At 36.0% G+C, this 72089-nt stretch overlaps 1 protein-coding gene and 1 long non-coding RNA gene across 3 annotated transcripts; both read left to right on the forward strand.

Annotated features, from left to right (window-relative positions):
• The first annotated feature begins 20346 nt into the window (after positions 1 to 20346).
• On the forward strand, positions 20347 to 33589 carry LOC141351205 (hepatic leukemia factor-like). The gene is made up of 4 exons (XM_073857781.1): positions 20347 to 20665; positions 21631 to 21957; positions 30609 to 30823; positions 30933 to 33589. The coding sequence occupies exons 1-4, from the start codon at positions 20551 to 20553 to the stop codon at positions 31146 to 31148; spliced, it is 873 nt and encodes a 290-aa protein (XP_073713882.1). The 5' UTR covers positions 20347 to 20550; the 3' UTR covers positions 31149 to 33589.
• Positions 33590 to 58568: 24979 nt separating this feature from the next.
• On the forward strand, positions 58569 to 64036 carry LOC129433476 (uncharacterized). Of its 2 annotated transcripts, none has more exons than XR_012359444.1 (4): positions 58569 to 58683; positions 62737 to 62902; positions 62978 to 63071; positions 63158 to 64036. It is a non-coding gene; the product is annotated as an uncharacterized lncRNA (long non-coding RNA). The 2 variants fall into 2 exon arrangements; XR_012359445.1 differs by having other exon boundaries at positions 62737 to 62886.
• Positions 64037 to 72089: the final 8053 nt, after the last annotated feature.

Here is a 72089-nt window from a genome sequence, read left to right on the forward strand (position 1 = left end):
GGGACGGTACACTTATATGTACATTTTAGGTACCTTTGAGGTACTAATATGCACCCGGTACAAAGGTGTACTTTTTAAAAGTTACCGCCCCAGTGACAGCTTTTGTGCTTTTTACACACTGCACTATATTATTGTTACTGAAGTATTAAAGTCAAATATTAAACTTTTACAGAAGTCAGTCCTGCTGCTGGAGATCTGCAGAGCATTGATCCAACACTGATCACATCTGATCACAGAAACTGCATAGTGATGCCTTGGCAACCACTTACAACATCCTGTCACCATGACAACAAGGTGAGCGCAGAGTGACAAGCGACACTCACCTTTCATTTTTTCTAACAAAATCGCAATAATTTACATGAGGATTACAGATTAACTGTTTTGAATAGATGTTTTGCACACAGTTTATTATCCTGGTACTGAATCATAGCATGATGTTACATGTCAAGTTAATTGAAAAGCTTTTATATATGAAGAGTTTCGTTGCAAAACGAGATAAATCCATTTTTTTTACATTTTTGTCTAAACCAATACATCATAACTTGTCATAAATTTGTCATAAAACATGACATAGCAGATTAATTATCAAACTTAAGAAAGTACCTAGCTTTATGAGTTAACATTACATTAAACTGTGGTTGGTTTTGATATTGGCTGTCATGAGGCCATTATAAATGTGGCATGAATATTTTTCTGACCACTCTTTTGGTGATACAAATTGAATCACTGTTAAAAGCGGGGGGAAAACCCTTTAGCTGCTTTGTATCTATTATCTGTTCCTCTTGACCTTCAGCTCGTGAGGATCAGAGGTCATACAGGCGGCTTGTCAACTTTCATCAATCAGTTGATTAGCTGTCGACGGTCGATGATGTATAATGAAACACAGCAGGCTCAAGAAACAGCTGTGATTTAAAGCTTTTATACTTGTTGAACTCTGTGTGTCTCTCATTTTCCCATTTTATGAAGTAAGTACACCGTTGCTTATTGAAAATGACAAAAATGAAAACTACTCAGACGTTCGTATTGGTTCTGATAATGGGACTCATTTTCTCCGCATCCTGCCAACCCCATTTACTTCACTGCTCCATACAGAAACTATTAGTGCACACATCACCATGGCAACTTTGCAACGAGACGTCTTGTGTGAAAGAGATGCTGACTGACACTGTGTGTGTGTGTGTGTGTGTGTGTGTGTGTGTGTGTATGTGTGTGCATCTGTGCATGTGTGCGTGTGAGAAAGAAACTGATATTTGCACAGGTGGACACACTGTAACTTTGGCAACCAACACCTGACACTTCATCTTTTGTGTCACCTGTGGACATCATTGAGTGTCTGAGGGTTATTCTAAAAAAAAAAAAAACATGTCTAGCTCATATTTTACACAAAATAAACAAATTGATAATGCATAAAGAAAGAAGTGAAGTGTCAATTTTAAATAATTCATTCATTCATCATTTTTGGCATTTCAATATTATTTTTGACAGTGAAGCATGGTTACTATGGAGGACCACAAGAGTCATGCAAAATGTAATAAAGAACTTCAATATTTAATAACTACCTGGACAATAAAAATAGCAATTAATACATTTGTTTAAAAATTCATTAATTAATCTATGAATAAACAGACAAAGTTACAAAAAAATCATTATGTAACATTTTATTAGGCAATAAAAAGTAGAAATTAATCCATTAATAAATAGTTCAAATTAATATAACAATTTACAAAAACAACATAAAACACTCGCTAAGTTCATCATTTTAAATTGCATTTAAAAATTCTTAATTAAATAATGGAATTTCAAAATGTATTTCAAAAAGCGATTTAAAAGGAGAAATAAATAACTGGATGTATAAATTGAACTAAAAATACAGGTTTATATTAGGCATTTAAAAGGGCATTTCCGTTTAACATTTCTGTTCATTTCCCGATGGTTCTGCTTATTCTTTTCGCTATTCGATTTGCTTTTCGTTTTAGTCTCTATATTTAGCTTTTTGTTTTATTTTAATACAACATATTTATGAGTAGGCAACATTGACAAAATAATATTTTGAAATATACAAAAAAATGCCAATATATTTTTTTATATTTTGAAATATTTTTTTAAACATTTATATTAACTTGCATTGAAAGAAAAATTGTGTATTTTACATAACAAACCTGTAAACATAACAGGTTTGAAAAGATTAAATATATACTTATTTATAATTATATACTTATGATTTTATCTTTTATACATACTTATACATTTTAAACTTATATTATACTATATATGTATTTTATGCATAACTTTAATATATTGGCCAGGAAAAAAATATATATTTTTAGGGCTGTCAATTAAGTAAAATATTTAGATTAATCGCATGATTGTCAAGAGTTAACTCATGATTAATCGCAACTTAATTGCATATTTTTATCTGTTCTGTATTTACCTTAAGACATAACAGATTATATATATGTGAATTCTTGTCAAAACAGATATTTTTGAAACTTTAATTCTGTGTAGATGTGTATGCATATATCAGGGTTGCGTGTGTGCATGCGTCAGTCAGCACGAGGAAGATCGTTTTTGAGTCTTGTCGCTCTTAATAACTCTTTAAACATCAATTAGGTGACAAACATTATTTCTCTAAATAACTATTTTAACATCAAGTCCTGCTGCACTTTATTTTCTCATTCCTGCATATTTTCAAACCAAAACCAAGTCGTGCAAGTGGATAAACACACATCTTTGTATTAGTTAAGCATTAAGGATTGTACACCTCTCAGCAAACATACAAATAAAGATCATTTTCGATGTTTGATGACTATTTGATGCGTCTCAATTTATCCAACAACGTGCTAGGCCAAGGGTGAAACAGAAATTGTGTGGTGCATTAATCACACATTAATAAATTGAGTTTCGTTAAAATACATTTAAGTTAATTTTGACAGCCCCGCTTTTTTTGCCTTATAGGTTGTAAAAGTAGAATTTGAAATTGATGTTATTATATGAAGGTTAAAACTAAATATGTTTTCAAATTCAAAAATATATTTAATTAAGCTTTACTTTCTACAAATGAATTTAGCATATATTAATTTAAAACATGCCTTTTAGAGGTAAGAAGGATGTTACTGGACCTTTAAGACTTCAAACTGTGTTTTATGTAAATATACTTTTTTTGTCATGATAATATAAATTGATGCATATCAAAACAGGCCAATATACTGAAGTCATAATGATGAAGATAAGTTTGAGTTATGTTTCTTATAATGTATTCTTATAATATATTTTTTTTTGTTTTTTCCAAACATATAAATCCTGTTTTGATAGAGAAATGATAAAGAAATCTCTGAAAGCATTTTGATATCTGAAGTGGGTTATTTAGCCGTCTGTAAGCTCTGTGCGTGTGTGTGTGATTGTTGTTGGCTGTCAATAATGTGTGGTATTTTCACAGCTCATCTCTCACACAGACAGAGCGAGAAAACCCAACACTAAAACACTGAGCTCAACATCCTGTCAGCATTATACACCACTGAAACATTACAATCACCCAAATCACTTATAGGCGTTTTGCGGCTACAGCTTTTCTCATGTACTGGCAGCATTTAGTTCAAATATGTTTATCTTCAACATGAAGAGCCGTGTCCAACGGAAGAGACAGGGTTTTTGGGTGCATGCCTTCATTTTGTCACTTTCCACCTCAGTAACCACTTTCATTTTGTCGATTTTCGCACATCTCCTATTGAAAGTGAACTAGACACTCACAGCTGCCACAGAAGGTGTGAAACGCCCATTAAATCAGTAATCACTTATTTATTTGAAGAAAATAGGAGGAAACCCAAAAAAGAAATTTTGTCTATTTATTCTCATATTCAATGTAACTTATGTTTTTACATTTTGCCTATAGTCTTACATTGGAGAGACAAGGACAGACACAGTAGCACTGGAAACTATTTTCCATCTGATAACTTTTATTTTATTATTTGCACATTTTACAGTAAACATACCGTAAACTTTTTAAATCATAAGGCATTGTGGGTAAAACAGCAGGAGAATATATATATCAATGTGCACTTTCAGGGCTCTATCATACACTCGGCGCAATGCAACGCAAAGCGCAACACAAGTGTATTTTGCAGGTTTTGACCCGGCACAATGATCATTTTCACATTTAGCGCCACGTTGTTTAAATAGCAAATGCATTTGCGCCCAATGCGCCCATGGGCTATTTTGAGGCAACTAAAATAGACTACGCCATTGACCATCAAAAACCTGGTCTAAAGTCTAAAGTCAATGGCGCAATATGTTTTTTGTTATTTAAAGAGCGCATTAGTAATATGTGCCTATAAACAAGACGACAACGCAGGTTTGCTTATCACATACATGAATGCCCTGCAGCACAAAAACGCTTTAAATATGAAAGATTAAAGGATTGAATGTAAAAGATTATTATTGAGTCTCTTGGACATAAATGAGGACCGATTATGAGACGTTAGAAGGAGTAAAGAGCTGCTTCACCAGCAGCCTGGTAAGTAAATAAATGCTTTGCTTTAAACAAATACAACTATTTTTAAATGTTTTTTAAATGCTACCATACAGATTTATTGTATATGATGACTCTGTACCTGTGGATATGATGAGATGAGAAACATTTTAAGTAATGCTTTAAAAAAATCCCATTGCGCTGTTCTAGTGCTGAAACGCTTCGGCTCTCTGCGCAGCACGTTTGTAAATTCTTTATTTCTTCTTTGTATTTTTAAAGTACAAACCTTTTCTTGCATATTTGCTAATTATTTTATGAGATTACAATGATAGGATATCAATACATTTACAGCAATTAAAAGCCTGCTATTTGTACTTCTATGACTAAAAGAAAACAGCTTTTAAATTTTTAATAAAAAAATCAATAAAAATGAAAACAATTTTTTAAACAGTATTCTTAAACTGGGGATTTTCTTCCTCCGCTTAGTTTTTCAGTTTACAAAGTCCGTCATCTAAATAGGGATTAGACATAGCGCCAGCGCAACAGGCTTTTAAAGGGGATGAGAGCTGAAACTCTCATTGGTTTATTACATGTTATGCCCAAAACACCCATTACTCATTACTAAAATAGGTACAACCCTTTTCGACCATGCACTTGGTGCACAAACCATTTTCCCCATCATTAAATTAGCAAAAGTGGCATCGGACACGCCCATTTAGACCGTGCGCTTTAGACAATGCGCGTAGATCGTTAAAATAGGGCCCACAGACTTTCACCAGATGATCTGAACTGAAACCCTTCATTGATTCAAGAAACCCTCAGAAATTATTGTTACTTATTCACGTCCTTGACTTTCTACTGTAGAGAAGACATAAAGAAATCAAATGATATGGCTATGTTCACTAGGTTTGTGCGTGCATGTGTGTGCATGTGTGTGATTCTTGTGTGCAGCTCAAGTAACATGAATGACTTTCTAACTTTGTCACTTTAATCCAATTAGTAAGTATTTTTAACATGGTGAGAGGTCAGAAACATCATTTCAGAGGACAAATGTACACCAACCTTAACCTGTAGAGTAAATATTGGTACAAAACAACAAAAAAGCAGAACATTTGTCATATTTTGTAATAATACTGAGTATCCTGTGTGTGTCTGAGTGCATGTGTGTGCTTTTGTATGTGTGATATTTTTAGTAATCTGGATTATCAGATGCGATTTGCTCTTTGATCTCAGATCTCACTGCTGAAGAGTCCAAGGAAATCCCAAAATAGCCCATTTTCCAAACCATTTCCCAACTCATCAAGCTTTCAAAACTCAAATCTGATTCTCTCGCTCTCTTTTATTTATGCATGCATATATATGGTCAACTTTATCAAAATTTCGTAGAGGTTGATCAGAAGCATGATGGCATGAAATGAATAATATTAATAATATTGATCTGTGAAATGTCTGTATCATTAGCAGCACTAAATGAAATTTAGTGACTAAGGATTGTAGTTTTTAAACAGGTTTAATAATGATTCCCCCATCAGCTGCCATTGGTCCGACAAACTGCTGGGTGATTCTCACGAAACCATTGAAACACCACGGCACTAATGATTTTAGCTTTAAAATGTGTAATATAGTAATATTAAAAAGCATCAGAATTAACACAATACTGTGTTCTACCTTGCACAATGTGTGATTTCAACATAAGAATTTATAATTGGAAATTTTATCTCATTTTCTGCTGAAATTCTCATTACCGCAATGTGTCCGGCTGTGTTTGAACATGCGTTATGTTGTAATTTAATCAAATTAACACAAAAAATTGAGAAAAAAATTAAATGGATGTTTTCCTAGACTACTTTAGATGACAGAAAAATATTTACTGAATATTCATGTATAATAATAATGAAGAAAAATTAGGAAAATGATGTGTCCATGCCTGATGTTCTCATCCTCCGCAACACTTTTTGAGAACAGTTTAAGCACACATACAGAATTTTAATTTGATTTTGATTTTGAGTGACCAAGCACATGGACCAGTTACTTCAAGATGGCTACCAGGTAAGATCATTTTTTTACAGTTAATTTGAAATATTGTTTTGTCAGAATGCTTACACAACATTTTGATTATCATTACCGCAACAGATGCTTATTAAATGTTAATTTAATTAATAGAAGCATAATACTTTGATTTTAAATGCATGTGCAGAATCTCCAAATTATGTTCTTTCAGGTTTGTCATGTCATTTTAAAAATATGTCAGTGTTGATGTTTTCTGACTGTTGCGGTAATGAGATTTTTTAGGACTAATTTTTAAAATTATGTTACAAAAAGTGTTAAATGATAAGTAAAGGTTTTTTAAATTAATATTCCCATTTACTCCAGACTTTGTTTTTCAATGTCTGGTGGGATAAAAAGGAAATTTAAGCAATTTTTACATTTTCATGCTTGACATGTTTAAAACCAAGTTTTCGTGAGAATCACCCTGCTACTCCTGCTGCAAACTAACGCCTGGTTGAGCCACCGTATCTGCCTCTGATTGGTTGAGGTGAACAAACAGAGCGATGCTTTAAATGTGTTATTTTTAGGTCCCTAAGCAAATGTAAGCAAATGAGTGTCACACGTTGTGTTCTTTGGAAACTTTCAGTCAACCCTGGGGCCTAATTTATAAAAGTGCGATGTAGGAACTATACTACATATCCTACAACAGGGGTGTCCAGACTTTTTTGTGTGGTGATCTACTTTTAAAATGATACAGCCGACAAGATCTACCTGCTAAAAACAGTTCCATTTTTTTATAACACTTTAAATGTGTGTTAGGACTATACTGCATATATCTCTACGTTGAATTTAGGGCTGTCACCATTACTCCGTTACTTTGAGGAGTTAAAAAAATCTTGAGTACATGCCGAGTACTCCTTAAAATAACAGAGATGCGGTTTTGATGAAACAAACTAGAAAATGGCAACAATATCAGAAGCCTCTCTCTCTCGTTCGGTCGCTCGCGCGCACATACACTCGTAAAATATATATAAATTTCAAGTGAGATCTGAGGTCTCATTTATAAAGCGTTCTTACGCACAGATTTGATCTTCCCATGCATCGATTTTAATGTTAAACATCTATAAATCCAAATGAATCCATATGGAATATATTCTGACAGTTTATGATACGATCTTTTTAAAGTCGAAAATATCTTATTTTTACACCTCCACGTAGGAGGCGTGGCAAACTGAAACAAAACTTTAAAGACACAAATATTACGTTTAAGTGTAAATCTATATTTAAATGAAACCCGTGAATTGAAAGGTCCACTAATAGCCTACTCGCCTTGACTCGATGTTTTCCATGTTAGAATTTAGAAATAATAAAAACTTTATTTTAAAAAAAAATATTAGCAAACGACAACAAATATGTTTTCTCACCCCTCGCCATTGTAGCAGTCAGAGAATTTGGCCTTTGATAATTGAATATTTATATGCTAATGAATTAAATTAGGGGCGTTTGGCTGCGCACATACTTTTTTTTTAGTTATGTTTTTGGACATTTTTGCCTTTTATTTGAAAGTGATTAACTTTTGCGCTGATAATGCAATGATCTACTAAAGCTATACAGGAGCACATGTGAATACGCAGACTGATCTCACAGAAAGTAGTGTTGTAGTCACAAAAAATATTACATTTTTCGTGTCCATGGAATGAAATTCAGCTTTTTTCATGCCTTGAGCACAAATGTCTTTTTCGTGTCACTTGCTCGTATTTCTAGTTTTTCATGTCCGTGGCACGACTTTCTTTTATTCATGTCATTTTATGTATTTTCTCCTTTTTTTCCTATTTTCTAACTATTGTCGCTTGGGGTTGGGGTTAAAATCACTTTAAAAACCCAAGTTGAACCCCATCTCCAGGTGAGAATAGTTTTAAAAGCGGAAGAAAAACATGTAGATACCAATGCATAAAAGTACGCAAACCCCAAATCTAAACCCAACCCCATGCGACAACACTGAAAAAAATAATTCATTGAATTGAATAAATTTTTTAAGGTAAGTGGTTGCAATCAATTTATTTAAGCTACATTTAAACAAAAAAGATTAGTAAAGTTAAATTAAATATACAACTTTTGTTTAAATGTAGCATAAATAAATTGATTGCAACCACTTACCTTAAAAAAATTTAAATTCAATGAATAATTTTTTTTTCAGTGAATGATTTAAAAATAGAGAAACAATACATAAAATGACATGAAAAAGACAGTCGTGCCACGGACACGAAAAAACTATTTATAGAAATTTGTGCTGAGTGACACGAAAAAGACATTTGTGCTCAAGGCACAAAAAAGCTCACTGTTAACCCAGAAATTGTCTTTACTCAAACAATCAAGGAAAAATCATTAATATTTTCTGTTTTGAAGCCAAAGCCTAAAAAGTTTAGTTGATTTAACTGTTAACCTTACAAAATCTATTAAACTAAAACATTCAAGTAAAATGAACTTAAAATTATTAGTTCATGTTGTGAGGAATACCCATAATCCTTTGCGCCTGACTATTTAGATTATTTTTTGCTTTTTCACAAATTAAAAACTGATAAGAACTTTCTCTATTCAAATATTTGTTAATAAAATGTCATATAGGTTCAAGCTCTTATATTATTGATGTTGTTTTGTTGTAAATGATAATTTTGTGAAGTCACCGTTCATGAAACCTGTTCAAAACATTTTATTGTATTTCTCTCCACTGTACTTACAATGTATGTCAAAACACATTTTTTGTGTTTTTCTGTGGAGAATCATGTTTATTCAATAATTGACTTAAAGTCAGTCATTAATTTTTGTTATAATACCATTTATAACATCAAAAGTAATATAAAGTGATAAAAAACTAAAGTTATATGCAACAGGTTTCCTCACACATTTCTAGTATGTCATCTAATCTGGGTTAAGAGTGCATTGGAAGAAATTAAAACATTAAGTACATCAAACTTAAAATTAATTGTTATTTCAAGCAGGCAAAATCAACTTTTTTAGGGCAACGAGTTTCCATAAATTTTTTAGGTTCAATCAACCTGTATGGGCTTACAGTGCTGAATTTCGTGCCATGGACACGAATAAATTAATCAAATTTTCCGTGACTATAACACGACTTGAGATCATGTTGGAATATGTACATTACTATGAAGTAAATTATACAAAAACATGCAATTATCATAAAACAATAGCGAAATCTCGCCCCATAGTCAACGTCACTGGAGCAAAAGCACACTGAAAAAAATGATTAATTGAATTGAATAATTTTTTAAGGTAAGTGGATGCAATCAATTTATTTAAGCTACATTTAAACAAAAAAGATTAGTAAAGTAAAATAAAATATAAAACTTTTTTTTAAATGTAGATTAAATAAATTGATTGCAACCACTTACCTTAAAAAAAAGGATTAAATTCAATGAATCATTTTTCAGTGAATGATTTAAAAATAGAGAAAACAATACATAAAATGACATGAAAAAGAAAGTAAAAAACTATTTATAGAAATTTTTGCTGAGTGACACGAAAAAGACATGTGCTCAAGGCTCAAAAGCACACTGAAAAAAATTATTCACTGAATTTAATCAATTTTTTTAAGGTAAGTGGTTGCAATCAATTTATTTAAGCTACATTTAAACAAATGTTTTGTATTTTATTTTACTTTACTAATCTTTTTGTTTAAATGTAGCTTAAATAAATTGATTGCAACCACTTACCTTAAAAAATTGATTAAATTCAATTAATCATTTTTTTTTCAGTGAATGATTTAAAAATAGAAAAAAAATCAATACATAAAATGACATGAAAAAGAAAGTAAAAAACTATTTATAGAAATTTGTGCTGAGTGACACGAAAAAAACATTTGTGCTCAAGGCACGAAAAAAGCTGAATTTCGTGCCATGGACATGAATAAATTAATCCAATTTTCCGTGACTCTAACACGACTTGAGATCATGTTGGAATATGATCCAATTCAATGATATTCAATTCAGTGAATAATTTTTTTCAGTGAATGATTTAAAAATAGAGAAAACAATACATAAAATGACATGAAAAAGAAAGTCGTGCCACGGACACGAAAAAACTATTTATAGAAATTGACACGAAAAAGACATTTGTGCTTAAGGCATGAAAAAAGCTGAATTTCGTGCCATGGACACGAATGAATTCATCAAATTTTTTGTGACTATAACACGACTTGAGATCATGTTGGAATATGTACATTCATATGAAGTAAATTATACAAAAACATGCAATTATTATGAAACGATAGCGAAACCTCGCCCCAACGTCACTGGGACAAAAGCACACTGAATAAAATGATTCATTGAACTGAATACATTTTTTAAGGTAAGTGGTTGCAATCAATTTATTTAAGCTAAATTTAAACAAAAGTTTTATATTTTATTTTACTTTACTAATCTTTTTTGTTTAAATGTCGCTTAAATAAATTGATTGCAACCACTTACCTTAAAAAATTTCTTAAATTCAATGAATAATTTTTTTCAGTGAATGATTTAAAAATAGAAAAAAAATTAATACATAAAATGACATGAAAAAGAAAGTCGTGCCACGGACACGAAAAAACTATTTATAGAAATTTGTGCTGAGTGACACGAAAAAAACATTTGTGCTCAAGGCACGAAAAAAGCTGAATTTCGTGCCATGGACATGAATAAATTAATCCAATTTTCCGTGACTCTAACACGACTTGAGATCATGTTGGAATATGATCCAATTCAATGATATTCAATTCAGTGAATAATTTTTTTCAGTGAATGATTTAAAAATAGAGAAAACAATACATAAAATGACATGAAAAAGAAAGTCGTGCCACGGACACGAAAAAACTATTTATAGAAATTGACACGAAAAAGACATTTGTGCTCAAGGCATGAAAAAAGCTGAATTTCGTGCCATGGACACGAATAAATTAATCAAATTTTTCGTGACTATAACACGACTTGAGATCATGTTGGAATATGTACATTCGTATGAAGTAAATTATACAAAAACATGCAATTATCATAAAACAATAGCGAAACCTCTCCCCAACGTCAACGTCACTGTCAATGTCAATGTCAATGTCAATTTATTTATAAAGCACAATTAAACACAACTGTCGTTGCCCAATGTGCTGTACAGTACAGAACAAAACAAAGCAAAAAGACCAGTAAAGGACGACATAAAACCATAGTATCACAGTTAAGAACAGATAAAAACATTACAAGAAATTGAAGTTATAAAACATACGCAGAAATCACATAAAACATTACTAAGACAATGAGGTCACAAATCATGTAGCGTACGCCAACTCAAATAAATAGGTTTTTAACTTAGATTTAAAAATAGGAAGTGTGGGTGCAGTTCTGATCACAGTGGGCAGGCTGTTCCAGAGTCTAGGTGCCGCTATAGAGAAAGCCCGATCTCCTCTAGTCTTCAGCCTTGACCTAGGGACCACTAAGAGCCTCTCGTTGGCCGATCTGAGGGCTCTCGTTGGTTGATGGACTGTCACTAGCTCAGAGAGATATTGAGGTGCTATTCCATTTAAAGACTTAAAAAGTAGCAGCAATGTTTTAAAATGGATCCTATAGTGCACTGGTAACCAATGGAGTGACTGAAGGACAGGGGTTATATGGTCCCGTTTCCGAACTCCTGTCAGGGCCCTTGCAGCGGCATTCTGAACCATTTGAAGGCGATTGATGGAAGACTGACTAATCCCCAAATATAATGAATTGCAGTAATCAAGCCTCGTAGTGATAAAACAATGTATCACTCTTTCAAAATTTGTGAAAGTAAGAAAGGGTTTCATTTTCATCACGGTTCGCAACTGATAAAAGCTGGACTTAACAACCTGGTTCACCTGTCTGTCCAGCTTTAGTGCACTGTCCAACATCACGCCCAGGTTTTTCACCCTAGGCTTAACATACTGTGTGAGAGCATCAAGATTTACATTATTTGCACCATGTGCATCAGAAGGGGTAAACACTATGACCTCAGTTTTACTCTCATTCAAACTTAAAAAATTCCGAGACATCCAAGCCTTTACATCTTGAAGGCAGGCAACCATCTGCTGCACTCCGTTCTTGTGTTTGAGTGGAAAATATATTTGTGTATCATCTGCATAACAATGATAATTTAAACCATATTTCCGAAAGATGGTACTAAGAGGGATCATGTATAGAGAAAATAACAGTGGTGCTAATGTGGAGCCCTGAGGAATCCCACATGTCAAAGGTACAGGTGAGGATCGAACTTTCCCCATGTTGACTGAGAAACTCCTGTTTGTCAAATATGACTGAAACCACTGTAGCGCTGAGCCTCTGATGCCTACTATATGTTCTAAGCGAGACAGCAGAACATTATGATCTACTGTGTCGAAGGCAGCACTTAGGTCTAGGAGTATCAACACTACCGGATCGCCAGAGTCAGTGGCTAGGAAGATGTCATTTAACACTTTTAAAAGAGCTGTTTCAGTCGAGTGGAATTTCCTGAAGCCCGACTGAAATACATCGCCAATATTGTATTCTCCCTGGAGCAAAAGCACACTGAATAAAATGATTCATTGAATTGAATCGATTTTTTTAAGGTAAGTGGTTGCAATCAATTTATTTAAGCTACATTTAAACAAAAGTTTAATATTTTATTTTACTTTACTAATCTTTTTTGTTTAAATGTAGCTTAAATAAATTGATTGCAACCACTTACCTTAAAAAATTTATTCAATTCAATTAATAATTTTTTTCAGTGAATGATTTAAAAATAGAAAAAAAAAATCAATACATAAAATGACATGAGAAAGAAAGTCGTGCCACGGACACGAAAAAACTATTTATAGAAATTTGTGCTGAGTGACACGAAAAAACATTTGTGCTCAAGGCATGAAAAAAGCTGAATTTCGTGCCATGGACATGAACAAATTAATCCAATTTTCCGTGACTATAACACGACTTGAGATCATGTTGGAATATGTACATTCCTATGAAGTAAATTATACAAAAACATGCAATTATCATAAAACAATAGCGAAACCTTGTCCCAACGTCAGTGTCACTGGAGCAAAAGCACACTGAATAAAATGATTCATTGAATTGAATCAATTTTTTTAAGGTAAGTGTTTGCAATCAATATATTTAAGCTACATTTAAACAAAAAAGATTAGTAAAGTAAAATAAAATATACAACTTTTGTTTAAATGTAGCTTAAATAAATTGATTGCAACCACTTACCTTAAAAAAATTGATTAACTTCAACTAATAATTTTTTTCAGTGAATGATTTAAAAATAAAGAAAACAATACATAAAATGACATGAAAAAGAAAGTCGTGCCACGGACACGAAAAAACTATTTATAGAAATTTGTGCTGAGTGACACGAAAAAGACATGTGCTCAAGGCTCAAAAGCACACTGAAAAAAATTATTCACTGAATTTAATCAATTTTTTTAAGGTAAGTGGTTGCAATCAATTTATTTAAGCTACATTTAAACAAATGTTTTATATTTTATTTTACTTTACTAATCTTTTTGTTTAAATGTAGCTTAAATAAATTGATTGCAACCACTTACCTTAAAAAATTGATTAAATTCAATTAATCATTTTTTTCAGTGAATGATTTAAAAATAGAAAAAAAATCAATACATAAAATGACATGAAAAAGAAAGTAAAAAAATATTTATAGAAATTTGTGCTGAGTGACACGAAAAAAACATTTGTGCTCAAGGCACGAAAAAAGCTGAATTTCGTGCCATGGACATGAATAAATTAATCCAATTTTCCGTGACTCTAACACGACTTGAGATCATGTTGGAATATGATCCAATTCAATGATATTCAATTCAGTGAATAATTTTTTTCAGTGAATGATTTAAAAATAGAGAAAACAATACATAAAATGACATGAAAAAGAAAGTCGTGCCACGGACACGAAAAAACTATTTATAGAAATTGACACGAAAAAGACATTTGTGCTTAAGGCATGAAAAAAGCTGAATTTCGTGCCATGGACACGAATGAATTCATCAAATTTTTTGTGACTATAACACGACTTGAGATCATGTTGGAATATGTACATTCATATGAAGTAAATTATACAAAAACATGCAATTATTATGAAACGATAGCGAAACCTCGCCCCAACGTCACTGGGACAAAAGCACACTGAATAAAATGATTCATTGAACTGAATACATTTTTTAAGGTAAGTGGTTGCAATCAATTTATTTAAGCTAAATTTAAACAAAAGTTTTATAATTTATTTTACTTTACTAATCTTTTTTGTTTAAATGTCGCTTAAATAAATTGATTGCAACCACTTACCTTAAAAATTGATTAAATTCAATTAATCATTTTTTTCAGTGAATGATTTAAAAATAGAAAAAAAAAATTAATACATAAAATGACATGAAAAGGAAGGTTGTGCAGCGGACACGAAAAACTATTTATAGAGGTTTGTGCTGAGTGACACGAAAAAGACATTTGTGTTCAAGGCACGTAAAAAATATGAATTTCGTGCAATGGACACAAATAAATTAATCAAATTTTCCGTGACTATAACACGACTTGAGATCATGTTGGAATATGTACATTCCTATGAAGTAAATTATACAAAAACATGCAATTATCATAAAACAATAGCGAAACCTCGCCCCAACGTCAACGTCACTGGGGCAAAAGCATCATACAAAAATGTGTGAATGTGGTCGTAAAAATTAATACAAATTAGCCACCTTGCTATAAGATTGCATTGGTTGTACTGTGAATACATATTAAGGTTTCAATGCATGCACATTTACTTGATTTATTTTCACATGAAGACAAAAATGAGCAGGAAACTTTTAGCAAAAGTTTCTAATAGATGTCATTTTCATCTATGATAAAATTAAAAGACATTAAAGAAATTGCATTTGTGATATTTCCGTTCTGCGGGGTGGTTTGACAACAAAATCAACACAGATTTTTGCATCCATTATCACACCATGAGTCCATGTAAACGCAGCAGAGCGCTGGATTATATTACATAACAGCAGTTGTGGGCTGACTCGAACTGTGTCCATATACAGTACAGACTCTTTCAGATGACGTTTATTTCTCCAACAATAAATATACAGTACCAGACAACATCACAGATCCGACTACTTTAAGAAACAATATGCATTTAAATACTCAGCTTGATTTATCATTTTAAAGACATTCTTGAATGTTTCTGGTCAGGTGTGTGTGGTGTTGTTGTTGTTTTTGTTTTGTGTTCTCCGTGGGTCTCGGATGTCTCTCAGGAAGTGATCCACCCTGCCGCTGTCATCCCCAGAGAGAGACAAAGACACCAAAATACCATCACATCTACTGGATATCATCAATAAATCATGTTTATAGTGACTTTAGGTTTATTTGAGATTATGTTGACATCTGTAATATTTGATTGGTTCACTAAGAGTTGAAGAGGTTAACTGAGCTCTAACCGGTTACCTCTCATTCCAATAATTCATCATACACATAAATAGAAACACTCAGTAATTATTTCATCATTTCATGACATAATTCAAATTCCTACTATAATCAGTTAAGATGTCAGTAAATCAACAGCTACTAGTAGTCATCTCTTGTCTCTAAGTTTAGTTTTCATTTACGTATTTCTGGAGATAAACATCACATGCACTGAGGTGCCGAGTCAAGTTATTATTAATTTTTAATGTGCATATTGCATATAACAGATTTCTTTAGGCAACTACTAGTTGAATATGTGAAATCCAGACTAAAGTCTCATTAATATCAATCTTTGACATGATCTTACTCAGTCAGTATTAAAGATATCAGGTTATATTTTCACACAATAGATGATGTATTTTATGTTGAAAGCAGTAAATCACACAAATGTGTGAATGAATGATGTAGGTTGTGTAAAGGTGAGACACAGGCGTGTTTATTATCCATTCATGACAAACCAGAGCTTACATTGTGACGTCCATTGATTTGAATGCGTGACGTCTCACTAGTGAACTACCTGAATATATCACATGCACTTGAATGCGACTTAAACTGAAAGGGGTGGTTTCCCAGACAGGGTTTAGATTAAGCCAGGAATAGGCTGTAGTTATTTTTTTCAAACACACCATACAAAAAACAGTACTGGTGTGCATCTTGAGACAAAACGACAGCCGCCAATACGCCTATATTTTAACTTATTACACTCTGAGGCTATTTTGGGGATTTCCGCCTGGATTTGGCCTACCCAGTTTCAAAAGCTTCCCATACCCACATGCAGAAATGTAAATACAAAAGTTTGGTATCATTTTACAAGAAACCCTTTGGAATGTCATAAAACACTGTTGAAAGTGCTAAACATGGTTGTATGTGTTGTCAGTCCTCTAATAAACACAAAAATAAATAGGCGCTTTTTGAAGTTTTTTTCTAAAATCTGTATTTAAAAGTGTATAACTCTGGCCCTGAGTGCTCCAGCTACCTGCAGACAGTTTTGTTTGATTCCAGCAATTGTCAGCTTACAGATGAAAAAGGAATTTTTTTTCTCTATCATAATAAATGCAAAAGTTATTTTACTCCAACTGATGGGAAGAATAATACCCATTTTGTATTTAATTTCCGCCTAAAAATATTTGAAGTGCTCCCATAACCACATACAGTGGAATAAATGCAATATCTTTGAAGTTACATAAAAAGCTGCTGTTTGTGACAAATATTGTTATTTATGTTGTTTTTCATATGATAAAACACCAAATTGTCCTTTTTTATGTTGTAAACACTGTCTTTGATAGTGTATAATTCTGGTTCTGGGTGCTCTAGCAGACTGCAGACAGTTCTGGTTGTTACAAGCAGCAGACAGTAAACACCCAAAAAAGAATGAACTCTATCGCATGTAGCAGTCAAAACTTATTCTTATTTTACTGAAGTGTGTGGAAAAATATATATTTTCATATAAAAGTACTTTATTTTGTTTTGCACATATAATAAATAGCAAGGGATTATTCATGCACACAACCAAAGAAAATACTGTGAATGGACTCATTTTTTAGAGTAGGACCTAAGAGAAAAGATGGTGTAGCATATGTGGCTATCTGTGCTATCTGAGGCAGTCCACACTCAAGTTTCACATACGTTTACAAAATACGATATTTAACCTCATAATTCATTCAACGATTTTTGGATATGTGATAATAGAACAAAAATAATGATGTATTCCTGAGAGTGAGAGCTTTCATTTGATATAAGACTTGCCCATGTTTGTCATACTTGAAAAATATGAAATATGTGAATATTAAATTATATAAAAAATATGGGGGGGGTGATCGTGTAAATTAAGTGTAAATAACTTTCTTACAGTAAAATATATCTCAAAGTGATGCATATCTGCAGAAAGTAGAGAGTCTAAGCTTTCAAACAGTATCTCATATGTGGTACTGGTTCCATGATAGACCATTAAAAATTAAAGGAATATTTTATATTAAGTCATAATAATTAATTTTGGACCCGGTACAGGGTCGATAAGCTGTTTTCTGTTAAGACAGCTCAAACATTTATTTTAGGTCCCGTAAAAATGACTTGTTGAAATGACTGGAGCTCTTAAACAAGGAAAAGTTTAGGAAATAAAATATCAATGAAGTAAATTCGGGGAAAGTCTTAAATTTAGAAAAGTTTTAGAAAACATGCAGATTAGCCTGCTGCTTTGTCAAAATATTTTTCTGCATAAAAATAAGCATGAGGCTTTCTGTCCATCTTTCAGCTTTTTAACTTGAAACATTTATCTTAATTTTTTTTTTTTGCAGTCAATTTAAACTAGTTTAATGTTATTTTATTATATATTATTATAATATATAAAATAACACTTTATTTTTTTACAGAATATGCATGCTGCAAATATCCCAGCTTGAATGAATTAATGTAACTCCCACGAAACATTTCTCTTTCATAAATGACTTTTGTGCCGTGTGATTCATACAGACCTGGAGGAGACGTGTGATAAATAAACCAGGAAGCATTGAGGTGAGAAGCAGGTGTGTGTGATAACTGTGGGTGAGGGTCGTGGACCTGTGGGTACAGCAGGTGGGCTGAACACAACAAACATCCTGATTTACATCGTGTTATATATAGACACCGCTACTGATACAACTATCCTCCAGACTATATCTGCTTTGAAGTACATCAGGAAATAAAACACTGTGTTTTTATGATGGTGACTCTTCTCTGTGACATCTGAAAGCTCTCGGCAGGGTCCACCTCCGCATGCAGATCATATTTTATTTCTCAGGGTAAAATCTGCAGCACTCTTCCTGTACCAGCATCATCATTCAACCTCAACACAAGATTGCAGATAGGAAGCTTTCCCGTAGCTCAAGTGGTGGTGCATTGCAAGTTTAGCCAAATGCACAAATGTTAATGTGGTAAAGGTGGAAAGGTCTGAACTTATGAACATTGGACTTGTTGTTGGTGTAGCCTACTTGAATATTTTCACATACAGTAGCCTACCTTGCATACAAATACATGCACTTTCATACCCAAATACCAATGTGCACAAATATTGGGTTGTTTTTTTGCTGTGTTGTGGTCATTGTCACTTTCTTTATTTTCTCTTTGTGCGTGCCCTACTATTATGCATACGTCGCCACAATACGCGTTTGCTGTGGCAACCGGCGTTACCATGACACACATTCACACGCGAGACGTCGAGCACTTTACTCGCACGCACCAACAGTCGGCTGAACGCGCACCCGGCGCACACCTCTCTGCGCGCTCATGTATCGGTGCGCACTTGGGAAAAACTGCATCAAAACAAAGTGACGTAGGGTATTTATCCTCCAATAATAAGTTTTAAAAAGCTAATTTATATCCTAATTTAGTTCTTGTGATGCATATGCAATGTAGTGTATGTTGGAGTGTTGTTTTCATACACACAGTGAGTGACTGTACGGGGACGTGAACACATGACAGTCAATGTGCCGCACTCATCTCACTGGAATTATCGACTCACTGCTGCTATTGGACAAAAGTAGGTCAACGCCAGCCGAGGGCTCAGCGCAACCCGATGTTCCGCAATTCATCGCTTTGCGCAGTAGCTGAACAGTTATTGAGTCCATTGACCTGCGCAGCCAATCAAACGCGACCGCGCTGTGTCTCTGATCAGCGCTGGTAACAAGCACTTACTGTTACTGTGCAGTCAGGGAGCTTTGGCCTTTGCCAGACATTGATGTTGTGTTTCGAGGTGTGTAGTTTACGCGAGAGGGAGTAATGAAAATAAATTTGGTCAGTAGGCTACTATTTTGCATTAAATGTGAATTTAAAGTCCAACATATCAGTACATTAAGATACCTAAATACTTGAAATATATATTTTTGTTTATCAAAACACACTATAATATATTTCTGAATTTAATCAAACGTTTAATTCAATGTACAATATTAAAATTATACAATTTACGCAAATGAGTGTTGTAAGTTTGTAGTTAATCTTAGTTAGTTGTGCAATGCAAGAGTGAACATAAAATAATCTAAATATATTTGGAATACAGACGCAGCTTTTTGAAAAATGATTTGCAAGTTAGTTAAATTAAATGCACAGAACGCGTCAGTAAAATGCACAATTTGCTTAAAAAATAATAATAATAATAAATAAAAACAGAATAGAATTTAAATAATAGTTCTGATTAGAATAATAAGTCGGTTTTGATGCATATTACTTCTCAAAATTTAATTTCTCAATGCGCATCAAAACAAACATTAATCTTCAGTGGCCAACAATCAACAAGAAAAAAATGAAATCGTGAATGTGCAACAATGTATCCAGTCATGATTCCGAGGCCACGCCCCTTTCTATTCAACAGTCCGCCCTCTTCATTGACGTCACGGGCGTCAGACTGCGCACATGGAATTGGGAGTCAGTTGCGCTTTTGCGCTCCAGCCAGCACAACACTCGGACGCGCACAACCAGTCGCCGCGCATCGGTGCCTGCGCACGGGCCGAGGGTTTTATTCCAACACGCAGCTGGTGTATCGCAGATCTCTTTTTGTATTTTTATATAAATTGCCTTTTGTAACTTCGTCTCTTTGGGAAGGTTGATATATTATTCCTTTGCGCGATGGAAAAGATGTCTCGACCTCTTCCTGTAAACCCAACTTTCCTACCTCCGACCCACGGTGTCCTGAAATCCCTGCTGGAGAACCCCATGAAACTGCCATTTCACCACGATGACGGTAAGTGGATATGACAGATCGGGCAGGTTGGGGGGTTTACTGTAAATGTTCCTCTGTATGGGAGGACAGACGCAACCTGCGTCTTGCTTTCATTTTAAACATTCATTGCGCGTGTATGCATGCTTGACTCAAAATGATTTATTTATCACGACTGTCATTTAAAATTAAAGTTTCATTGTTTTTAAACGCATTGCACAGCTATAAAATCCTGTGCGCGGTGAATCAAGCCAGAATGCATGACTTTATCAATTTGCATATATTCACATTATCGTTTAAATTTACAAGTAATGATTAAAATACACCTTTTATGCGATCGTACTTTATTTCTGTGGATAAAGTTCGCACGCAACGCAGAAGGTTTAACTCATAGTTCGCTATAGAGGGCGTCATTGCGCGCTTCTCTGGCTCTTGCAGGATTATTTGCTGATCATTTGTTTTTGTTATAAATCTGTCCTGTAATTTGTAAAAATTCGGATGGAAAATGCATTGGCAATATTTAAGGTCGTATGACACATTCTGCAGTTTATTGCTTTAGACTTGTTAAGGAATAGTTCACCCAAAACATGATATTCTGTTATCATTTATTCTGCATCAGTTCAGATAATTTGCTAACCATAAAATGTATTCGTATCGTTGTATGCATCTGGCAAAATATGCAATAGCAAGTTAAATAAGATTTTTATCTTGCACACATAGTGTGCACCAAATATATGGTGCTTTACTTGTTTAAAAAAATGTGCACAAATGTCACTCTTTGCCCGAGGGGGAAATAATGAAACTGTAGGGCTACAAATCTCCAAAACTACAATAAAAAGTACTATAAGAGTTTTATTTAAGTCACCCCTAAATGTGGATTTGTTAGTTATCATTATCAGGTATATTAATCGATCACAATCCTTGACATCACAATGCGATGTTAAAAGTAAAGGTTAATTTACTTTGACACATTTGTCTCGTTGCTGCAGGCTTTGGGAAAGACAAAGAGAAGGAGAAGAAGCTGGAGGATGATGGAAACAATCTCACCAGCCCACAGTCCGCCTTTCTGGGCCCAACGCTGTGGGACAAGACCCTGTCATACGACGGTGATAACTTCCAGCTGGAATACATGGATTTAGAGGAATTCCTGTCAGAGAACGGTATTCCTGCCAACAATCAAAGCGAGAACCAACCTTCCCCGCAGCCTCCCTCCACCCCACCCACACCTACTGTGGTGGATCTCAGTAGCAGAGCAACTACTTCTGTTCACTCCGCGATAGTCGCCCAGAACTGCCATCCGAGCCCAAATAGAGCAGGTACCGACCCAAACACGCTCATCCCCAAAGCCAAGCACACATGCACAAAACTCAGATCTTTTTTGGTTGGTTGTGTCCCACTCCTGAACCCCAAGCATATCCAAGAGTTTTATGAAGTGTAGAAAACACCTGATGCATTAAGTTTATTGCTGGTTAAAGTTCATATTGTCATGGTTTTGCTGCAGGTGGCAGATATCGGGTGATGATGATGTTTACTGTAATGCAATATTTATCTCTGCAAATGCTTGATGTTCGCTTAGTAATTCAATCTAACCTGTCTGGCCAAACACGACTTACAGCCCTACAGAAAACACACTTGATGAACCTTCAAATTCTAACCAATGTTGTTCAGTTATGATTCGCTTCGGGGTTCACGCGTCGCTTTCACGGATACCTTAGATGCTGAGCAGCGTAAAATAGCTATTAAACCTGCCAGATGAAATTAAAAAGCCAGCGTGTGCGAGGTGCAAACTACACCTTTAATTTACTTCAAAAGATAATGACTGTATCAGTGGTGTGTGATTAAGGGCTGATGTAGGTGTAAACCTCAGAGAAAAATAAAGGCAGCATTTCACTTTTGACAACACTTACATTTTTGAATTGATCCTAAAAATGCAAAAGTTAACTAAAATACTTAAAATATGATTTTAAAAACTTGGTAATATATTTATTGTATATAAGCTCAGATGCAAAAGTACATCTGACATGTTTTCTCTTTTAATGTTTAGATTTAGTCATTTCACTGTAATGTCAATGATAAAGGTTATTGGTCAGTAATTGAAATGCTCTATTTTTTCAAATGTCACTTTAGTAATTTTATTGGTATTTAACAAATTTGACTGTCTTTCGTTTCAAAACCCTCTAAGTGCATGCAAAAATCTCCACTTGTAAAAAAAGTCTGCAGTCACTCTTTACTGCAATTTCTGAATGAAAGTAAAAGGCTTAAACATTCAATCAATATCCTAATATATTCTGTTAACCTCCTTTAACCGGGTAAAAAATTCTTGCACCTTGACGTACACGGCGTGCATCCAATTCGTCTTGCATGCACTTAGAGGACTTTGCTGAAAAATTGTTGTGGCGTTTAATGGATTCGACCAACAAAGCTTTCTGAATGACCTGTGATTAAGCAAATTTGAAACAAAAGTAGATAACACTTTATTTTACGGTGTCTTTGTTAAGCATGCTACATGTAATTATTATAGTAATACCAGTTAATTATGCATAATTACATGCAACTAACCCTAAACCAAACCCTAACCCCAACCCTCTAGTAAGTACATGTTGTTAATGATTATTACTTAGTACTTAAATGTATAATTACACTGTAACATTGATACCGTAAATTAAAGTGTGACCCAAAAGGATTTGATGAATGTATAATAGTTTCCGAGAGCATTCGGTTAATATCATCATCTAATTTTTGATGGAGGTGGCGTTTAGCGGCTTTTGCGTTTGAGCGGCTCTTTATATATTTTCTATATTCATAGAAGTTAAAGCTCCCATAACACACACAGTTATCTCATGTTAATCTTGGGTACCTATAGAGTAGTATTGTATCCTTTATATGTCCAAAAAGTCTTTTGTATTGTCCGATTTATAAAATACAGAACAGCCTTTCTGTTTTTCCAAAAAAAAAAAAACTCTTAAAAGCGTTTTGTGGGAGGAGATAAAGAGTTACAAGTACAGCACAGCTATATGTTCACGTTGTTTATATTATATGCACTTATGCACTGACTGCAAACAAAACACTTGAGATCAGATTTTAATTTACTCCGAAAATGCAGGTAACAAACATAAACCCATTCGCAATTAGCTTGCTGTCCATGAAAAAGCAAACAGCATCCACTGTTGTCTTAACTGTGGGTTTACACCAGATGCGAGTTCAACGATTTGCGCAAGTAGATTACATACAAAGTCAATGCAAAGACGCGATCAGACGCGTCCTCGCGTGGGGAGATGTGAATGACGCGTTATGGACGGTGCGCTATTCGCATCAAACGCGTCTTCGCCCAAGTTGAAAATATTCAACTCGAGCGAAAAGTTCGCATGACACGAAGTTAAATCCCGCGAGTAATCTAGAGCGAGCAACGCGAATGCACGCTTTGCGTTTGGTGTAAACCCACAGTAAGACAGAGTTACTTGGAAAGCTGACAGATTTTACTTCCACAAACACACTTCTTTCGTTGCGCCATTGTTGATTCTTGATTTATAACAAAGTTGTCGCGTGCAGTGATGTTTGTGACTTCTACTAAAAGAAACAACGCTAATGAGGAGCATTCTCGCTCTCACTATTTCTTTTGTATGTGTGGGTGTGGTTTTCCAGGGGAAGTGCCCATAAAAGGAATAAGGGGTCTATGATACATAACAGTTAACCATGTTTGAAAAAAACGTTCTGAAACTTGTAGGAAAGAGGAGTGAGTTTGACACGCTCAACTGCTTTTTTGACACTTTGCCTTTAACTGTGTTAATAAGTGCATGAAATACCATTAGCCACCCCCACTGCTTTTAAAGTCATGAACAGTACATTTGTGATTTTAATTTCATGAAAATTATAAATTTTTTGCTTCTACTGGAATGCATCGAAACATTATTGCGTAGTTGCAAAAATGGTCCTTATAATAGATTTCATTTTCTCATATTCTCTCACATCTGACAGATTTATAACAGTAACCAGTTAATGAACATGTTGATTGACATTTATAGTGGATGCATTAAAAATGGTGCATACGAGGTGAGCGCATATAATTATAATTTAACATTAAACTGTCAAATGTAAAAAAAATTACAGTCAACTACAATACAAGTGAATCGGCTGCACAGTAATCCTGTTTTATTAGACAGGTTCATGCAATTATCATTACAAGTGTTTTTTATTGTCTGGCAATCCTTTCAGATCTTGTAAAACCTTCAGTAAAGGGTCACCATTATAGAAGCTATTCATAAAATTCGACCGCTGTCTCACCCCTGCTCAGATGATGATGATGACTTCGTGCAGTTTAGCACGTCAGATCTCCTGCGCATCTCACAGCACAGGGTTCATGCAGTGTGTGCATGTGTGTGTTTTGCATTGTTTTTTGTGTATGTTTATATTTCTGCATGAGCATTTACATGCACACGTGTTCAGTCTACACCGTCTAGCCAGGCTCCGCACATTTCCACTCACGTGAAGACAGCGAGCACTCGGAACAGCGTGCGTGGCCATGTGATACACACATGCGGCCTCCCTGTGCTGAGAGAGAGAGAGAGAGAGAGACATGTTATTCCCCAGCTTCTGTTTTCTTTCCACCACTCTTTCTTAGGCTCCACCCATCTAGCCACACCCCTCCCAGAGCACACCCCCTGTCCTTCCCGCCCTCTCTCTCTCTCTCTCTGTGTTGTTGTGTGCGCCTGAAGCACAGTATGTTCTCAGTGAAAATCACATTGCCAGCATCGTGTCTCCCTCACGTGCAGCCGTGTAGACACGCCACCTTTAAGCGACCTGTAAATAACAGTGCAGTGATGAATGTGTCAGCGCTGCCCTGAAACTACAAGCACACCATTTTAAAGGGGTGGCCAAATGATGTCATGATAAATATATGATTTGCATTATTGTTTAATTTTAGTGCATTCGTGATAAACGTTTTATCAGTTCATGCGTAAGCAAAAGCATTATGCATTTAACAAACACTTTTAACGATCGAGATGCATGAATTCTAAAATGTCTATTTCACATACATAAAGACAAACACGTGCATTATCACACCAAACTTTGTGCGTTTTAGTCAATGGACTTTGTTTAACACCATGTGTGTGTGTTAACACATGTTTTGGCATGGAGTTTGTGAGCTGTCGGCAGTAGATAGGGAGAAAACATTGTGTGGTTTTGGATTAGAGATATTGGCGGTCGGTGCCGGTAGATAACAGATACAGGAGAATACTGAGGTCTCTGTTGCCTCTGTTGTTTATTAGACATCAGTGTTTTTTGCAGTTAGTCCCCACTGATAGATGCCACAAATACACCTAAACATATCTCTATTACCTGTCATTTTAAACGATATGTTTTTATGAGCAGCATAAAAGATATTTATTATTATATGGACTGTTCTTGTGTCAGCCAATAAGAGTGGACATTATAGTGCTCAGACTTTAGAGTGATTAGTCACATGATGTTTACAGCTCAGGTGATTGGATCAAAAGTCAGGTCAAAACTTAAGTGCTCATGAACTGATGACATCACACAAGTCGTGTACTTTAACCGCAATAAGATGAATTGGAAATTTAACAGATTTTCCAGTTGTTATAGACATTTATGCATTTGGCAAATGCTTTTATCCAAAGCGACTTACCAGGGATTGAGTTCATGACATTTGTGTTGCTAATGCGATGCTCTACCAATTGAGCTACAGGAATGCTAACGACCTACATTTTACATTTAGTCATTTAGCAGATGCTTTTGAACCCAGGAATGTCATGTAAATCAAAAAGAGCAGTGGTCCAAGCACTGAGCCTTGAGGTACCCCAATACTGAGACATTGGGGTTTGGAGACACCACCTCTCCAGGATACTCTGAATGACCTACCTGAGAGGTTTGGACTTGGTCTTGTCTTGATCTCGACTGTCTTTGGTCTCTGTCTCATCTTGTTCTCAGACTTATCGGTCTTATTGGTCAACACTTAAAGAAAAAATTACTAACCAACCCTTGCCTATGTATTCTGTGTTGGACTTGATGAGACTTATTTCCAGTGCACTTATGTATTGCTGTTCTTGTGTTGCTATAATTGCTTCTATTGTTTACCTAATTTGTAAGTCGCTTTGGACAAAAGCGGATTTTATTTCAAGACCGGTTAAGACCACAATTGCAGGAATTACACTAAATTGCTGCTGCATTTATGTGTTAACATCATTATATTGGATAAAACTTCTGGCTTTAAAAGCAATTAATGACTTATTTCTTGATTGTTTTCTTTTGTAACTGTTTTGCCGGTAAGAAATGAATGCAGGATTGTCCAAAAAAAAAAACAATCTGTCAACAACAATAATACAAAGGCCCACAATAGCCAAGAAGGTCTTGGTTGTGTCTCGGTCACAGCTGATTTTTGGTCTTAGTCTTGTTTTAGTCTCGGTTCAGGTCGTCTAAACTACAACAATACTCTTTGGTTTTGACTCAAATTAGTCAAGTGAACTTAACGTTTAAACTTTAACGTTTCTTAACTGAGTTTGAATGAACCATTTTGCTAAAAAAATCAGTCTCTTCAAGTCCATTGTGTGGCATTACACATCGCTGGAGATATTTGATCTTTTCAGGAAAGTTCAGAAATCATTAAAATGTAATTTTCTGTCTATTATCTGCAGTTGTACTTTGTTACAACTTGTTTAAACATTCAGTGAACTCAGTAATTGTTTTGTATTACTTTGAATAAAAGAAGTCACCTTTGGCTGACAGACATTTCAGAAATGCTTACAAAAGTAAACCACAAGCATCAGTTTTTATCTGTGTCAATGACTTTTTGGGCCACTGTATTGTATTTCCATGGCTGATGTTTGTTTGTGTTCGCCTTATGTTTGCATCTCACGCTTTGTTTGACTTTTATCAGCTCTATCGAGACTCGCGAGTTAAAATAGAGTTAGTTAGGGCGTCTTTTCCCTGGATCCAACCACTTCCCCGACTGTCGACGCCTCCCTTCCCTGTGTGTGTGGAAGTAGTGACATCCCCTGTATTGAGTTCAGAGAACGATCAGATTCGCAACCCTCAATGCACAAACACACAAACACATTCATTAATTCGTTTAGTGGGTGGAGCTCACTGCTGTTTTTAAGCTCCGCCCACCATAGCTGTCACAGCACTTCAATTGGTCGGCATACTCAGGGTCTTAAACGGCACCCAGACTGAAGACACCTGCTCGCCATATGCATGAAAGATTATTCTGATAGCTGGTCAAACATATGACTTGTGTTATGTTCAGACGTGTTATACAGTAATGTGTCTGGATAGACTTTAAACAAACACGATTACTTTGTTTATTCACTAACCATTATAATTGTAATGTTAGCTTTATAAAAATCTATTGTTTAATTGTATCGTTTAAGTTTTAGACAATATGTATTTCTTATTCTGTACTAGTAGTTTCTGCTGTAGATGAGATATTAAATGTACAAATGCACTAAAAAAAATCATTTACAGACACAATAAAGGTAAACATTATTTACGGCTCAGATTAAAAGATTTACAGATTAAAAACTCCTGAGTCATTCTGGCTGTGTAAAAACAAGGTCAGGTCGACTTTGGGATAGAGATTCATGATTTACTCAGTAGTTTGTGTATTTACACACACAGCTTAATGAGAAAATCTTGGCCGTGATATATGTGCACTTAGTCAGTATTTATCCTCTTTGACCTGTGTTTATAAATAATTCAAGTTTGATGATGATGTTTATTGAATGAGGTTTGGCTCAGATCGGGTCTGTAATGTTTAGTAATCATCTTGTACTGCTGCCGTTGGCGTTAGTTTGTGTTAGGATTGTGCGAGTGAATGTTTTGAATGTGTTTGACTGTTGCTGTGGTTGACTTGTGTTTGATTTTCGTGTTGGAAGTGTATTTTAGGTGCTGTTTACATTGAATCACTTCATGCATCCAGATAGATCAGATTGTGTATGTACATATAGACATTTTCAGCAGTAACAACATAAACAAGCGGCTGTCGCAGTCCACACGTAACTTCCGGTAAACTCTGCTTTGAATAAATAACAACAAAGTACTTTAAACGTAGTTTATTTATATAACAAGGAAAAAACACATAGGACACAAAAACATTTGTTATTTTTGACGAGGGATTTGTTCAAGAGATCAGTTTAGCAACTAGTCAGACCATTAACAAAACCGGAAGTAAAGTTCGGATCCAGACGTGTATCACGTGCATCCGATGAAACCGTCTAATGTACACTTGCCCACATAAATGTCAAGAAAAATTTTATATATTGTATATATGAAGAGTGTTGTTGCAAACTGTTTTTAACATTTTTGTCAAAACATGTTTATTATTATGTTATCATGTTATTATTTTGTTTTATGGTGCTACTTAGCTGTATTTTTTGCAACAACACTCTTTATATATACAGCGCATTTTTGCAGTTGCATTGTTTCAAATCAGCTTCATATGAACAAGAAAAAAAGAAATGATTAATGATACTGTATATAAAGTAGAATATATGGTATTTTTGCACATTTTATTGTCATCATAAATAGATTATAATTTAAGGAAATTAATTACAGTATTACTGGCAGCTATTTGACAGTAACTTACTGTAGATTTAAATTTATATTATTTACCTGCAAGATTAAACATTAACAAGACTTTATCTTCACAAGAAAAAAAGTACAGCATTATGCAAAGCATTCTGGGAAACAAAACCAGAAAAAAATGAAAAAGGTTGATGATGATTTCTGGTTCCCAGAATGCTTTGCATGAGGCTGTTTATTGTAATTTTATTCTGTAAAGACAAAGGCTTGTTAATGTTTAATGTTCATTTTTCTTTGAATAAACTATTGCCAATAAATTAGATAAATATAAATCTACAGTAAGTTACAGCAAACTGCCGCATAACTACACTATACAAAAAAATTCTGTAGAAATTACAATGTTATTGCAGCTGGGTTGCTGGTAATTTACCGTATATTTTAATTTATGTTATTTACTGGCAAGAGTTTGTTCAAAGTTAAATGGATTTTAAATATTGGCAAGTATTTGTCTTTACAGAATAAAACTATACAATAACAGCCTCATGAAAATCATTCTGGGAACCAGAAGTCATCATCAACCTTTTTCTGTTTTTTGCTTCAGATTTTGTTTCCCAGAATGTTTTGCTTGATGCAGTTTTTTTAGTTTTACTCTGTAAAGACAAAGACTTGCAAATGTTTAATGTTCATTTAACTTTGAACAAAATGTTGACAGTAAATAACATTCATTTAAATTTACGGTAAGTTACCGGCAACCCAGCTGCAATTTCTACGGAATTTTTTTACAGCAAATGTACACTTTTTCTGCAACTATCGGACATTTTATCAATAAATATGATAAATAGCAGGTGTCATATTAAGCTAGATTTGTCTTCACATCTTACATGTTAAAAGAAGAAAAATATGTATGTAGAAGAAAAAATAAATAAATGTGAGAGATCTACTAACTACAGTGCTGTCTGGATCTCAGGTCCTGTTTAATGACCCTTAAATCAGTCAAGGGTTTAATTTGATCCTCTAATCCTTCACTAATGATGAGAAAAACAGACTCCACACACTGTTTCCAACACGTACTATCATTCTTATATTTGACATCTCAACCTATTAAGTGAGAGAAGATTGCAGCGTTTTATTTTATGTTTGTTAAATAATAAGCATCACTTATTTTTTTTTAAATAATTTTAGTACATTTTTTAAATACATTTGTGTAAATGTGATTCAACTGCCCTCTGCTGGTCAAAACACAGAAGTGCACACACTCGCATATGATTTTTAGTGGAAGATCTACCACTAAACCCTCCTTATAATGGAAGAGATAATAAGAATGAACACATATCAATCGCAATGCATTCATCCTAAATGGATAAAGTCCACACAGAAATATTTTAATCGTTGAAAGTTAAAGTATTTTCTTCTCTCTCTTTTTCTCTTCCAGTTCCTCCCAGCTCACGTGACACACCCAGTCCAATAGATCCAGACTCAATCCAGGTTCCAGTCGGGTATGAGCCCGACCCTGCCGACCTCGCCCTATCCAGCGTCCCCGGCCAGGAGATCTTTGACCCCCGCAAACGTAAATTCTCCGCAGAGGAGCTAAAGCCACAGCCCATGATCAAGAAGGCACGCAAAGTCTTTATTCCTGAAGACCTGAAGGTAAACCATAGATCTCTCTGCATTTAACACCACTGCCTAATTTGCATAACAGGAGGCGTGTTTGTGCCACGTATATCATAAAAGTGGATCTCTTTCTGTTTCCACACAGGATGAAAAATACTGGGCACGGCGCAAAAAGAACAACTTTGCAGCAAAACGTTCCCGGGATGCTCGTCGGCTCAAAGAGAACCAGATCGCCATCCGGGCCGGGTTCCTGGAAAAAGAGAACACGGCGCTGAGACAGGAAGTGGCCGAGTTACGAAAGGAGCTCGGCCGCTGCAAGAACATTCTGGCCAAATACGAAGCGCGGCACGGCCCTCTGTGAACCCCGAGCTTTCGCCAATCACCATGAATAGCCCAACCCACCACCACCACTTTCCAGGGACTTGTGTGCCCATGTTGAGAGGCACCAATTTCACCTCTCCATTTTCTTTCTTTCTCTGTACAAAACTTCTTTTGATGTCGATATTTGAATTCGTTTTTTTCTCAACTCATTCACCGTACGTCTCTGTATTTGTTATTTTTCACCAACGACGAATCATTTATTTGGAAATGATTCTACATCTAATTTTTCTCTGGAGTGTTTTATACACCTGTAATATGGACTAAGAACTGATCCTTCGCGTCTGTCAATCATCCGCTTTGCCCCTCCCTATTTCCCCAGAGGCTCCGCCCACTACCCATCACACGAGAGAGTTCATTTTATGTATATTAATGTATTTTAGTTGAGCAGCTGTATGCAGATTTCTTTATGTAAAGTGTTTATAACACTAGCTAGTGTCCGGGTATGTTTATATTTAATTTCTTTCTTATGTTTGTCAGTTTTGGTTATTATTTCTTTTAAACCAACACCAGCGTTGACGTTTTTATCTTTCCTACATTGTCCACGGAGCAATAATCTCTTTAGAGGGCAAAAAGTCAAATGTAAGCTAGATCGTCTGAAGTTTCTTCACATATTAGCGCCGTGTCTGGATGATGAAGACCATCTTGTACTTCATTTTTGCTGTAATGTGGAGACTTTCCCTTAAATGCTGAATCCATAGTAGTCGTCTCTTTTCTCTCTCTCTTTGTGTCTCTAACCCCTGCACTAAAGCGTGTCTCACAATCTGATCCGGTGCAATGTTTCTACCTACAATATAATCTGCCTGATATATTTATGACTTTTGTTTTTTTTTTGAATGAAAGATTTTTTTTTCAGAAATATTCAGCTGTTAATTATAACTATTGTTCTGGCTGTTATTGTTATGGCTCTACGGTAATTTTCCTAATGGCTTATTGTTTTAGCATGACTCGAGCTATTTGTAAATGAGTAATTTCGTTTATTATTCCTCCTTCAATTTTTTCTTGTATTTTTTTACCCAGAGCATGTTTTAGATTTAGTTTGTTTTGAAGTCACGACAGAGAGATTTTGTAGTGATTTAGCTTTGCGTCTGTATGACTGTATTGAATGTGTAAAAGGTTTTAAGCTGTCGGTTCAGCAGAACGGTGTTGTCTCAAATACTGTGGTTAAGTTTGTTTACTACAGACCAAATGATACAGCACACAAGAAGATATATTGATAAAACAGAGTTTTAATGTTCTATATATATATATATGAAAACTATATAAATTTGCTTTTGTACAGTATTTTTCCAATATAATACTGTCTGAATATTTTCAAGGCACAAATGCATAGTGAAAGTAAAAGCATAGCTATACATCTAATGTAGTGTTATATAAGGTATATAAGGCGAGATATTTTTGGTTATCTGGGCATTAAATATATTCTGCACCCTTGTATTAAAATAGCCTTTAGTATTCTGTCTCAGGGAACTTTAGCAACCGGACCTCACACACTAAAATTCACGTGAAATAAATACTTTTGTACATGACTAAATGCAGTTCCTCTTATAATAAGGAGGTGTTTATTTTTTCACCACAATGATGTCAGTATAACTCACATTCAGTGCTTTCTTATAGTATTGCTATTTGTTCTTTGAATGGAAATCTAAAGGCTATGCTTCAAGTCTACTTTATTGAGTCGCTGACACGGCCCATGTTGGTAATGAATGTAAGGCAGCTTAGAAAGCTTTCGCTTGCTTTGAATGTTAAAAGAAGTCTTGTTGTCAATGGAGTCACTGGTTGTGTTAAAAATCACATACTACTGTGCTATATACACACTACTAGTTCAGTATATACAGTAGGAAGCTGATATTTCATGTCTGCCACTTAATATAGTTTATATGGAACTAATAAACAATAACATTTCCCCTTTACTGGTTATGGCGGTTCCTCTGATCTACGATCAGTTTTCTGCATGTTATAAAAGATAATGCTGTGTTTTAGGTCTGGGGTTAAATCTTCATTGCCAGACTGTAAATAAAATGCAGCATGAATTCGGTATTGCAGATCAATTTAACCTACTATTTTAAGTTTTGACATAAAAAAGAAATAACTTTAACTTAATTTGTTGATTTGACAAAAACGCTGCATTTTTACAGTGCAACAGTGAATCTGAAAGTCTGCCCTCGTTTAGGCCAAAGTTTTTGATGTGCACACTTTTTGTGTTTTTGTTAAGGATCGTCTGGGCAGAAATGGCGCTGTTGTAATTTTTGTCTTGTGTGTTCTTTAAATGTTCCTTTATTTTCTTGTTTATTTGTTTGTTGCATAAATGCAGATGTACGAAGTCTGTAGAGCAAGTTGCGTGTGTGCATAAAGCCCTTTGTAGTTCACAACATGACTGTTTCCATCTGTACAAAACTGAAATAAACCCAGGATGAAGCCAAACCACTTCTTGTGAATACTGGACACCTAAATACCTCCCTGAGGAGGACGAGTTTTCAACGATATGATCATCTAAGAAAAAAAAGAGACCCCATAGAAAGCCAAAAATATATGATAAATACATTTTGTAGAATGTAAAGCTTAATTAATTTCTTTTTTAATATATTTAGTTTTAGCCTTTACCTATTAACATATATTTCAAAATGTATTTCAGGGGCTACAAATACATTTCTAACTTAACAACCCATACAGCAAAGAATATATATTTTCCTGGCCAAAATATAAAAATATGTATAAAATTAAAAATATTTTTTGGAGTTTAAGATATGTTTAACTTTAATACAAAGTTTTTCTTCCGATGTGACGTGATATATAAATGTTTTCAAAATATATTTTAAAATATACAAAAATATAATATATAATTGAAAAAAATTGTAAACATATTTCGAAAAATATTTCAGTACATATATTTTTTGACCATTTTTGTATATTTAAAATTATATTTTAAAAAAAAATGTGTCATATGGAACACCTTGACAGGACTGGTCTTCTATCATGGTCCTATTTAGTCTATACCCAAGACCAAATGTATTTAAAGTTATCTTTAATTCTAATGATAGACTATTAGTTATGTTGTAGCTGTGTATAATCTCCTTATACTTCCCAGTATCTTTGGAAGGCTATACACCAGTAAAACTCTGGGAAACACAGTGACATGTTCCTTATACGACGTATCACTACCTCAATCTAGACAGGAAAGGAAAACAATTTAACCTGATTTTAGTACAGTGCCTTTAATGATCCCAAACTTATTTTAAAGTTGAACTATATTAAACTGATCTGGTGTGAAAGGGCTCGCAACGCTGCTCTGATGATCTGACCCAAAAATCCCAACCCTTACTCATTTTACACATTCTTAAATATTCAGACAGTAGCCTACCAGTGAAGTACTGAGATGATCTCATACCTTTAGGGTTCTCGCTGGCAGTTGGGTAGGAACCGCTGTATCGAAGGCAACACCTACAGAAAGTCTTGTAAGAGATGAGATGTTTGATTTTGTGTGTCATTTGAAGCAAAAACCTAAAGCTTGATCTCTGCTGCCACCTGCTGAATATTTATCTCTGTATGTTTAGTGTCAAATAAAGGCTGCGTTTTCTCTCTCATAGTTCTTTCAGCTTCTCTGAATTATCACACTCCGTGGCAGCCTGGTTGTTTTTATGCTTTAGAAAAATTAAGGGTAAACTACAATAATCTTAAACACTATCAACTCTAATAGTTGAGATAGCAAAGAGACATCAGGGGCCTATACCATGAAGGTAGCTGAACAAACTCGGGGTTACAAGATTGGTTTTGAGTTGACAAAACCAAACCGATGCAATCAGGCTTTATTCGTCCCATGAAGCGGCTTATCAACTTTCTCTGTCAACTCAGGCTTTGATCTTTAGGCTATGATTACTCCACGCGCGCGTGCACATAAAAGAGTGACGTCGGCACCGAACAACCAATCGGAATAGAATAGGAAGAGAGCACGTACGAGCAGTGTATTTTTCAGCGGAGGAGCATGAGCTAATTATACAAAAGTATGAAGATTATAAAAATGTATTTCAAGAGCGAAATAATACTGCCTCTACTGCCAAAGCAAGAGAAGAGTGTTGGAGAAAGATTGCTGATTGCGTTAATGCGTAAGTTGAACAAATACATTCCATAATGTAAAATGACATAGACCTATGATGTTTTTAATTGTTTAGAAGAAACATATGTATGTTACATACACGATTTTTCTTTAAATGTTTTTGAAAGAAGTAGCCTATCTTCTGTTCAACAAGCCTTCATTTATTTAATTCAAAATACATATATTACATAAACATATACATACATATATTATTTATTAAAACATTCATTTATCTTAAATCGAAAGCTTTGGCTTTATAAATGTCTTCACTTTTGATCAATTTAATGCTGTGTGTGTGTGAGTGAAATATAGGGCCTACTTATATAAAATATCTAAAATATTTAACTATTCATTGATTTTTAGATGCAACCCCAACTCCAAACGTTCTTGGCAGCAGATCAAGACAAAATATAAAAATATAATTCAGAGTGGTGAGTATTTACCACACTTTTGTTTTTTGTGAACATTTTATCATGAATGCTTGTTTGCAGCAAATAGAAAAAAGTGTGACATTAGAATAACTGGGGGAGGCCCACCACCTGCAGAATACACTATGGCGGAGGGACGGCCCATTATGGATGGGGTTGGATGGGGTTGCAGGGGCTGCAGAATCTGACCCTGGTGCTGGCTCCTCTAAGCAAGTGATGCTTGGTGTGGGATGCATTTTATTTGTGTTCATTTGTTTAATATAGGAGATTTAAATGTGAGTGAGTGTATGTTCTGCAGTACAGGGAAATGCAGTGTCCCTGTTGAAGCCAGCAAACATACAGTACACCCAGTCTCCCACACAGAGGTCAGTATGCAGCAGACAGAACACAGAACATAACCTGCTTTACAACAATAAAGATTTACATTGACCAACTCTTATTTATAAGGGTGAAGTACATGATCAGGACACTTATGGCACACATTTTTATGGCATAAAAGTGACTGGCCCATATCCTTCTCTTTTTGTAGGATTTTGCACAACCTGCCTCAGAAACTGAGGCCTCTACCTCAATGGGTTTCAGAAGACATGTGAACAACATAAAACTGTTTAGATAAATAGAAAGACATGCCATTATGTGATTTGGATTAACCTGCAGAAAACTGATAATAATTATGTTTGTGGTGAAATTATGTTTCAGGTGGAAACTGACTCTGTCAGGGCCCTTTACAAAAGGAGCCTTGAACTGGACTGCACACTAAAGGAGCTGGACTGTGAGCTGAGGAGACTCCAAATAAAAAAAAATTAAACTGGAGATCAAACAGATACACATATCTCAGTATGTGAACTTTATTTAACCATGTAACACTTTAGTGTGAACACAATATGAATATTTATTAATGCAACTTTTCTTGCTCTTTCTCCCTCCCATAGCCACATGACAACTAAAACCCATGCAGTTTCAATGTGCTTTAAGTGAAATATTGTAAGGTAATTGCATCTCTGACAGCTGCGCCAGCTGGGTGGTCAAGTGTGATGGGGTCAGTTTCATCCGGGAGATGTTGGTTTTCTGGTGGTAATCGCTCCTTTCTGGTTGTGGCTATATTATGCAGAATGGCACATGCAGCTACAATTTGTGATGCTCGCTCTGGTGACACTCTTAAGTGCCAAAGACAGTTGAAGCATGCCTTTAGGATGCCAAAGGTCATCTCGATTTTGACCCTGGTTTTACTGAGGGCCACATTAGCCGTGTTTGCACTATCGGGCTTCAAGCGGGCGTGCCAGTGCCTGCCGAGGCCTGTCGCGTTTGCATTGTCACTTCCGGGGCATGATCGTGCTTCACTGGTGCTTCGTTGGGGCTTAAGGCCCGGCTGTTCTGGCCTGCCGAATACCTTGGGCCAGAGCAGGCCTCTCGGGGCTAGGGGAGTGGTAAATCTTACTCAATAGACTAGAAAACTATGTTGGTATCAGTGGTCAGGCGCTAGCCTGGTTTAGGTCGTATCTAACCAATCGCTATCACTTTGTTTATGTAAACGAGGAAGAGTCATATCACTCCCTGGTTAAATACGGTGTACCGCAGGGATCGGTTTTAGGTCCTATTCTGTTCTCGTTATATATGTTACCCCTAGGAGACATTATCAGGAAACATAACATAAGTTTTCACTGCTATCCGGATGATACCCAGCTTTACATCTCCTCACATCCCAGCAAACCACACACGTTTTTTAAGCTAACAGACTACATTAGCGATGTTAGTGACTGGATGGCACATAACTTTCTTAAGCTCAACTCCAATAAGACAGAGATACTTATTATTGAACCGAATCGCTACAAACATAATATGTCAGATTACAAGTTGCACATAGATGGCTGCACTGTGGTGCCATCTTCCACGGTTAGGAACTTAGGTGTGATGTTTGACAGCAACTTATCCTTCGATAGTCATATCACCAACGTCTGCCGCACAGCATTCTTCCATCTTAGAAATATCTCGAAAATACGCCATATACTGTCTACATCTGACGCAGAGAAGCTTATCCATGCTTTTATGACCTCTAGAATAGACTATTGTAACTCACTACTCGGGGGATGCCATGCAAATCAAGTAAACAAGCTTCAGCTAGTTCAAAACGCTTCCGCAAGGGTACTTACTCGATCTAAAAAGTATGACCACATAAGCCCAATTCTGGCATCTTTACACTGGCTACCAGTTAAATATTGCATACAATTTAAAATATCACTAATCACCTACAAAGCTTTAAATGGCCTAGCACCCTCATATCTTAGAGAATTACTATCAGAATACAATCCATCACGCACACTACGGTCGCAAAATTCTGGTCTCTTGATTATCCCTAGACTGTCAAAAGTGTCTAAAAGTGGAAGATCCTTTTCCTACTTAGCCCCTAAGCTCTGGAATGATTTACCAACCGATGTCCGAGAATCAGACACAGTCGATCATTTTAAATCTAGACTTAAAACTTTTCTCTTCAACAAAGCATTTGCATAATTTGTCTAGTAAAGGTACTTAACTCGAAATAGTTATCTGTACGGAACAAAGCACTCGCGGTCATAACACAGACCAACCAAATAAATAAATAAAAACCTTATCTTATCGTATGGTCGGGTTGCGATTTTGGAACTTTCATGTGTCTTGTGAATAGTATGCCATACAGACCTGTTCGCCACTGAACCTGCATTAAGGACGACAGTGGGGCCTCCAGCCTTAGTCAAACGGTTTGGCACGTATGGTCGGGTTGCAATTTTGGCGCTTTCATGTGTCTTGTGAACAATATGCCATACAGACCTGTTCGCCACTGAACCTGCATTAACGACGACAGTGGGGCCTCCAGCCTTAGTCAAACGGGTTGACACGTATGGTCAGGTTGCGATGTTGGTGTTTTCTCGTGGTCTTGTAAATAGTATGTAATATAGACCCGTTTGCCACTGAACCTGCATTAACGACGACAGTGGGGCTTCAGGCCTTAGTCAAACGGGTCGATAGGTGTAATTTTCTCTTAAAGATCGGAAGGTGACCCTTAGTTACCATATATACCTTCGCATTGGGCCCCCAATTTGCTAAATCCTCAACTGTGGATAACATAATTATGCCGCAATAGTTAGTCTGTCTGGAACTAAGCTGATTTAAACCACATCACTGTGTGACACTTGCATTACATGTGAACGGCCCCTACGCTAATATGATTTTGTTTTTCTCTCCCTGTCTCGTCCTCGACCCCGAGGACAATGAGACAAACAGACCCAGTCCCGGTAAATGTGAAAGTCGGCACACCTGTGATCTACTGGCCGTACTTCAACGTGATGCCCAGCTGATGCCTGACCAACGATCACCGGCAGAACCCGCTTAATCTACGCTTAATCTCTGCTTAATCTCCTTATCCGTTATATATATATCTCCCAAGGGTTTTTTCCTCCTAGGATTTTTTTTACTTCCTCGGCTAAAAAGCCCGGGGTTTTTTTCTCCTAGGGGGTTTTTCAACCTGGGGAGGCAGCCTTCTTGGGCTTAACTTAGCTTCCTCTTCTAGACGTTACATTAGTAATACACTCGCTTATAATGTTGAGTCATAGCCGCAGCAAATTTAACTGCTTATGCTATCTGTATTATGTTATGCTATCTGTCGTTTCTCTGTGCTTTTCACTGCTTCTGTTAATGTAAAGCTGCTTTGAAACAACCAACCATTGCGAAAAGCGCCATACAAATAAAATTGAATTGAATTGAATTGAAAAGGTTAAAGGCGGAGTTTATCTGAGTCTCTGGCAAGATGCGCATTCATCTGTCTGCAGATTAAACTGCAGATTTAAACTTTAAATTTAAACTTATAAAAATAATCGGGATCACCAATTTACTGTTTAACGGAAGATGCCCGCTATGTTTTTACTTCGGACTGAAGAAAATGATCTGCATACAAAGACGCGTTACAACACCGAACTCCCCAGCCAACATTTGTATATAGGGCCCATATGGGTATGAATTGGGCTGAAAAATGGGCCCTATATAGGATTGTCCGCGGGTTCCATAATGGCCTCATGCCAGTTGCCCACATGGATTTCATGCAGGATTGCACTTGCCACTAGGTGGGCCCCACCTGGGCAACATGTACGACACCCATATTGGGCCCAGATTTGAGTTTTATGTGGGTACTACATAGGGACAACACGGTCATGAAATATGGGTTGTAAGTGGGATTGTCCGTGGGTTCCATGTTTGCCCCTTGTCAATTACCCATGTAGGTTATCTGTAGGATTCCACTGGGTGTTTGGTCGGCCCCAATTGGGCAACATGCATAATGCCCATGTTGGGCCCAGATTTCAGTTTTATGTGGGTACTACATAGGGACAACATGGTTATGAAATATGGGTTGTAAGTGGGATTGTCCGTGGGCTCCATGTTTGCCCCTTGTCATTTACCCATGTAGGTTATCTGCAGGATTCCACTGGGTGTTTGGTGGGCCCCAATTGGGCAATATGCATAATGCCCATGTTGGGCCCAGATTTGAGTTTTATGTGGGTACTACATAGGACAACATGGTCATGAAATATGGGTTGTAAGTGGGATTGTCCGCGGGCTCCATGTTTGCCCCTTGTCATTTACCCATGTAGGTTATCTGCAGGATTCCATTGGGTGTTTGGTGGGCCCCAATTGGGCAATATGCATAATGCCCATGTTGGGCCCAGATTTGAGTTTTATTTGGGTACTACATAGGAACAACATGGTCATGAAATATGGGTTGTAAGTGGGATTGTCCGCGGGCTCCATGTTTGCCCCTTGTCAATTACCCATGTAGGTTACCTACAGGATTTCACTGGGTGTTTGGTGGGCCCCAATTGGGCAACATGCATAATACCCATGTTGGGCCCAGATTTAAGTTTTATGTGGGTACTACATAGGGACAACATGGTCATGAAATATGGGTTGTAAGTGGGATTGTCCGTGGGTTCCATGTTTGCCCCTTGTCAATTGCCCATGTAGGTTATATGCAGGATTTTAATGGATTTTAAGGTAGTTCCCAAATGTACAACATAAGCAAAACCCATCTGAGACCCATCTTACAGCTAAATGGGTGCTACATGAAGACTACCTGATCTTGAAAAGCTGTGGCAGAGGTTGAACCAAAAAAATTTAAAATGTTAGTCTGAACTTGCATTAAACTACACAAACAAAAAAATTTTAAAATGTTAGTCTGAACTTGCATTAAACTACACAAGAAAAACTATTTGTCTGTCACCATATATACATTTGTTGCAGAATTGATCAAACTTTCAGAATAGGAAGTTGTGAACCAAAGAATCATACAACCCCCTTGACTATATCTAGGCAAAAAATACCCCAAAAGACACAATTCCCAACAAAAGGTACAGCAAAATATCAGCAAAATATAGATGTCTTTAAAATTATAAATCTTAGGTCAGCAGCTAGTAAATACAATAACTAGTTAGGCTGTAATTAATTTGTTGCAGGTAGGCAAATACATTATTTTAGTAAACTGCATATTTAATAAGACATATCCAGTGTTATCCAGTTATCATATTGTAATGAGATGAGTGTGATGAAGCCCTGTATTAGCAGGGCAGAAAGAAGTAAAGCACACAGTGACACTTAAATCCTTTCAAATTCCATTTTTATTTAACTAACCATCATGCCACATTTGTTACAATGGCACAAAACTATTTTAGAACCTTTTAGAGTCTTGAGTGTTTTGAAAATAAGTATATCCTTCAATAAATACAGTAACAAGATAAAGTATATTAACCTTTTGGAATTTCATAGCTTTCTAAATAAATTTGTCATAAAATGTGATCTGGTCTTCATCAAGTCAAGGGTATTGACAAACATAATGGTTCTAAAAAAAATTAAACAATAAAGACATGAAAGAACAGAATTATATAAGAACAGCCAAAAAACTCATAGTGCTTGTGAAAAGAGTATGTGAACTTTTAAGCAAACAAGACCTCGAAAAACCAAATTGGAGTCAGGTTTTATCACACCTGGAGTCTCTTTAAGATAATGCATTTGGAGGTGTGGACTACAGCTACTTTGAAGTTTACTTTTGGAGTTCATTTTTTATATGGGCCATGCCTCACCAAAAAGAGCTTTCAGAAAAGCTACAATCAAGAATTGTTGCTTTACATGGAGCTCGAAAGGGTTAAAAGTTATGTCAAAGACTGTAGAAATTCACCAGTCTACAGACATACAATCTACAAATGGAGATGCACGCCTGAAATTTGCAAAAGAACAAATTGACATTCCAACAGTGGTATTTAGCAAAATGTTTTGTGTAATAATGAAACAAAGATTGAACTATTTGGAAAAAACACACAGCACTACATCAGGCATAGAAAGGGCACGCAATATCATTATGAAAACATCATCCCAACTGTAAAGTATGGTGGAGAAAACATGTTGATTTGGGCCTGCTTTGCTGCATCAGGGCCTGGCCAGCTTGCAATCATTGAAGGGAAGATAAATTCCCAAGTTTATCAGACAATTCTTCAGGATAATTCTGTTGGAGGAATGTCTGGGTGATGCAACAGGACAAAGACCCAAAACACCAGAACAAGTCCACAAGAGAATGGCTTCAGAAAAACAAAATCCGCCTTTTGGAGTGGCCAAGTCAAAGCCCAGACCTCAACCCAATAGAGATTTTATGAATTGACTTGAAGAAGGCCATACACATGAGAAGTCCAAATATTGAAGCGTGAGCGCTCTTTTGCTGTTAACGGTCATATTAGCAGAAACTTTAAAAAGAGAGCGTTTACTCTGACCTTGTTTGAGGGTGAAAGGTGCACAAACATGTAGGAGAGAGAGTGGAGTCCGGTTCTTCAAAGCAACTGTAAACTTCCCTCACCACACCGTAAGGCCTGCCTCTCCCCTCATTCGATTGGACAATGGAAAGACGGGAATGACGTTGGGCGCTTTTCCGCTCTCAGTGATCCTTCAAAAGCTTGTGCTGCGACTGGCGGCAAAAACCGCAAGGCGTTTGGCACGCATAAACAGCGCGCATAAACTCCCTGCCCAAAGAATATGATTAAAAAAATGCTCCTGCAACTGCCATAAACACGTTTGATGTGGTTGGCCTCTAAGTGTGTTCAATAAAGACATGAAAGATCAGAAGTTGTGTTATTTTTTAGACACATTATGTTAGATGGAGATCAGATCACATTTTATGAAAAATTTATTTTAAAAAAGTATAAAATTCCAAAAGATTTACATTCCTTTTCTAGCCACCGTATATAGTATAAGGAGGTATGTACTTTGATAAGTATATTGCAAATACAATTAGAAAAAAATTATATTTAAAGGGGCCATAGCATGAAAACCTGGTAAACCATTCTCTGCAAGCATGTGAAAAAATAGGTAATTGAAATTTGGCTCCCCTTGTGATATCAGAAGGGGATCTTATTATCAGAGATGGGCATAAATACATGGAAATGTATTTCAAATACAAATACAAAATACTGTGTCGAAAAATGTATTTAAATACAAATACAAAATACTGTGAGGAAAAATGTATTTAAATACAAATACAGTATTTTGTATTTTGAAAATACACAAAATACATTTGAAATTGGTGATTCTGTGCAAGTATCCCTATTAGGCTGAAATCTATCTGGGTCTATTTCTGAATGCCAAAAAGCATTTAGATGTGTGCAACTACTTAGAAACTTTCATTTTATTTTACGTACCTCTTGCTTTCCCCTGCCCTGTAAAAAATAAAAAACTAGAAAAAAAAAACTTGGTAACACTTTACTTGAAGGGGTGTGCATAAGGCTGACATGACACATTCATAATCATAACATGACATGTGTCATGAACATAAAGAAGATTTTATGCATGTTTATGACAACTGCCATTAAGTGTCATTTACTCAAGTTGTCATAACAAAGATATCTCAAACAATGTCATCTTTGCATTAAAAATTACATAATTGACACATAAACCAATACAACACAACTTGTTATAAATTATAAACAATAATTATCAAACTTAACAAACTACCTAGCTTTGTGGGTTAACATTACATTAAACCATGATTTGAATGGCATTAAGTGTTAATACTATGTCAAATATTATTAATACTCGGTCAAATAAACATTATGAACTGAAGAATATTCATGATGCTGTTATAAAAACTATTTAACAGAGTATTAACACTTAATGACAAATTATATTTGTATCACAGGTAAAAAGTGGTCAGTTATGTTGTCTTTGTCAAGTTGTCATGGCAAGTTATGATGTATGGGTTAAAGCAACACTATGTAGTTTCCATGTAAAAATGACTTACAGCTCCCCCATGTGGTTGAAAAGTGCAACAGTGCCTGGTATCAGACACTCTTCTGCAGGCAGGGGGAGGGGCGGGGCTGTGTTTCCTACCATCCACCGTCACTTTCAGAGTGTTCTTGTAGCAGCTAGGAGGCTGCTCAGGTTGCAGCAACAGTACAATTTGTCCAGTTAAAAGTTGTTCTATCACTGAAATAATTTTAGAGACATTATTTAAAGGTAAAAAAACTACATAGTGTTGCTTTAATGTCAAGTTGTCATAACAAAGACATCTCAAACAATGTCATCTTTGCAATAAAAATGACATAATTGAACAAATGACACTTAATGACAGTTGTCATAAACATCCATAAAATCTCCTTCATATTCTTGACACGTGTCATGTTATGATTATGAATGTGTCATGTCAGCCTTATGAACACCCCTTCAAGTAAAGTGATGTTTTATAAAAACATCATAAAAACTTTTTCATGTGTCGTCAAAATGACCTACAACCTAATCAGTTTATATGTTAAGAAATCCATGTATTTACAAACGTCTCACGAGACAAATTATTCGGCAAACTAATTCCTCTCATTGCTGCTTTTTGATGGTTTTGAGAACAATTACTCATGAGTCGCCCTCTGTCATTTCACAGAATTATACAATGGAAAGCACGTCAAGCATAAAAGCCTTTTAGGTTTACACAGTTTTTCAATATTTTACTATGTTCTTACCTGATGAATTAATACATGCCTATCTTTTTTCAATACTGTATGTGCACTTAATCTTTGCACAGCATGTCATGAATGTGTTAGCATTTAGCCTAGTCCCATTTATTCCTTAGGATCCAAACAGGGATGAATTTAGAAACCACCAAACACTTCCATGTTTTCCCTATTTAAAGACATAGTTACACAAGTAAGTATGGTGGCACAAATAAAACGTGATTTTTAAGTGAATAAAAAATGAGAACTATATTGTATGGCGGAAGAGCACTTAGTTTGCAGCACTTCAACCTCTGGCGCAGCAACATCATCACTCCTGTGAAGATGTTACTGCGCACTGAGGTCGAAATGCTGCAAACTATGTGCTCTTTCTCCATGCATTGAAAAACGATAGTTATGTATTAATTTGTCTAAGTTGAGGTAAGAACATAGTAAAATATAAAAAAAATTGTGGTTTTCCTTTAAGTCAAAAGTGTAGGCCAATTTGTCAGCGTTCCACACTCTGTCTCAGTCGTGCAATGTGCAAGTGCAACTGTAGCGTGCAACTGCCTGCCAACGTGCAAGTGTGAATTTGAATTTCCTTAGTTTTGCGACAGTTATAACACAAATCACATCAAACCCAATAATTCAATCGCCTTTGCTTTATTTCCCACTCCAACATTTCAATTATTGCCCACTAAAAGCTGCACAGATATATTTGCTTACCTGAACTCTGGTGTCTGGTCTGAACTAGTTGATGCATGAAAACAGCACCCTGACTGGTTGTACTGGCTCAAAGTATTTTGAGTATTTTAAAAATACAAAAATACTCATCTTAAATGTATTTAAATACAAATTACATTTCATTTTTTTCAAAGGCTTTAAAATACAAAATACAAAATACTATTTTGTATTTCAAATACGTATTTTAAATACATGTATTTAAAATACTGCCCATCCCTGCTTATTATAATAATAACACTCCTTAATCTGCAATATCCAAACATGGCACTGCCATTCAGTGCAGAGAGTGAGAAAAAATAATTGACAGCACAACTGAGTTTCAATCTCAACAAACCACCATCATTGTGATCTGTGTTTGCATTTTAAAGGACACGTTTAAAGGACGCAGTTTTGCTCGGACCTACAAAGTGGCAATTTTAACATGCTATAACAAATTATCTATATGATATTTTGAGCTAGAGTTTCATATATGTACTCTGGAGACACCAAAGATTTATTTTACATCTTAAAAAACTCTTGTGAAATGGCGCCTTTAAAAGTAAATGAAAGTAAGATAATTACAAACACAGTTTTTCAATATTTTACTATGTTCTTCCCCAACTAGCTGAATAAATACATATCTCTCTTTTCTCAATGCGCACACTTAAACTTAACTTGATATTTCGCAGAGTCTGCTCAATCTACTACGTTAGTACAGGCGTGTTGGTTATGTTGACTGTAGTTTAAGCAAGAGGGGGAGTAGTCAGGAGTGATGATGTTACTGTGCCCAAGGTCGAGTGCTACAAACTAAGTGCTCTTCCGCCATACAATATAGTTATATTTTTTACCATACTTCCTCGTGTAACTACTCATGTAACAGTCTTTGAATAGGGAAAACATGGAAGTGTTTGGTGGCTTCTAAATTCTTCCCTGTTTGGATCTTGATGAATGAATGGTGCTAGGCTAAATGCTAACATATTCACGCCACGCTTCACAACAAATAAAGGCAGGGTGCATGAAAGCCAATGTTGATATTTGAAATCATCTAAACAAACACACCCTTACCCTAATAGAATCTGGACTTTCTTTGGATAGACCCGCCGCACAAACACGCAACCCAGGCAACGATGTCAGTTAGTAGACATGCTGCTGATTGGCTACAAGTGTGTTTTGGTAGTCGGCCCGACTCCCTTTTCCAAAACTTTTTTTTTTCAGAAATTGTGCACCCCACCTTTAAGTGCACGCATTGAGAAAAGAGAGGTATGTATTAATTCATCTAAGTTAATTCATCTAAGGTTTTACTTTAAGAAAAATAAAAGAACTATGACAGTTCAAATCAGCAACTGTAGTTATAATCTTTCTCAAACAGACATCCTTTTCTGCATTCTTGATGCTCTCTGTCCTCTGTCCCTTGCCCCAGTGAACCATTTTGACAGTGCCTTCTCAGCTTCTTGCTGGTTGACCTTGGACATCAGGCCGTTGTCCTTAAGAGCATCTGCAAAACCAAATACAGAACATTTTTAAGATAAAAAAAATATTAAAAATGGCACATTTGTTCTTTTTACAATGACAGTCTTTGGCATACAGTAGGTATTAAAGGATGGATACTCGAACCGAGCCCACGGGACTCGGCGTTACCCGACGGGTCGGGTTCGGATAGACATTTAGAAATTATGTTCGGGTTGGGCTCGGCGCAATAAGGCATTGAACATTTGAAATTTAAAACCGCTTATTATAATATGTAGGTAGCCAATGGGCCTGTCTTAAAATGAAACACGCGCATTCACACATCACCTTCTTATTCATCTAATGTTTAATAGCGGGTTGCGAAACAACTTCATAGGTGCATACTGCTACCTACTGTTTCAGGTGCAAGTGAGGTCGTATAAACACTATACGGGGCTCCCGTTTCTCTGGGGATAGCGTTGTATTAGAGGTAAAAAATGATATAAATACTGTTCGGTTTCTCGCACAAACCGATCGTTTCGTGTCTTAGGACATGGATGTGTCGTCACGAGCCGCAGGGTTTTATTTGCATTTGTCTGTGCATGTTTTTTTTCTCTTTCGGATTTTGTTACCATCCACTTATACAACTGACAGACTGAAACTGTTGGAGTTAAAAATCTACATTTGTGTTCTACTGAAGAAATAAAGTCACCTACCTCTTGGATGGCCTGGGGGTAAGCTTATAAACATAAAAGTTTAATTTTAAGATGAACTGTCGTCACCCATTTTCATGTGTGCGGAAATATGTTTATGTTGCTGTGACAATGCGATTTTTAACTGTGTTGGGCTCGGACATAAATATTGTAATGCCTGTCGGGTTACGGTCGGGTTTGGTTACTGCCCTGTCGAACGTGGCCGGGCTCGGACAGAAAAATGCGGCCCGATCCGCACTCTAGTAGGTATATGCTTATGTTAAACAATATTTTTCCCCACACAGCCATACTAACAAGTAATAGGTGTGTTCATCTTGAAGTGGCATTGTATACACTGATTGATGTATGAAATCAAAGTACTGTAAGAAAAATTATAGAGCCGATCAAACTAGGAATGCACCGATACCACTATTTCCGCTTCCGATACCAGAATTCTGAGTAACAGCCGATTCTGATACTACTATATTTTTCTTGAACAATTAAAAATTGCACGCACACAGGCACACACACACACACACGCACACACACACACACACACACACACACACACACACACACACACACACACACACACACACACACACACACACACACACACACACACACACACACACACAATGTTAAATGTGTAGAGTGCTTTCTGCTACACCTAGAATAATTTACATTTATAAAACAAAAATATTATGCACATCCTGAGTGCAGAATTGATGTGCCTAAATCGTCCTATATACTACAAATATGGGCTTCCTGGGCACCACATTGATGCACTTGAAGCATCCTCACATGGGAATCGTCGCTCCGCAATGGAAAGTTCATAACCGTTAAACACAAAGAAAATAGATACATCAGGTGCACAGCACATAGTGAATTGCACCCATCCAACAGCTTACTGCGACTTTATAAAATCAGATCTTTAAAATGGCCTACAGTTATCTTGTTTGCATGTGTGAATGATTTTAGCCATTTCTTTCAGTTATGAAGGATACATTTGATGTTAAAAACCAGCATAAGAGGGTGACGGGGTGTGCACACCAAAGCTTTTAAACGCGACTGAATACTTTCTTCAGCTGAGCGCTTTGGTTGCTGTGCTACTTTTTTCAACTCTCAGCGTTGAAAAAAGCACTGCTTCCATTGAAAACAACTGAAAACATACGCCAGCGTAAAGGCTTTGGTGTGCACAACCCCTAAAGATCACATTGCTTTTCAAGGGGGGGAAGTTAAGCAATTTTGATGATTAGGAAGTAGAAAAAAGTGGGGATTTGTACAAAAACTGGCCATAGTCAATACAACAGTCTGGTATAAATACTAGTGCTATGTTCAAAATATCGATACGACGATACATCTTCATGAACGCCTGACGATGCACGCATCGATACAGCACCTTCCGTATCAATTCGGATGCACTTTTGAAAGAAGCGCGACGAATCACTGTTGATTCGTTATCCATATGAAAAGAATGCAAGTGACTCACGGAGTACGTAGAGTGAAAGGTAGCAGGGCATACTTTCACTTTCCGTGTTCGGCTCGCGGGCGCACACGTCTGCACAACTTGCGCGCCACGTACTCTCACACGTGCATATTTAAAATCAATGAGTTCAGTATAAAAGCGCAGATTTCTTAGCCTATTACACTGCAAAGGGCTGTATTAGCCACTCTCTTATAAAACAGTACTAACGCAGAAACACGACAAAGAGCTGCATGTGAAAAGTGTATGTCTAGAGAAGAGATACAGAGCTAATTCAAACTATAGCTGTCACATTAATAATCCGACTTCTATATAGTATTAAGTTTGACTGCATGTTTATAGATATATTCATAGATATAGAATAATTAAATGAGAGATAAATATAATGCCTAGAGTAAGGCACTATCTTTGTAAAACTGCTTTGAATAAACATAAGTTAAGTTCTAACTTAATTTTAAGTATTTCTAAGAGTTACCCCAAAAGCTAATAAATGAATGGCAAAAACACAACTGTTGCAACACTGCTTATTCAATGTACAATAAACAGTTAATAATAATAATAATAAAAGTCTTGTATCGTGATGTGCATCGTAGCGTGGCCTTGTATCGGGATACGTATCGTATCAGGAAATTGTTGGCGATACACAGCCCTAATAAATACAATGCAATTTTTTATTTTCCATATTTTATGGAGCAGCCAATCCCTAAAGAAGTGCTGCTTGGCACACTTGACTGCAACTACATTTCTAGTGAGGTAAAAATGATGCATTCTATAGCAGTAGGGAAACTTTATATTCAAGTAACGTTAGCAAAATATTAAATTCTAAATACTTACATGGTATTGAATAACAGCTACTCAGGATCTGAAAAAAATCCATAAAAATGACAAAATTATATGAGTTAACTGGCAAATATTGTTAAAGTTCACTAACCAAGTCCATACTATACAGTATGTAGGCTAAAATCTTTTTTTCATGTAAAGTTAACCATAGAAGTGCAACAACAGTCTTGTTATAACGCTGCACCTAATTGCTTCCCTATATCCAAAATGACATAAAAACTTGTAATAGATATTAGTGATCAAACTGAGCAAACAAAATAGTGCTCTTAGATGCAGCCAAACGAAAACGTGATTTCCATAGGAGGGGACAGCAGTCAATATTATACTTGAGTAAAAATACAGTAATTCGTGTTATCTAATATAATCAAACTAATGTGTCACAAAAAGCACTCACATCTGAACAAATATTACTTTTTAGAGCGAATCAGAAGCCAATCGTCGATGAATTTTCTTCCTGCTGTGATCATGGCTGTGATTCAAGTGAACATTTCTGAAAGCGCGTTAACTTACTTTGTCTATGGCAAGCCGTTTTGACATTTTTTCATTTACATTTACTAGTATCTATTTTTTAGGTACTAGTTCTTATTTTTTAGTTACTAGTATCTATTCGATTAGATACTAGTTCTTAACCATTAGATACTAGTACCTAAAAAATGGATACTAGTGCTTATTTTTCAGATACTAGTGCTTATTCACCAGATACCAGCACCCACTCAATAGATACTAGTATCTATTCGTTAGATACTAGTTCTTAATCATTAGATACTAGTAATTAAAAATTAGATACTAGTGCTTACCTATTAGATACTAGTGCTTATTTATTAGATACTAATACTTATTAATTAGATACAAGTACTTATTCATTAGATACTAGTACTTTTTAAATAGATACTAGTGCTTATTCATTAGATACTAGTACTTATTGGAATAGTGACTAGTAATTATTCCATTGTTACTAGTAACAAATTTCAAATATGTCCCATTGATTTCTATGAAGATCGGTCATTCAGATATCAACTATTCAATTCTAACTAGTATGTATTCCAATCGTCACTAGTACCTAAACATTAGATACTAGTGCTTCTTTATTAGATACTAGTACTTATTTAATAAATACTAGTATCTATTCATTAAATACTAGTTGTTTTTCATTAGATACTAGTACTTATTTATTAGATACAAGTGCCTATTAAACAAATATTAGTACTTATTCGTAAGATACTAGTACCTTTTAAATAGATACTAGTTCTTATTTATTAGATACTAGTATTTATTAATTAGTTACTAGTACTTATTCAATAAATACTAGTACTTATTCATTAGACACTAGTACTTTTTTAATAGAAACTAGTAAGATAATTTATTTTACTAGTAAGATTTTTAATTTTACTATACAGTGGCCATTTTGACTAGTCATTCCATATGACAGGTACAAAAACAATTGTGACTAGTAAGATTAAAAATGTTACTAGTACCTATTGTAAAAGACACTAGTCTCTAATATATAAGTACTAGTACTTAATGAATAACTACTAGTGTCTATACTAGTATCTAATGATTAAGCACCAGTGTTAAATAATACTTACTAGTATCTAATGATTAGTTACTAGTAATATTCAAAAAGATACTTGTCACTGTTGGAATAGATACTATCAGAAATGATTAGTTGATATCAAAAACAGAATAACTACTAGTACTTATTTATTTGGAGATATCTTCAATCTCAAAAGGAACTAGTAAGAAGCTGTTTGGAGATATCTTGATTCAAACAGATCATTACATAAACATGAGTACCCCATCAACCATCCAATCAGAATTTACATGGTAATACAATGTATTATACTATTTAAAGTGATATTGATGGTTTAGTAACTGGCTTTGTAAATGTGAGCATATCTGGCTAATCGGTTAGCATAAAGACGCAAATAAAGACTTTGTTTAATATTTATTGCTTTGGGTGAACAATATTATGTAAAAAAATGTCTTCATCGTGGTAGAGAGTTGAATTAATCTCATGTTATGACATTTGGATTGATTATTGGCAGTTCAGAAGAACAGGTAGATAAACCTACTGTAGGGTCTGTTCTGTTCACACGACAGTTTACATTCACAGCTCTAAAACAGTATGTATGAATATTGTAAGGCAGCAGGTTAAACAATAACAATGTAAAGCAATATAATCTGCATTTGACCCTCAGGTGGGGCTGTTTACATTCATTCAACCCCTTTTATCTCTTCATCAAAAATTATTTCACCCTAAACCTTCCTCCTAGCCTTCAGGCTCACATAATTGGGTATCTGCAAAAAAAAAAAAAAAAAAACATGATCTTATGCAGGGCTTGACAATAACACCCGCCAAATGCGGGGCTGTGGCGGGTAAGACAGCCAATCCCACTAGCCACTTTGGCTGGTTGAATATACTTTTTTTTTTTAATTTTCTCAAAAGTTATGCGACATTATAAACAATGCAAACTGATACTGGGAAACTAAAACTTCCATGAGCACTCCCTGCACCCAGCGCAACGTACTGAGACCGTCTGTTAAGAGGCGCGTGCGATCAGCGGAGCGTTGCGAACCAAAGCGTCACCTTTTTACCAGAGAGAGCGCGAGAGCGCGAGAGCTGATGGATTTGCGAATGCACGGGACGCAGTCTGATAAAGATAAAACAATTGCATGGAAGTGATTGAAGAGATTTAAAGTGCGTGCACACTCTCTGGGCAAGAATGCACACATCCTAGTTTTGTCCGAAATCAAAGGAAACCCACCAGTGGAGAGGTTTATTAATGTTATAAAATATTAAATAATATAAAATATTAATGTTAATATTTTTGATTGATGAATTTGAATAACAGAATGGTTGATTTAAGTGTAACCTGCCTGGCAAAATAAATTGTTAATGTTTCTTAGTTTAAAAACGTGTCAAGTAATTTCTATTATGATTTAAGTGTTTAAAATAAAGATACTGGAGGGGGTGTTAGATTAAGAGTAACCTACTGAAAACACAGATGGAGTAATGTCCCCTGTTTTAGGTTGGATTGAGTATTGCCTCAACCTAAAACTTTCAAGTTATTCAAAACAGTTTCAGTGTGTTTGGAGAATAGATCTGACTTTATTTTAGGTTAGGAGAATGCCTTAACACCCAGCTTTATTACATTAGCACTTCCAGAATTACATCTTATTCTCTATGTGAATGTTATTGTTATTGTTATGGTAGGCAGATGGGATTGACACAGATGTAAAATCAACAGGTAGTTTATTAAACATACAACACGTATCCAACACAGTGATGGTAAATGGTGATATGAACTGGGTTAGATGAACAGAACAAGCAACTGCAAACACAAACACTTCTTGACAGTCACAGTATAACAAAATACACTTTCCTAAAGTAAACAATGTGCGATAGAGGACAATGATGATGATGACGATGATGATGAAAAGAGTTCAGGAGAAGCCGATAAAGTTCAAGATTTTTTTCAGTGGCAGATTGTTTTTCATGGAGCTAAATAGATGATATGATCTGTATTAATACCAGGTATATACCAGCTAATATATGTAATTTTAGCATGCCAAAGTCAATTTTAATAATATAAAATATATTTTTCCAACAACAAAATTGTGGCCAGCGAACATGATGAGTGGCTATAAACTTTGGAATACCAAAGTGCCCTGTTTACATGCAAAAAAAATTGTCAATACAAATGAATTAAATGATTTAGGTTAAGACAGTAGAGTTTACATGTACCTTAAACATTGCAATCTAATTAAAATGTTTTTTTTACATTATATATAATACGATCTAAATGATGTCAGCTCAATCCCACAACCAGTGTTGCCAGATTCGCTTATCAAACCAGCCTATTGAACATTAAAAACTATCCAAAAAGCTTCCCAATCACTATTCATGGCCCAAATTCCAATAACTAATAAATTAAATCCTTTCATCTTTAACCCACTGAAAAAAATAAACTTGCTGAAACAGTTTAAAAGTACCCTAAATCTGAAGTCTGTAAAAAGGCAGAGGACTTGGCAATGCAGCGCACAGCATCTCTCGCGGAGTTCATGCTTTATCTGCTGATAAATGTACAAAGTCAAAGTTGAGTTGGTGAAAGTTGTTCTTACGAAGTTTTCATATAAAGGCAATGAAAACACAAAGTTTTACTTCAGGTTTAGTATACTTTCCAAATAACATAATCTTTGTTTTAGCTATATTTAATGATAATTTATTTCCATCAAACCACCGTTTTAATTTAATAATTTCTTTTGTTATCGCCTCCATAAGCTGCTGAAAATTGTCCCCCATACAAAGAATATTTGTATCATCAGCAAACAAAATTAATTTAAAAATATTTGATACTCTACATATATCATTAATGTAAATAATGAAAAGTTTTGGGCCAAGGACCGATCCCTGTGGTACTCCACATGTCATGTCCATAAATATAGATTTTTGATCACCAATTTCCACAAATTGTTGCCTGCTTCTCAAATAGCTACTTACCCAATTCAATCCGACTCCTCTGATCCCATACCTCTCTAATTTCTGTAATAAAATGTCATGATTTATGGTGTCAAATGCTTTCTTTAAATCTATAAATATTCCTAACACATATTTTTTAGTATCTATACAATTTGTTATTTCCTCAATTAATTCCATTAAAGCCAAAGATGTTGATCTGTTTGACCGAAATCCATATTGACTCTCTACTAGCAATTTATGTGTTTCAATGAAATCATCCAATCTTTCTGTAAACAGTTTTTCTAGGATTTTGGAGAATTGGGGCAGTATAGAAACAGGCCTATAATTTGTAAAAAGGTGTTTATCCCCAGTTTTATATACTGGTATTACTTTTGCCACTTTCATTTTATTTGGAAATTTACCATATTGAAAAGACAAATTTGCGATATAGGTTAATGGTTGTGAAATTTCCTCAATTACTTTTTTTACTATAATCATATCGATATTACTCCAGTCCACAGAAGATTTGTTTTTACAATTTCTTACAATATCTATTATCTCTTCCCTTTCCACTGCTCTAAGGAAAATCGAGCTAGGATTTCTATTCCAATTTACTACATCCACCCCATCAGTATTTTCTGAGTCATTTATTTCTTTTGCCAGATTTGGTCCCACGTTTACAAAAAAATTATTGAAAGCATTAACCACATCTTCTTTGTTGCTTATTATCTTATCCAGTGGCGGATGCAGAACGTGACATATGGGTGGGCATGGATTAAGTCCGGGTGGGCCTGAATCTATGGGTGTCACTTTTGAATAAGAAACTATAACAAGTCTATAAAATTCGTCAAAACTTCAGAACACTAATTTAAACAGCATACACACACACCCGAACTGCACGTCACATTTTTGACATTATTGATACTTTAAATTGTAATGCAACGTGACATTTATTAAGCCTTTTTGGTAAAAAAAATATTGGGCTCTCATAGCCTACAAAAAAGATCCTGCACACAGTGACAGGAAATATAAATGAACCCAAAAAAACCTTATACTTTTTTAAATAACCTATTAAAGTGTTTAAATAAATACGGCTACTAAATGCTTAAAATGAAGCTTCTAACATCATATTCTCTTCATGCAAATCACTAAAAATATATTTTCGTTCTCACATATTTAAGTTAACTTACTAAATAAAGAAAGAAAAGGGGAATTGCTAGAATAATGTTAGACTCTGGGGTTAAACGAAATGACAAATAAATAAACATTTAATATACTTTTTGATGAGCACAAGAGCAAGCCTACTCGTGAAGAGCGGAGCCGAGGAGCGCGCATATCAGACGTGAACGAAAGGAATAATGGATTTAATGCTTTCACTTTATTTCCTGACAGTTTCACTTGTTAGTGAGGATAGTAATGGCTAACAAGATTACGCCGAATTACATACAACATAATTACCTAACTAAATCTGAGAGAATGCAAACACATTACAATATTTTTTCCTCCGCCCGACGGCCAAGGCGCATCATTTTTTTTAGCCCGACAGGAATTCGCCATAGCCCGTAATGGACGTCGGGCAAGCGATTTGCGAGGTTTGTTTTGTAGAAAGACTTTCTTTAAAGTAAATTTCGTTTTGTATAAATTGTATCTTAATATTAATCAATGTTTGATCAAACAATTGCCTCGATTTAATAAATAAGAAGCAAACCAAGAACGTCTGTGGTGTGGATTGAAGTGAACCCACTATATTTCCGCAGCCTACGTCTTTCTGCTTTAATGCATTTCTTAAATTAATGTCTCAATTACACAGTAGGCTTATAGGTTGTTATGATAGGCTATTTGTTGCTTAAAAGCAATAGGCTATATTGTATAAAGTGTAGCAATAAACGTGGCGTGACTTATAGTGCTGCTATATCGCTATATCAAACAACATCACTGTGATCAGATGTTTTCTTTCTATTTTTTACCCCGCTGTCATATTTGTTGTGTGTTTATGTTATTGAGAGGAAAGCGCGCAGCACATATTTATAACGTGTTGTTATTCAAAATACGTTTTCTACTTGCTTGCAAAAAAAGTTCTCAAAGTGATCATGGCTGAAAGCTGCTCGGGAATATTTCATTATAACGCAACATTCAACTGCTTTAATAGTTTTTAAATAGTTATCAGGCTTACTTATAATTTTACTGTTTTTACATAACATGCAATAGATAAATTACACCACATAAAGTAGTATACATGTCTAACTATACAGAGTAGTATTTTTTACATTTCTGATTGGGCGGGCCAGCTGTCAATCTGGGCGGGCCCAGGCCCGCCCAGGCCCGCCCATAGCTCCGCGCCTCTTTATCAAAGAAATATTCCGGAAAACTTATCTTTTTAGTTTTTTTTCCATTTCTAATTATACTATTTAGGATATTCCATAAACCTTTCATATTATTTTTATTAATCTCTAATATGTTATTATAATATTCTTTTTTACACCTCCTCATGATTCCAATTAATTTATTCTTGTACTTTTTATATTTATTTTCTGCTTCTGGGGTACGATATTTGATAAATTGTCTATAAAGTGTGTTTTTCTTCTTACAGGCATTCAATAAACCTTTTGTGATCCATGGACTATTTGTTTGATTACGTTTGTTTCTATATTGTTTTACAGGACAGTGTTTATCATATAATGATGCAAAGACATTTAGAAATTCATTATATGCTTTATCAACATCCTCCTCTTCATATACTAAATTCCAATTTTGTTCCAGTAGTTCGTTCTTAAAAGCATTTATACTTTCTGCCGTTCTTACTCTTTTGTATGAAGTGATATAACTACTGTCATTGGATTTCCTGTACTTACAGTGATAAACAATAAAAACAGGTAGATGATCACTAATGTCATTATATAATAGTCCACTCTCTATATTGTTATCCATAATATTTGTAAATATATTATCAATTAATGTAGCACTATAAGATGTGATTGCCTTGCATGTTTCTGTGATGAGAATCATGTGATACGTAAATAAGAGATAAATATAAGACATGAACTTCAGCACAATTCTTTTGCGCCTAATATGCACAAGGTATTTTTGCATCCGGTTGAGAAAATACTACAGAGTTAAGTATGTGTGCTCAATGTACACAAACTGCAGGAAATAATGTGACTATAAATTGTAAAACATAACCTACCAAACTGGTTAGTGAATTGACATTGTAACAGCTGGACATGATTTTCATGATTTTATTCACTGCAACCCCGTTGCAGACGCCACTCATCCCTGTTATAGAAAACTTATTGGATCTAGACAAATCACAAGAATTTTGGATCCAAAACAGCGGATTTTGCTGAAATGTGACACGTTCAACCTGGTCTCATGGGAAATACGTACCTCTGTACACTTTTTTGCAGGACCACAAATATGTACTAACAGGTACGTATAGGGCTTGGGCGCCGCGTTGCATTCTGGGACGTGGCGGCCATGTTGGTGGCCTCGCGAATGTAATCATACAGCAAGTTGAACGAGGAGAAGCGGCAGAGTTGGGAGAATTAAAAGAAAGAAAAAAGATGTTAAAATCCGGAAAAGTATGTGTAATTTACTGGGATACGTTAAACAGGGAAGCAGGGACCGGTATGTGGACAAAATCGGAACTATTAACGGTTGGGATCCATATGAAAAAAGAGTCATTTAAGATAACAGCGTGGTTGTTGTAAGAGCACGATTTCACGCCAATCTGTAAGCAAAGTCACGTATGACCTAGCTTCACAACTAGCTTAGTTAATGCAGCAGTTTTTGCTGTCAGCAGAGGGATAGCAACAGAAAGATGAATGTTGAAATGTTCCCGTATTTTGGGCGAGTAAACCGGGACATTTCCCTTATGTTCAATGTTGACTTAAGCTATATAAATTAATATTCAGATGTTATACTTCACTGTCGTATATATAAATGTCATTTATATGTCATGTATACACATTACTGAGGGGTTGAGGTTAATGTTTGGTTTCCGATATTGAATAAAACATAATGAAGTTTTGTTCTTATCTGTCATTTTTAATGTAAATTACTTTTAATGTGTTACTTTAGTATTAATACAGCAACGGTTTACCATGGTTGAAAAAATAACGACAAATTAATCAAATTAAGACACACGATTGAGAGAAAGTATGTCTATAAACAGAGCGCAGCATGGAGCGCAGCAGTAAAGGAGGCAACCAACATGGCCGCCACGACAAGTAATGACGTCACGACGCCCAAGCCCTATTGCTACAGTTTTGAAAAATAAACGTCCACTGGGGTCGCTAAAGAGAAGAACTCCATGTGACATAATTAGGAGTTGCATTACATTACATCGCAAGATTTAACAACGCATGTTGGTAAGTTAAGTCTCTTTAATTTGATATAAAGTTTATTACTCTATATAAATCAGGTTAAACGTGTTCAATTCAATCGCTGTTTTATATCTGTCAGTTCTGCTTAGGTTTATTGTATCTCAAAATGATTTTAAATCAGCACATCGTAACTAAAGCGATTAAATGCCATCTTCAGCTTTAACGTGACGTGATGCAGATTCGACCAGTTTATAATAGTCATATTAGGATAAAGGTAACGCGATACGCGTCGAGTTTACCATGCTTTACCACGGTAACAGTATATTTCGGCTACTGCGTGCTAAAATCCGATTCGCGTCGAATTTACCATGCTTTACCACGGTAACAGTTTCGGCTACTGCGTGCTAAAATCCGATTCGCGTCGAATTTACCATGCTTTACCATGGTAACAGTCTATTTCGGCTACTGCGTGCTAAAATCCGATTCGCGTCGAATTTACCATGCTTTACCACGGTAACAGTGTATACTCTCACCTCAGGGCCCCCCCTCCCAGAATGTTTTAGATGTCTTCATATATAACACCTCCCTTACGAAAACTAACCATGGTTTTATTGTGGTAAAAGTGTAGTAACCATGTTTTTTTGTGTATTGATTACTATGAGCAAAACCATGGTTTTACTACAATAAGCATGGTTAAACTATGGTTTTTGAAAACCATGGTAACTACAAAACAACCATGGTTTTGACAAACACCTGATTCCACTCATCAGTCTTGTTCCAGAATGTTTAAAACGTTCCTTAATTAACACACTAACAAGCTAATGAACTGAATCAGCCCTTACAAAATTTAACCATGGTATTATTCCAATTAAAACAAAAAAAAAAACATGGTTACTGTAACTACAATAAGCATGGTTAAACTATGGTTTTTGAAAACCATGGTAACGACAAAATAACGGTGGTTTTGACCACCATGGTTTTCAAAAACCATAGTTAAACCATGGTTATTGTAGTTACTGCAGTAACCATGTTTTTTTTTTAATTGTAGTAAAAACCATGGTTAAATTTTGTAAGGGCTGATTCAGTTCATTAGCTTGTTAGTGTGTTAATTAAGGAACGTTTTAAACATTCTGGAACAAGACTGATGAGTGGAATCAGGTGTTTCATATAGGGAGACATTTAAAACATTTTGGTAGGGGGACCTTGAGGACTGAAGTTGGGAACTGAACTAAAGGATTATTAGGAACACCTGTTCAATTTCTCATTTATACAGTTATCTTATCAACCAATCACATGGCAGTTGCTTCAATGCATTTAGGGGTGTGGTCCTGGTCAAGACAATCTCCTGAACTCCAAACTGAATGTCAGAATGGGAAAGAAAGGTATGGCGTTTAATCAGACCCAGCACACACAAAAACCACGCGCGAGTGAGAGATACGAGCACGCGAACACTATTCGAGTGCTAAAAAGCAGAACACAATTGTGTAAAGCATCCTTGCGGGAGCGCACCTCCGCTCGGCGCGCACGGGTGCGGTCGCGCGAGCAAGGGCTTGGATGAGCTTTTGCACGACTCTGGCTCTCTCTGTGCTCTCACAGCTGTACCGCACGCGCTCGCTCGATCGATGTGGCTTTTGGGTCTTTGGGGGCGGGGCATTGACTGGTGTCTTCGTGCCTGTGGTTGGTTGGTTGATTTGATCGGTGATTCGTTCTCAGATCTTCTGTTCTCGATTCGTATCCAGTCAATCTAGGTAGAGAAGACACGTTTTAATAGGACCATTATGTCGGAGCACGTCCTTTTAAAACATTGTCTTGTTTGATCCATGCAATAGGCTGCAAACCAGACAATAATGCCAATTTTATTCTATATTTTGTTTACTGTTTATCATCCTGCAATATATACTATAGGCTACATATTGACATTGTCAGGTTACAGAGTTGGTTCAGACTTAGCATTAGCAAACTTTAGTATAGTCCTGTACAATATAAAATATATATATATATATATATATATATATATATATATATATATATATATATATATATATATATATATATATATATATATATATATATATATATATATATATATATATATATATATATAAACAAACTATATATATAAACAAACTAGATTTGAACTCCAAATATATATACTCCAATATATATATATATATATATATATTAGTTTTTGTAGCCATTCTGTATCTTTTCAGGGTTAAAATAGCATTTAATTTTACTCTGTTGTTGTATTTGAGTTTCATTTCATTTGCCATAAATTATCTACATATTAAACAACAAACAAAATTAATACCTTAAAAAGGGGCATATTGTTTGGTTATGTTTGCATGGTTTAAACAAGACTAATGTTTTAACATAGATTACCTACTCCGACATAATGATCATATTAAAACATGTTTTCTCTACCTAGATTGACTGGAGATGGATTGTGGACCAAGAGATCATGCATGTCACTAATCAAATCAAACAACCAATCACAGATGCAGAGACATCAGTCAATGTCCCGCCCCCAAAGTCGCAAAAGTAATCTCGAGCGAGCGAGCGCGTGTGGTGCAGCTGTGAGAGCATAGAGAGAGTCGAGCAAGCACTCATCCAAACCCTTGCTCACGTGACTGCATTTGTGCGCGCTGAGCGGAGGGGCGCTCTCGCGAGGATGCTTTTTCCGCGTGCGAATAGTTTTCTGCGCCATGTATCTCTCCCTCGCGCATGGTTTTTGTGCGCGTGACTTTTGGGTCTGATTATACGCCACAGAAAGGTTTTAAGGATTTAAGCAATTTTGAGTGTGGTATGGTCTGATTCAAGCTGACAGAAGAGCAACTGTGACTGAAATAACCACTCGTTACAACCGGGGTATGCCGCAAAGCATTTGTGAAGCCACAACACGCACAACCTCGAGGTGGATGGGCTACAACAGCAGTAGACCCCACCGGGTACTACTTATCTCCACTACAAATAGGAAAAAGAGGCTACAATTTGCACGAGCTCACCAAAATTGTTGAAAAATGTTGCCTGGTCTGATGAGTCTCTGTTGAGACATTCAGATGGTAGAGTCAGAATTTGGCGTAAACAGAATGAGAACATGGATTCATCATGCCTTGTTACCACTGTGCAGGCTGGTGGTGTAATGGTGTGGGGGATGTTTTTTGGCACACTTTAGGCCCCTTAGTGCCAATTGGGCATCGTTTAAATGCCACGGCCTACCTGAGCATTGTTTCTGACCATGTCCATCCCTTTATGACCATCATGTACTCATCCTCTGATGGCTACTTCCAGCAGGATAATGCACCATGTCACAAGGCTTAAATCATTTCAAATTGGCTTCTTGAACATGACAATGAGTTCACTGTACTAAAATGGCCCCCACAGTCACCAGATCTCAACCCAATAGAGCATCTTTGGGATGTGGTGGATGGGAGCCTCGTGCCCTGGATGTGCATCCCACAAATCTCCATCAACTGCAAGATGCTATCCTATCAATATGGGCCAACATTTCTAAAGAATGCTTTCAGCACCTTGTTGAATCAATGCCACATAGTATTAAGGCAGTTCTGAAGGCAAAAGAGGGTCAAACACAGTATTACTATGGTGTTCCTAATAATCCTTTAGGTGATTGTATTAAGTGCGTTGTTTGTAGCTCTAGCATGATAAGCGTTGCATTTACCATGCTTTTACCACAGTAACTATAGATCTACTGTGTTATTTGTAGTTAAAACAATACGCATTGAAGTTACCATGCTTTTTAAGATAAAGCATGTATGTTGCATTGTTGCTTTGTTTTAATGCCATCAAAACTTGAATTTCTTACACTCTGCGGCTCCAGAGTGCGAGTGAAATGATTATAATAGCATCAGGCAGAGGAAGCAACCGACAAACAGGTTAACCTCAAAATCATCATTAAAAAATTTTCTGACTTCTAACAAATTTCAACCCTGGACAGCATTAATTTAAATATTCATACATTTGTGCAAAATATACTTTGATCATTCACTTGTATGTATCATACATAAATGCATTTATATAACATTTTAAGATAAAGTTTTAAACTGTACAGATTATGACAAATCACATTTGTTTTTTAAGATGGAAAAGAGAGAAGACAAACTTCACCGAAAGATTTTGGAGGAAAAGGCCAAATTCGTTGTGACTATAGATGAGTACAACAGGGCAGCACCTGAAAAACTGCTGTCAGCTGATACAATTCTGGCATCTGGGAGTTACGCATGGCCATGGGTATGGAATGAGCATGGTATGTCTTGTTACTCATTCCAATTTAAATATATTTAGTATAATGTGTATTTATGTTTTTACTTTCATGCTGTAGGACGGTCGTCACCAATCCTGGTTATGGGGGCTGGGGTCTCTGCAGATTTTAAATGAAATTTCTGCTAATTAGCCATGACTGCTGCTTCCTACTGGTAAAGTGTATGGTTCTCTAAATTCTGCAGAGCATGGATTACAATTATATATTAATTACTAAATATTTGTTGTTCTTGTTTGATAGTTACAGACCAGGACTGTGGTTTCTCTGACAGTGGAGTTCTAGGACTTCACTTCCTGCTAAAGAAAAGACAATACTACATCATCTCCTCTGTTCGCCAGTTGTACTGTACTGTGCTTGACAACTTTTCTGAGCTGTTTGGGAACATAAAAGATGATGATTACTTTAGGGAAATTCACATGGATGAGGAGGATATCCACTATTGTGGTGGTGGTGGTGGTGGTGGTGGTGGTGGTGATGATGATGATGAGGATGAGTATGAAAAGTCATTGTTTCCTCAGTCAGTATAAAATGTACACTCAAGTCAGATTTTAAAGACAAGGTCAAGGTTAAACCAGGATTATTCCTTAGCTAAAATTGGACATTTACACTACTTTTAAAAATGTGACTTACAAATAAACTTACTGATGTGCCACTTGAGACAAAATTATGGCACTGATATATTTAAAGATATGTCAGTAAAAGTTGTTTTTTTGTTAAGACAGCTCAAATATACATTTTAGTTTGGGACTAGGCTTAGGCCTTGTGATCGATTGAAGTTGCAATTCACTAGTGTAGTGGATGAAAACTTGTTTAGAATGATAAAGTTGTCTCCCAATAGTTAAATAGTTCATCTTATTTCCCCACATCCCAAGTTACCTTATGTCATCTATGTGATTATATCTGTATTTTATCTTGTGTATATTACTGAAACTGCCAGTTGACCTTTTTTCCTTTAATATTAAGCATCACATATATAGACTTCACCACATAACTATAGACTGTCTTTCTTAGATTCAGTTAATTAAACAAGACTGTATGCTGTGATGTTTATCTTAGTAATGTTTTACATTGTTTACATTTACATTACAAAGGTGTTGTGAAAATATGTAATTTTATATTGTTTGTCCAATCATTTTTATATTAGATATTTTAATACGTTGCTGATATTATTAGTGTTATTATTACTGATGTAACATTTACAGTGTTGTAAAATGCCTTCATTGTTATTCATAAAGTGACAAATAAAATTGACCAAATTCACGTGAAAACAACTTCCTGTTTTTTATCATAAATTGTACTATTATGATATGTATATTTAATGTTACAAACTTCATTGCTCTAGAATAAAAATCTGTAATTAAAGTATTTGCACAGGCTCATTTCTTTGATTGACATGTAGTCAACGCTTTATGACTAAATGTTTGATAGCCTAAAAGGATAATGGTTATGATAGCAGTCTACAGTATGTGCCAGGCAAACCAAACAAATCGATCTACCATCGAAAATGTTAGTATTATATTTAATAAAAAATATCAATATTAAACAGAACATATAGACACGTGTCAATTCAGCAGAATAAAATTAAAAGACCCTTTCGAAAACTTATGGACAGGAGGTCTTTGGTCAGCTAAGTTGTCATGGTGTTCTTTCGCTGCGCAGACCAATTACAATATGACATCAAAGTGCCGCGAGATCGGACTGCTCTTCGTGTTTTCGAGTCCCTCCCGCGATACTTTGATGTCATACGACAATTGGATTTTCGCAGCGCCACATGAATCATCTTTTAACCCATATAAAAAAGTATTCCATGTCGCAAATGATGTTTTGGTGCTACTGTTACACTTGAAATGCTATCAGCTAACAATAACGCGTTTCTTAGCTGAGAAAACTTTTCCTTTACTTGTATTTCAACCCTAAGCATAACCATTTCAATGAACTACAAACCCTGCTGAAAAAAACAACATCAAACCAGCATGCGGACCAGCATGGGAATACTGGTCTATGCTGGTTTAGCTGGTGGTCACCAGCATACCAGCACCAAAACACAACATATGCTGGTCTTGCTGGTATGGGATGTTGGTGCTATTGCTGGTTTGGTGCTGGTTTAGCTGGTGCTAATGCTGGTTTGGGGCTAGTTTAGCTGGTGTTCACTAGCAAACCAGCACCAAACCACAACATATGCTGGTCTTGCTGGTATGCTGTTTTTTCAGCAGAGAATGTCAGCACCATGTTTCCCCATTGTCAGCATATGATGGAGACTTATGGATAATGCAGTTTAACACATTTAGGGATTAAAATTAAATAAATATTACATTTAATCACTAAATGATTATCCAAATATGTTCATTATGCAAACTTCTGTATATGTCATCTTTGAGGGGCAGGTTAAAATCTGGTATGGTTAACATGTCTTAAAATGCCTGTATACTACCTTTTCATGTATGTCTGAAAAGTGTGTCCAACATGATTTAGTAAACACAGCATAAGTAGTTTTCACTTTGATGCACTAATTAGACATTGATTTACAGACTTTTGAAATAGGCTTTTGTCCTCTTACAGAGGTTTTAGGCCTACTGGGCACTTGGGTGTGAAAGGGCAGTAAAACATACACAGCTGTATTTGCATAATAAAAGACAACAAACTCTGCTGCGTCACATTTATAACTGTTTTCTTTTTTCTTCTGTTTTATGCACTCAGAAATATGGTACAAAAACTTTCACTGGGACAGAACTCCTTCAAAACAGGTGTAGGCAAGGTCGGTATTGCCGATGTCCTGCAGATTTTAGCTCTAACCCTGATAAAACATTGCCTACAAGTAGTTTAAGATGACTATTTAGACCTTGATAATTTTTTCATGTGTGCTTAGAGCTGGAGTTAAACTCTGCAGGATATCAGCACTCCAGACTGATGTTGCCTACCCGTTTTAAAGGCGGAGTCCACGATGTTTGAAAAACGGTTTGGAAAAGAAGACGGGCCGACTACCAAAACACACTAATAGCCAATCAAATCAAATCAAATGCCGGGTTGCGTATGTGTGGGGTGGGTCTATCAACAGAAGGTCCAGATTCTATTGGGGTAGGGGCGTGTTTGTTTAGGTGATTTCAAATATCAACATTGGCTTTCAAACATCATGGACTCCGCCTTTAAAAAGGTCCCAGGGGTGGGCATTCCTGGTCCTGCAAAGTGTAGCTCCAACCCTAATTAACCACACCTGAAAAATCTAATCAAAGACTGCAGGATGAATATGAAATGTCATTCAGGTGTGTTTGATTAAGGTTGAAGCTAAACTTGGAGGACAGTGGCCCTCCAAAACCAATGCACACAGATTTATCCACATTTGGTACCAATATTTACCCATATGCACTCCTTAGGTACTCCGTGTAGTTTCTGAAAGGGCACCACCCCAGTGTCAGCTTTTGTGACTTTATTCTTCTGAGAGTATTCCTACATTAAGATCACATTAGGTTTTATATGGTGTTTTGTGAATTTATATGATGTATTTGTCAGTAATGTTGAAATAAACAGTATGGCTAGGCCACAGATTTTTGTTTATATATTTTATATATATATTTTTTACAAAATGGCAACGAGAAAATTGTAAATACTTAAGCAATTCATTGTCATAACAGGATAAGAAGTCAGGTCACCCTTATTTTTATACTAAATATTGTTTTAAAGTAGTTACAAAGTAGCAATCAATGAGGTAAAGATCAATTACAAAACAATTTCTATTGTCAAGAAGATATAGTGTGAATTTAGCTGAAGCAATTTAAAAGTTAACTCAGTTCAATTAAATAGCCATGTAATGTTTATCAATCATGAAACATTTTAATCAGCTAAAAGCAACTCTAAAAAGACAATGGTGTTATTATCACCTCAGTTCCAGCTTTACTATTACATGACAGTGTCTGTGCTGTCAAACCAGCAAATAACTTAATACCAAGTGTCTTAAGAAGACACCCCCCCCCCCCATAAAACAACAACAACAGCAATGCCCATTTAAAATAGGTTTCATCATTTATTTTATTAGCATGATCTGTAGAACAAAATCAAGAGTACAGAGATGACGGTAAATAAAGACAACCATGTAAACATTCAGTAGACATGTAAAACTTAATTGTTTACCAGGCCACTCAATATAACAACAAGGTTCAGAGTTCATGTAGGTAGTATGTAGCACATTATTGTCTTAAATATTCATTTCTAGGAGAAGGAAATTTGTATTTCCTTTTTATCCAAATCAATTATGAAATAAAAATCACAAAAACTTATTTATAAAATTTTGTATATAAACATCTTTAATACATAGTATTCACCACACATTAGTGTAACAACAACATGTGTAGATGTGTTGACAACAAAACTGTTTTTTTTTCCTGATTTTTATATCTAAATATCAATACATTTTGACAACAACAGACCTTCAAGAATAAGACAAACTAAAGTGTTAAACAAAATGTATAGAATAACTTTCTATGATGACAAATACTGTATTGATATGTATAATGGCATGTTTTTAAACAGACACATACTACTGTACAGCATCCTCAGACACCCAGGAACTTCTTGCCACTATAAAGGAAAAAAAACAATTTAGTTGTACACAGTGTTGTTTAAAAAAACAGAGTGCCGCAGGGGTGACCTACTTTTGTAGGCCAACCCGGAAGTCAGCAGTACAATGTTTCCCTTTCTAAAAAGCCCATTCATTATCCCATAGACTTTTGATTCAAATATGAATAGGCTTTTTATTGAGGGAACCAGTGTCCCGCTAATTTCTGGGTTAGGCTACAAAATAAGCCATACCTGCAGCACACTATTAAAAAGATTCTGTCATCACTCGCTCTCATGTTGTTACAAACCTGTTTAAACTTCTTTGTTCCGATGAACACAAAGAAAGATATTTTGAGAAATGTTTGTAACCAAACCATTCATGGACATTTACTTTCATGGTATTCTTTTGTCCTACCATGGAAGTGAATGGGGTCCATGAACGTTTAAGGGCACACTCACACTATCCAAACCAAACCGCGCTCGGGCGCGTTTGACCCCCAAAGCCTGGTTTGTTTGAAAAGTGTGATTGCTCTGTTCCGCGCCCGGGCACGGATTGATTAATCGCGCCACGGCCGGGTTGCAGAGGTGGGCCAGAGCCCGGTTCACTTGGGCTCAGGCGCGGAAGGCTGTGGTGTGAGCGCATTCACGCCTTAACGCGATTCAAAAGGTGAAGACGTCAGCTGCGCGACCACTCACCTTCATCTGCCGCCGTAAAAACCTTTTGATGCGCGCAGCGGGGTTACGTCAATGTCCGAGCTGCGCACCTGACAGATCAACTAAGGAATATGATGACATGTGAGAAGGCTGTCTGTAATCGCGCACCAAACGACTCCGAATAAAAAACACAGACTTATTATTATGGTGGGTTCCAGTGTTAAGGGAGAGCTTTACTTCCTGCTTTTTTCAAAACAATCGCATTTTAATGACGAAAGCACGCCCGGACTCGGATCGACAAAAAGTACAGTGTGAGCGCGTGCACCTGGGGGAGTAGGGAGGGGTGACAATCGCGCTGGGGCATGGTTTGGTTTGGTTTGGATAATGTGAGTGCGCCCTAAATAACCAATTACCAGTAAACTCGAGTGGATTTAATTTAGCAACTATCAATATTAAAATAAAAGTAATTTACCACAGCTGTGGTCTCTGGCCGCAGTTGCGGGGTTGCTGACAGTAGTCGCAGGGCCTCTGATGGTAGTGGTGGACTCTCTGGCCACAGTTGCGGAAACGCTGACTGTAGTGACAGGGTGGTTGATTGTAGTGGTGGGGCCTATGATGGTAATGGCAGGGTCTCTGGCCACAGTGGTGGGGTCACTGACTGGAGAGGCGGGGTCTTCGGCTGCAGCGGTGGGGTCTCTGACCATAGTGGTGGGGCAACTGACTCTAGAGGGGCAACCTGTAGAAAATTGCAGAGAACCATTAGACATATCAATTAAAAAAATAGTGTATAATGAAAAAGTCAAATTAGTGTTACATTGAGTTATGACGTCCACATTGCCATGAGTTAAACCATATAATTAATAAACAATTACTAAAACATCATACAACCAACATTTTCTGGAGGGTCAAGGGCAAACATGTAGGTAAACAAGTTAATAGGTGGTCAAATGTATAAATACATTGGCCAACCTCCAAAAACAGCCTCATATAGTCGCATGATAGGTATTAAAAGATGGCTCTGAATATGTTTTTTACCTTAAATTTTGGTAGAGTGGTGCAGGCCTCTCTGCAAAGTTATAAATAACATTGGTAAGACACCAAGTATTTCCAACTTGTGGAGCTGAGAAGAGAAAACAAAATAGACTAAACCAGAGTATCCAGTCAAACAAACATAATAAGAAAACAAATATAAGTATGTAGTGCAAATATGAGTATCTATTTATTAATATTGAAATAAATGAAACTTACCAGCAAGTCTATAGAATTAATCATTTTGCAGAAATTGCAGAAATTGCCACTGTTGCCCACTGTCCATCAAATGACTGATATGGAGTAACTGCAAGACAAAAACAATGATTGGACATGAAAGGTATTAAAAGATAGGTAAGTGTTGTGATAGGGCTGCTTTTATTACAAATTAAAAGGCTAAACTACAGTGACTGTGTTTAAACCATGGCAATGGTTTGTGTTACTGTGCTTTAACTGAATACAACACATTAGTACAGTTAAAAGCATATATGCAATGCTTACTGTACCATATACCACAGTAGACCTACCATTGTAAGGTTTGTGTTTACTAAGAAAAGGGTTTGGTACTATGCATTAAGCACATGTACCACAACAGAAATAACTTTACTATGGTAGCAGCACGATACAGGTTGTGTTTTCTAGGCTTTAACTAAAAATAACACACTAAATCTACAGTTACTGTGGTAAACGCATGGTAAATGCAATGCTTATCAGGCTTTAACTTCAAACATAACAGTAAATACACCCACCTAAAGGATTAGGAACACCATACTTATACTGTGTTTGACCCTCTTGTGCCTTCAGAACTGCCTTAATACTACGTGGCATTGATTCAACAAGGTGCTGAAAGCATTCTTTAGAAATGTTGGCCCATATTGATAGGATAGCATCTTGCAGTTGATGGAGATTTGTGGGATGCATATCCAGGGCACGAAGCTCCCGTTCCACCACATCCCAAAGATGCTCTATTGGGTTGAGATCTGGTGACTGTGGGGGTCATTTTAGTACAGTGAACTCATTGTCATGTTCAAGAAACCAATTTGAAATGATTTAAGCCTTGTGACATGGTGCATTATCCTGCTGGAAGTAGTCATCAGAGGATGGATACATGGTGGTCATAAAGGGACGGACATGGTCAGAAACAATGCTCAGGTAGGCCGTGGCATTTAAACGATGCCCAATTGGCACTAAGGGGCCTAAAGTGTGCCAAGAAAACATCCCCCACACCATTACACCACCAGCCTGCACAGTGGTAACAAGGCATGATGAATCCATGTTCTCATTCTGTTTATGCCAAATTCTGACTCTACCATCTGAATGTCTCAACAGAGACTCATCAGACCAGGCAATATTTTTCAAAAATTTTGGTGAGCTCGTGCAAATTGTAGCCTCTTTTTCCTATTTGTAGTGGAGATAAGTAGTACCCGGTGGGGTCTACTGCTGTTGTAGCCCATCCACCTCGAGGTTGTGCGTGTTGTGGCTTCACAAATGCTTTGCGGCATACCCCGGTTGTAACGAGTGGTTATTTCAGTCACAGTTGCTCTTCTGTCAGCTTGAATCAGTCCATACCACACTCAAAATTGCTTAAATCCTTAAAACCTTTCTGTGGCGTTCAATCAGACCCAAAAGTCGCACGCACAAAAACCATGTGCGAGGGAGAGACACATGGCACAGAAAACCACTCGCACGCGGAAAAAGCATCCTCGCGAGAGCGCCCCTCCGCCCAGCGCGCACAAACGCAGCCACGCGAGCAAGGGCCCGGACGAGTGCCTGCTCGACTCTCTCCACGCTCCCACAGCTGCACCACACGCGCTCGAGATCACTTTTGCGACCTTGGGGGCGGGACATTGACTGATGTCTCTGCATCTGTGATTGGTTGTTTGATTTGATTAGTGACATGCATGATCTCTTGGTCCACAATCCATCTCCAGTCAATCTAGGTAGAGAAAACATGTTTTAATATGATCATTATGTCGGAGTAGGTAATCTATGTTAAAACATTAGTCTTGTTTAAACCATGCAAACATAACCAAACAATATGCCCCTTTTTAAGGTATTAATTTTGTTTGTTGTCTAATATGTAGATAATTTAACAACCATATTATGGCAAATGAAATGAAACTCAAATACAACAACAAAGTAAAATTAAATGCTATTTTAACCCTGAAAAGATACAGAATGGCTACAAAAACTAATATATATATATATATATATATATATATATATATATATATATATATATATATATATATATGAAATCTAGTTTGTTTATATATATATATATATATTTGTACAGGACTATACTAAAGTTTGCTAATGCTAAGTCTGAACCAACTCTGTAACCTGACAATGTCAATATGTAGCCTATAGTATATATTGCAGGATGATAAACAGTAAACAAAATATATAATAAAATTGGCATTATTGTCTGGTTTGCAGCCTATTGCATGGATCAAACAAGACAATGTTTTAAAAGGACGTGCTCCGACATAATGGTCCTATTAAAACGTGTCTTCTCTACCTAGATTGACTGGATACGAATTGAGAACAGAAGATCTGAGAACGAATCACTGATTAAATCAACCAACCAATCATAGGCACGAAGACATCAGTCAATGTCCCGCCCCCAAAGACCCAAAAGTCATATTGATCGAGCGAGCGTGTGTGGTACAGCTGTGAGAGCATAGAGAGAGTCAGAGTCGTGCAAAAGCTCATCCAAGCCCTTGCTCGCGTGACTGCATTTGTGCGCGCTGAGCGGAGGTGCGCTCTCGCAAGGATGCTTTACACAATTGTGTTCTGCTTTTTAGCACTCGAATAGTGTTCGCGTGCTCGTATCTCTCACTCGCGCGTGGTTTTTGTGTGTGCTGGGTCTGATTAAACGCCATACCTTTCTTTCCCATTCTGACATTCAGTTTGGAGTTCAGGAGATTGTCTTGAC

Source organism: Misgurnus anguillicaudatus, chromosome 19 (genome assembly GCF_027580225.2).
Source record: "Misgurnus anguillicaudatus chromosome 19, ASM2758022v2, whole genome shotgun sequence".
Lineage (NCBI taxonomy): Eukaryota > Metazoa > Chordata > Actinopteri > Cypriniformes > Cobitidae > Misgurnus > Misgurnus anguillicaudatus.

What these genes read in the sequence shown, in the direction of transcription:
- LOC141351205 (XM_073857781.1), top strand. Translation starts at nt 20,551, where the DNA reads ATGGAAAAGATGTCTCGACCTCTTCCTGTAAACCCAACTTTCCTACCT. An exon ending in GCCATTTCACCACGATGACG is followed by an intron (nt 20,666 to 21,630) that starts GTAAGTGGATAT and finishes TCGTTGCTGCAG; the next exon opens with GCTTTGGGAAAGACAAAGAG. An exon ending in TCCGAGCCCAAATAGAGCAG is followed by an intron (nt 21,958 to 30,608) that starts GTACCGACCCAA and finishes TTTCTCTTCCAG; the next exon opens with TTCCTCCCAGCTCACGTGAC.